The sequence below is a fragment of the Odocoileus virginianus genome, unplaced genomic scaffold (assembly GCF_023699985.2).
Source record: "Odocoileus virginianus isolate 20LAN1187 ecotype Illinois unplaced genomic scaffold, Ovbor_1.2 Unplaced_Contig_45, whole genome shotgun sequence".
Lineage (NCBI taxonomy): Eukaryota > Metazoa > Chordata > Mammalia > Artiodactyla > Cervidae > Odocoileus > Odocoileus virginianus.
Genome location: NW_027224362.1, coordinates 208,459 through 280,547, shown reverse-complemented (window position 1 = coordinate 280,547; position 72,089 = coordinate 208,459). Strand labels below are relative to the sequence as shown.

Genomic DNA, 72,089 nt, shown 5'->3' with positions numbered 1-72,089 from the left:
AATCCCTCCCAGCATCAGGGTCTTTTCCTTTTTTTTTTCCATTTATTTTTATTAGTTGGAGGCTAATTACTTTACAACATTGCAGTGGTTTTTGTCATACATTGAAATGAATTAGCCATGGATTTACATGTATTCCCCATCCCGGTCCCCCCTCCCACCTCCCTCTCCACCCGATCCCTCTGGGTCTTCCCAGTGCACCAGGCCTGAGCACTTGTCTCATGCATCCAACCTGGGCTGGTGATCTGTTTCACCCTAGATAATATACATGTTTCGATGCTGTTCTCTTGAAACATCCCACCCTCGCCTTCTCCCACAGAGTCCACAAGTCTGTTCTATACATCTGAGTCTCTTTTTCTGTTTTGCATATAGGGTTATCATTACCATCTTTCTAAATTCTATATATATGTGTTAGTATATTGTAATAGTCTTTATCTTTCTGGCTTACTTCGCTCTGTATAATGGGCTTGTTTCATCTATCTCATTAGAACTGATTCAAATGAATTCTTTTTAATGGCTGAGTAATATTCCATGGTGTATATGTACCACAGCTTCCTCATCCATTCGTCTGCTGATGGGCATCTAGGGTTGCTTCCATGTCCTGGCTATGATAAACAGGGCTGTGATGAACATTGGGGTACACTTGTCTCTTTCAGATCTGGTTTCCTCGGTGTGTATGCCCAGAAGTGGGATTGCTGGGTCATATGGCAGTTCTATTTCCAGCTTTTTAAGAAATCTCCACACTGTTTTCCGTAGTGGCTGTACTAGTTTGCATTCCCACCAACAGTGTAAGAGGGTTCCCTTTTCTCCAAACTCTCTCCACCATTTATTGCTTGTAGACTTTTGGATAGCAGCCATCCTGACTGGCGTGTAATGGTACCTCATTGTGGTTTTGATTTGCATTTCTCTGATGATGAGTGATGTTGAGCATCTTTTCATGTGTTTTGTTGTCATCTGTATGTCTTCCTTGGAGAAATGTCTGTTTAGTGCTTTGGCCCATTATTTGATTGGGTCACTTATTTTTCTGGAGTTGAGCTGGAGGAGTTGCTTGTATATTTTTGAGATTAATCCTTTGTCTGTTGCTTCGTTTGCTATTATTTTCTCCCAATCTGAGGGCTGTCTTTTCACCTTGCTTATAGTTTCCTTTGTTGTGCAAAAGCTTTTAAGTTTCATTAGGTCCCATTTGTTTATTTTTGCTTTTGTTTCCAATATTCTGGGAGGTGGGTCATAGAGGATCCTGCTGTGATTTATGTCGGAGAGTGTTTTGCCTATGTTCTCCTCTAGGAGTTTTATAGTTTCTGGTATTACATTTAGATCTTTAATCCATTTTGAGTTTATTTTTGTGTATGGTGTTAGAAAGTGTTCTAGTTTCAGTCTTTTACAGGTGGTTGACCAGTTTTCCCAGCACCACTTGTTAAAGAGGTTGTCTTTTTTCCATTGTATATCCTTACCTCCTTTGTCGAAGATAAGTTGACCATAGGTTCGTGGATTTATCTCTGGGCTTTCTACTCTGTTTCATTGATCTATATTTCTGTCTTTGTGCCAGTACCATACTGTCTTGATGACTGTGGCTTTGTAGTATAGTCTGAAGTCAGGCAGATTGATTCCTTCAGTTCCATTCTTCTTTCTCAAGGTTACTTTGGCTATTCGAGGTTTTTTGTATTTCCATACAAATTGTGAAATTATTTGTTCTAGTTCTGTGAAAAATACCGTTGGTAGTTTGATAGGGATTGCATTGAATCTATAGATTGCTTTGGGTAGTATAGCCATTTTGACAATATTGATTCTTCCAATCCATGAACATGGTATATTTCTCCACCTGTTTGTGTCCTCTTTGATTTCTTTCATCACTGTTTTATAGTTTTCTATACATAGGTCTTTTGTTTCTTTGGGTAGATATACTCCTAAGTATTTTATTCTTTTTGTTGCAATGGTGAATGGTATCGTTTCCTTAATTTCTCTTTCTGTTTTCTCATTGTTAGTGTATAGGAATGCAAGAGATTTCTGTGTGTTAATTTTATACCCTGCAACTTTACTGTATTCGTTGATTAGCTCTAGTAATTTTCTGGTAGAGTCTTTAGGGTTTTCTATGTAGAGGATCATGTCATCTGCAAACAGAGAGAGTTTCACTTCTTCTTTTCCTATCTGGATTCCTTTTACTTCTTTTTCTGCCCTGATTGCTGTGACCAACACTTCCAAAACTATGTTGAATAGTAGTGGTGAGAGTGGGCACCCTTGTCTTGTTCCTGATTTCAGGGGAAATGCTTTCAATTTTTCACCATTGAGGGTGATGCTTGCTGTGGGTTTGTCATATATAGCTTTTCTTATGTTGAGCTATGTTCCTTCTATTCCTGCTTTCTGGAGAGTTTTAATCATAAATGGATGTTGAATTTTGTCAAAGGCTTTTTCTGCATCTATTGAGATAATCATATGGTTTTTATCTTTCAATTTGTTAATGTGGTGTATCACATTGATTGATTTGTGGATATTGAAGAATCCTTGCATTCCTGGGATAAATCCCACTTGGTCATGGTGTATGATCCTTTTTAATATGTTGTTGGATTCTGTTTGCTAGAATTTTGTTAAGGATTTTTGCATCTATGTTCATCAGTGATATTGGCCTGTAGTTTCTTTTTTTGTGGCATCTTTGTCTGGTTTTGGAATTAGGGCGATGGTGGCCTCATAGAATGAGTTTGGAAGTTTACCTTCTTCTGCAATTTTCTGGAAGAGTTTGAGTAAGATAGGTGTTAGCTCTTCTCTCAATTTTTGGTAGAATTCAGCTGTGAAGCCATCTGGTCCTGGGCTTTTGTTTGCTGGAAGATTTCTGATTACAGTTTCGATTTCCTTGCTCGTGATGGGTTTGTTAAGATCTTCTATTTCTTCCTGTTTCAGTTTTGGAAAGTTATACTTCTCTAAGAACTTGTCCATTTCTTCCAAGTTGTCCATTTTATTGGCATAGAGCTTCTGGTAGTAGTCTCTTATGATCCTTTGTATTTCAGTGTTGTCTGTTGTGATCTCTCCATTTTCGTTTCTAATTTTGTTAATTTGGTTCTTCTCCCTTTGTTTCTTAATGAGTCTTGCTAATGGTTTGTCAATTTTGTTTATTTTTTCAAAAAACCAGCTTTTAGCTTTGTTGATTTTTGCTATGGTCTCTTTAGTTTCTTTCGCATTTATTTCTGTCCTAATTTTTATGATTTCTTTCCTTCTGCTAACCCTGGGGTTCTTCATTTCTTCCTTTTCTAGTTGCTTTACGTGTAGAGTTAGGTTATTTATTTGACTTTTTTCTTGTTTCTTGAGGTAGGCCTGTAATGCTTTGAATCTTCCCCTTAGCACTGCTTTTACAGTGTCCCATAGGTTTTGGGTTGTTGTGTTTTCATTTTCATTCATTTCTATGCATATTTTATTTCTTTTTTGATTTCTTCTATGATTTGTTGGTTATTCAGAAGCGTGTTGTTTAGCCTCCATATGTTTGAATTTTTAATAATTTTTTTCCTGTAATTTGAGATCTAATCTTACTGCACTGTGGTCAGAAAAGATGACTGGAATGATTTCAATCTTTTTGAATTTACCAAGACTAGATTTATGGCCCAGGATGTGATCTATTCTGGAGAAGGTTCCATGTGCACTTGAGAAAAAGGTGAAGTTGATTGTTTTGGGGTGAAACATCCTATAGATGTCAATTAGGTCTAGCTGGCCCATTGTGTCCTTTAAAGTTTGTGTTTCCTTGTTCATTTTCTGTTTAGTTAATCTATCCATAGTTGTGAGTGGGGTATTAAAGTCTCCTACTATTATTGTGTTACTATTAATTTCCTCTTTCATACTCGTTAGCGTTTGCCTTACATATTGCGGTGCTCCTATGTTGGGTGCATATATATTTATAATTGTTATATCTTCTTCTTGGATTGATTCTTTGATCATTATGTAGTGTCCATCTTTGTCTCTTTCCACACCCTTTCTTTGAAAGTCTATTTTATCTGATATGAGTATTGCTACTCCTGCTTTCTTTTGGTCTCTGTTTGCATGGAATATTTTTTTCCAGCCCTTCACTTTTAGTCTGCATGTGTCCCTTGTTTTGAGGTGGGTCTCTTGTAGACAGCATATATAGGGGTCTTACTTTTGTATCCATTCAGCCAGCCTTTGTCTTTTGGTTGGGGCATTCAACCCATTTACATTTAAGGTAATTATTGATAGGTATGGTCCCGTTGCCATTTATTTTGTTGTTTGGGTTCACGTTTATACCACCTTTCTGTGTTTCCTGTCTAGAGAAGATCCTTTAGTATTTGTTGAAGAGCTGGTTTGGTGGTGCTGAATTCTCTCAGCTTTTGCTTGTCTGTAAAGCTTTTGAGTTCTCCTTCATATCTGAATGAGATCCTTGCTGGGTAGAGTAATCTAGGTTGTACGTTATTCTCTTTCATGACTTTAAGTATGTCCTCCCATTCCCTTCTGGCCTGAAGGGTTTCTATTGATAGATCAGCTGTTATCCTTATGGGAATCCCTTTGTGTGTTATTTGTTGTTTCTCCCTTGCTGCTTTTAATATTTGTTCTTTGTGTTTGATGTTTGTTAATTTGATTAATATGTGTCTTGGGGTGTTTCCCCTTGGGTTTATCTTGTTTGGGACTCTCTGGGTTTCTTGGACTTGGGTGACTACTTCCTTCCCCATTTTAGGGAAGTTTTCAGCTATTAGCTCCTCGAGTATCTTCTCATGGCCTTTCTTTTTGTCTTCTTCTTCTGGGACTCCTATGATTCGAATGTTGGGGCGTTTCACATTGTCCCAGAGGTCCCTGAGGTTGTCCTCATTTATTTTGATTCTTTTTTCTTTTTTCCTCTCTGCTTCATTTATTTCTACAATTTTATCTTCTAACTCACTTATCCTATCTTTTGTCTCTGTTATTCTACTCATGGTTCCCTCCAGAGTGTTTTTGATCTCATTTATTTCATTATTAATTTTTAATTGACTTTTTTAATTCTTCTAGGTCCTTGTTAAACATTTCTTGCATCTTCTCAATCTTTGTCTCCAGGCTATTTATTTGTAACTCCATTTTGTTTTCAAGATTTTGGATCATTTTTATTATCATTATTCTAAATTCTTTTTCAGGTAGATTCCCTATTTCCTCCTCTTTTGTTTGACTTGGTGGGTTTTTTTCATGTTCCTTTACCTGTTGGGTATTTCTCTGCCTTTTCATCTTGTTTAGATTGCTGTGTCTGGAGTGGGCTTTCTGTATTCTTGTGGTCTGTGGTTCCGTTTTATTGTGGAGGTTTCGCCCAGTGGGTGGGGTTGGACAATTGGTTTGTCAAGGTTTCCTTGTTAGGGAAACTTGTGTCAGCGTTCTGGTGCGTGGAATTGGATTTCTTCTCTCTGGAGTGCAATGGAGTGTCCAGTAATGAGTTTTGCGATGAGTCTATGTGTTAGGTGTGACTTTGAACAGCCTGTATGTTGACACTCAGGTCTATGTTCCTGCGTTGCTAAAGAATTTGCATGGTATGTCTTGTACTGGAGCTTATTGGCTCTTGGGTGGTGGTTGGTTTTGGTGTAGGTATGGAGGCTTTTGGATGGTCTCTTATTCCTTAATGTTCCATGTAGTCAGGAGTTTTCTGGTTTTCTCAGGTTTTGGGCTTAAGTCTCCTGCCTCTGGATTTCAGTTTTATTCTTCCAGTAGTCTCAAGACTTCTCCAACTATACAGCACTGATAATAAAACTTCTAGGTTAATGGTGAAAAGATTCTCCACCGTGAGAGACAACCAGAGAGGTGCACAGAGTTACATGAAGAATAGGAGAGGGAGGAAGGAGATAGAGGTGAGCAGGAGGAGAAAAAGGGGACTCAAGAGGAGAGAGACAAATCTACGAAGTTATCTGTTCCCAAAGTGTTCACCGTAGCCCAGACACCCACAAAGATTCACAGAATTGGATTGGGAAGAGAAGGAGAAAGGAGGAAATAGAGGTGTTCTGAGGTAGAAAATAGAGAGTCAAAAGTGGGAGAGTAATCACCACACTCCTGAATAGAAGTGGGAACTGAATATTGGATTCTTACATGTCCAAAATTTATATCACATACTGAAAAACAAAGATTAAAAATCTAGTGTAGAGGTTAGACTCTTTGAAATACAATATTTAAAAACAACAAAAACACAAAAAATTTAGAAATGTATATGAAGTTCGGTTTAAAAATAGGGTTTCTCTCTCTCTTTTTTTTTTGGCAAGGTTATAGTGAAATGAAAATGAAAATTAAGGAATAATAGAGGAGTATTAGAGGACTTTAAAAGGAAATAGGAGAGAAAAACCAGAAAAAGAAAAAAAAAAGAAAAAAAAATTTTTTTCCTAATTAAAAAATCGTAAAAATATATGAAAATGAAAGTTGAGGAGTAATGAGGGAGTAATAGGGAATTTTAAAAGAAAATAAAAGAGAGAAAATAAAAAATTAAAAAAAAGGAAAGAAAAAAATTTTTTTTAAATTAAAAAAATATATACATATATATCTAGGAATTTCTCTGGATCTGTTGCAGTCAGTGTAGGTTCAGTTCAATTTCAGATAGCTCCTTTTTCCAGCTTATACTTCTCGATATCTATAGGCCCCTTCCGGTGTAGTTGGTGTTACCTTCAGGGATTTTAATCTGTTGCACAGGTCCTTTCTGAAGCGGTTCCCTTTGTTTATTTGGCTTCTGTTTGCCATCTCTTCAGTGTCTAATTTCCGCCCTGACACAGGCGGGCAGAGGTGATCTCTTATTTAGGTTTGCTAGTTCAGTTCAGTCCTGCTACGGGGAGGGCGGGGCGCTGCAGACAGATACCGCTCTGTGTGGATAGCACTCACCGGCCACACTGGGTTTGCCCCGCTCACGGGTGTCAGTGCTTTCCCCGTCTACACTGCTCAGGCTCCCGGCTGCTCTATATGGAGCGGGCCCTGCGTTGAGTGCGGTTCCAGTTTTCGGGTACTCCACAAAAGCGTGGATTCGGTTGCGCCTGCGTTTTGTGCCTTTCCCGGCCTGAGCGGTTCAGGCAGCCAGGGGCTTGGGCGTACTCTCCCCGGGTGCAGCGCGCCTTTTCCCTCCGCGGCGAGCAGCTCAGGCAGCCAGAGGCTTGGGCGCACTCTCCCCGGGTACGGCGCGCTTTTTCCCTCCGCGGCCCCAGCGCATGCCGCCTGTTGGGTCTCAGGAAGTCTTTGGATAGGAACCGGGGGCCTGTTTGCAGTGTGGGAGGGGGTGGCTTCTCAGGGGCTGAGTTTGCCCTTTTCCCCTCCCCCCTGCCTCCTACCTCCAGCGGGGATGGGCCGGCTCTTCTCTGGAGTTTCTCAGTCCCTTTGTTTTGCGAACCGCCGGCAGTGTGTTCCGGCTGGTTAATTTTGTCCCTTGCTATCCCACAGTTTAAAAAAGCTCCCTCTGATTGCTCTCAGGGTCTTCGGGCCGGTCCTTACCCTAAGCAATGCCGCCCGCTCCTCTCCGTCTGCCCCCACTTGTTGCTGGCAGGCGCGGGCGTCTGGGGTACTTTTCTGCTGGGAGTTGCTTTTAGGCACGTAATCTGTGGGCCTTATTTAATTTTTCCTCCCAGTTAGATTGCCAGAAACTTCCCCCAGTCCCGCCAGTGCGAGGGTTTCCTGGTGATTGGAAACTTCCTCTATTAAGACTCCCTTCCCGGGATGGGTCTCCATCCGTAGCTCTTTTGTCTCCCTTTTTATCTTTTATATTTTGTCCTACCTCCCTTTGAAGACAATGGGCTGCTTTTCTGGGCGCCTGATGTCCTCTGCTAGCGATCAGAAGTTGTTTTGTGAAATTTGCTCAGCGTTCAAATGTTCTTTTGATGAATTTGTAGGGGAGAAAGTGGTCTCCCTGTCCTATTCCTCCGCCATCTTAGCTCCTCCACCTGGTCTTTTCCAATGAGTCAACTCTTTGCATGAGGTGGCCAAAGTATTGGAGTTTCAGCTTCAGCGTCAGTCCTTCCAATGAACACCCAGGACTGATCTCCTTTAGGATGGACTGGTTGGATCTCCTTGCAGTCCAAGGGACTCTCAAGAGTCTTCTCCAACACCACAGTTCAAAAGCATCAATTCTTTGGCACTCAGCTTTCTTCACAGTCCAACTCTCACATCCATACATGACCACTGGAAAAACCATAGCCTTGACCAGACAGACCTTTGTTGGCAAAGTAATGTCTCTGCTTTTTAATATGCTATCTAGGTTGGTCATAACTTTCCTTCCAAGGAGTAAGCATCTTTTAATTTCATGGCTGCAGTCACCATCTGCAGTGATTTTGGAGCCCAAAAAAATAAAGTCTGTCACTGTTTCCACTGTCTCCCCATCTATTTCCCATGAGGTGATGGGACCAGATGCCATGATCTTAGTTTTCTGAATGTTGAGCTTTAAGCCAACTTTTTTTCAGACTTTCTCATGATGTACCCTGTATAAAAGTTAAATAAGCAGGGTGACAATATACAGCCTTGACATACTCCTTTCCATATTTGGAACCAGTCTGTTGTTCCATGTCCAGTTCTAACTGTTGCTTCCTGATCTGCATATAGGTTTCTCAAGAGGCAGGTCAGGTGGTCTGGTATTCCCATCTCTTTGAGAATTTTCCACAGTTTATTGTGATCCACACAGTCAAAGGCTTTGGCATAGTCTATAAAACAGAAATAGATGATTTTTTGGAACTCCCTTGCTTTTTCTGTGACCCACCGGATGTTGGCAATATGATCTCTGGTTACTCTGCATTTTCTAAATCCATCTTGAACATATGGAAGTTCACGGTTCACATATTGCTAAAGCCTGACTTGGAGAATTTTAAGCATTACTTTACTAGCGTGTGAGATGAGTGCAATTGTGTGGTAGTTTGAGCATTCTTTGGGATTGCCTTTCTTAGGGGTTGGAATGAAAACTGACCTTTTCCAGTCCTGTGGCCACTGCTGAGTTTTCCAAATTTGCTGGCATATTGAGTGCAGCACTTCCACAGCATCATCTTTCAGAATTTGAAATAGCTCAACTGGAATTCCATCATCTCCACTAGATTTGTTCGTAGTGATGGCCCACTTGACTTCACATTCCAGGATGTCTGGCTCTAGGTGAGTGATCACACCATCATGATTATCTGGGTCATGAAAATCTTTTTTTGTACAGTTCTTTTGTGTATTTTTGCCACCTCTTCTTAATATCTTCTGCTTCTGTTAGGTCCCTACCATTTCTGTCTTTTATTGAGCCCATCTTTACATGAAATATTCCCTTGTAGCTCTAATTTTCTTGAAGAGATCTCTAGTCTTTCCCATTCTATTGTTGTCCTCTATTTCTTTGCATTGATCACTGAGGAAAGCTTTCTTATCTCTTCTAGCTATTCTTAGGAACTCTAAATTCAAATGGGTATATATTTCCTTTTCCCTTTTGATTTTCGCTTCCCTTTTTTTCACAACTATTTGTAATGTCTCCTCAGACAGCCATTTTGCTTTTTTGCATTTCTTTTTCTGGGCATGGTCTTGATTCCTGTCTCTGTACAATGTCATGAACCTCTGTCCATAGTTCATCAAGCACTCTGTCCATCAAAACAGCAGACATATATGATGCGATGCAAAAATATGACTGCTTACTTAACATTGAGATCTTTTTGTATATGCATTTTATATTCATAATTTTAAAGTATAAAAGAGCTTATTTATATGTTTATATATTCATTGTACATGTCGAAAAAGCTATAGCAAGAATAGCTAGCATTGATTACTTCTGGGGAGTTGGCAAAGAGGTAGGAATAAAGAGAGAAAGTGTATTTTACATGTCTCTGTGCTGTTTTTATCTTTTTTTGTCATACAATTGTTTATTTTTATTTCCTTTCATTTTGGAGGGTGCCCTAGGACTCACTTTGGCTTATAGGGGAAAGTCAGCCTTTCTGGTTTGTGTAACTACCTTATTTTACAGATTAGGAATTGTCAGTAAAATGATAAAACTTACTCAGACACACGCTGTAGCAGAAGCTATTTGTAAAAGTAAATCCTCTAGATGCGTACAGTACTTTTTCTCTCCCCTACACCTGTTCAGTTACATTGCTCATTCCTATGAAATATAGTCACAAAACCGTCAGTCATTCCAAATGTTCCAAGGATGTTTTTGAGTACAAGATTCAGAACAGAGATGGAAAGGTTCTCATAATACAATATTTGCTGCTATAATTCTTAAAAAATGCAATCACATTTTCAAGAATGAAATCAGATGCAAATGGATAAGCAGTTGGAACTGAAACATAAGCATGTATTCAGAGACCATGAATAGCTTCTTTCCCCCCTCTAGACAGTTTAACAATGCAACCTTTTCAGTTCTCAGAGGAGGAGTGGCTGAGATTCCTGCTTAATCTTTAGGTAGCAACTTCCATTAAGGTCAGTTTGGTCCCTGCCCAGAGTTTTATGCAGGAATTCTGTGTTATACAGTGACTGTAGGAGAGCAAGCATGATGAAACAATTTCATATAGACCTAGGAACTGTCTGAATGGGCCTGCTGCTTGGGATTTGTGTTGCAAAACTCTTCAGCTCCCTGTGATGCCAATGGTTTTCATTGGATCTTAACATTTTGGAGTCATAAGGAACATTAGGGATTACCTAATTTAAATACTTTAATTTATATACAGAAAAATTGAGGTTCAGAAATGGAAAGGAGTTTCCTAAAGCCATGGGTTTAGTTATTTTTGTTTGTTTCATGGTTTAGAAGGTACATATTTGTATTTTCCACTTTAAGGTAGCAACTAAACAGGAGGTTCACCTAGTTTTCATGGATTAATTTACTTGCAGGGTCTGAAAGTGTGGTTTCTGAACATCAGTATCAGTATTATCTAGGAGTTTATTAGGAATGCAAATACTCAACCAGAAATGCTGAGGTTGGGGCCCAGAAACTTGTATTTTACCAAGCCTTTCCAGTGATTCTGATACATGCCCTAACTTGAGAATTTTCATTATTTATAGATTATCATTTGTTATAAATCTGCTGTGGCCAAACTCTATCCTAACTATAGTCAATGTATATTATCTCATTTAATTCCACCATGGAGGTAAGATAATCTCTGAACTCTAAAGTTACCCCTTATTTTCTTCTGCAATCTTCTTCCACCTGGCTCATCTGCTCTCTGCCATTGCTGCCCTAATACTACTTCTGGGCTCCTAATATTTGCATGTGAGTGAATCTTAGATACTTGGACTCTAGTTTCATCTCTTGCTGTGTGATTTGGAGTAATTCCCTTCTCCTCTCTGGACTTCAAATTATTTGCATATAAAATGAGAGTGCTGGGCCCATCGTTGACACCATTACCACATTTTTACTTCCACACTTGGAAAGGCCCTAAGAGCTTTCATTTGCCCTTAATTAAATTGAAGTTACTCTTTTCCATGACTGGGGAGTCTTTGGTCTAAGTTTAATCTCTCATGTGTGATTAATGACATTTAAGGCCGAGAAAGTCATGGAAGGCCTTCACCTGAAGCTAGGAATAATATTTTTATTGGGTAAAGCCATGATAACGGCTGAGTGCCAGTTCAGACTATGGTGGGAAGCATTGGGATGAGTTTGACAGAAGAAATAATGTGGCTTTTAAACAATTTTACTTGGTCAGATTTTAGTGGCAAGGGGAAAAGTGTTGGAAAATTATGATGTCCTTTTATTCCCTAACCCACTGGCAGTGTGTCAGGGGCTCTTTGAGGAGGTGAATCCACCTAGCTTTCTCAAGGAAGTGAATTGAGACTTGAATTTAATATTTAAGTCATTGTGATGTCCGAATGGCCAAAAAAGTATGTACTATATGTAGTAGAAAGTATGTTTGTCTTGAAGTAGAGTAGTTTTGATTTAAATTCTCAACTCTGTCATTTGCTAGCTGTGTACTTCTGAGAAAGGACTTAACCTCTCTGTGTTTCAGTGTTCTCTTTTGTAAAATAGGGCTAATAACATGTGCTTTGGCTATTTCCAGGAAAGACATGAGACAGTATGTGCTAAAGTGTCTGGAACATGATAAAGGATTGATAAATGTTTGTTGTTGAAGCCCACATAGAATGTAGCCAGCAGTTACTCAAATTAATTGGCATTGATTTTAGTGTTGGAAACAGCACTTCAGAGAAAGAGCCAGATGATTTCTATTCTATCATTAGGGCCATTCCTTTGGATATCCCAGAATTCCCTGGAAAAAATGTAGTTATTTCTGGAAAAGCTCTGACCAAGCAAAACCCAAGAGAAGAGGTTGGAATACATTAAAACAGAGAACATAATTTTCTGGGCAAGGGACACAAGGGAGATGCTTGCTTAAAAGGTGATATTATTATACCTTACACCCAAACACCTCCTGGATTCCATTGTCTGCCTTAGTCCAGATGCCAACACTTGTGAACTGACCTGTGGGTTAGTGAAGACTGGGGTTTCAAGAAAACTCTAATTTCAGGCATTATCATTTATTATATATTTCTATTGGCCAAATTCTACACTAGGTGCTTCACCTATTATCTCATTTAATACTTTTAGTGAGGTATGGAATTATTGTTTCATTTTTTTAGGTTGAGATAAATTGCCTTTATGAAGCTCACCCAGCTAGTAAGTGGTAGACCTAGAACTGGAACCCAAATCTTTCAAACTCCATCTTCCTAGCTTGGCCACTTTAGAAGCCTTAGAGTCACAAATCCAAGTGGCCTGAGAGCAGCTTCTCCCTTCATTTAAGTGGTCATTTGCCCGGGTCACTATAGAATTCATTTTCTCTGCCTTTTTCTATCTCTTACTACTTTTATTCTCTTGGGGATTAGGCTGTGACTTATTGAGATGGATCTGGTCCCAAGCTTTATGCTTCCCTGAGCAATACATAGAAAGTTTGGACCCAAAAGCACTGCTTCTACTTTCGCCCTCAGCTAAGTAATCAAAGAAGTATAACTTGCCTTACAGCAAAATAGTATGTGTGAAAACGATTACCTATTCATCAGATTGACTTTCTACTGAGTGTTCTTTAATTACAACTCTGAGCTCTGTCTATCCAGGTTCATTAATAGCTTTTTTTTTTAATCATGTGGCATAGATGTGTGCTGTGTGCTAAGTGGCTTCAGTTGTGTCTGACTCTTTGTGACACTTTGGACTGTAGCCTGCCAGGCTCCTCTGTTCATGGGATTCTCCAGGCAAGAAAACTGGAGTGGGTTGCTGTGCCCTCCTCCAGGGAATCTTCCTGATCCAGGGATCAAACTCTTAACTCTTTTGTCTCCTGCATTGACAGGTAAGTTCTTTACCACTAGCACCACCTTGGAAGCCCATGGCATAGATATCTGCTTACATCTGGAAAAAGATTAGGAGGAATCACTGACTAAAGACGTTCACCAAACGTTTGACACAGTAAGGATACACATCATGTCATGTAATCATTTCTTCTGATGACGGGAAAGTGAAGGGGAAGATAGGTCTTGTCCAAAGTCATATACGAAGCATCCAGATCCCCAACTTTTAATCCAATAGGTTCTCTACTGTTACAATGGTACTTAATATACATTTACTGATCTTTTTAGAATTGGCTGATGGATGAGTTAGGTAGGTCTTTCTGGTATCCCAAAAGCAAATCATGTAGGAAATAGTATAGCATTGAGCAAAATTTAAAAGCACACAAGTCCCTAACTAGGTCTGATGTTTAGCTGGTTATACCAATATGATTATACCAGTTATGTTACATAATTGTCCATGCACATTGGTTAGTGTCTATGACATATCAATTGTAAAATATTTTGAACGTCAGTTCTTCCTATAAGTGCTAAGCAGATAATGTAAATGAGGAAGGTAGATCATGTGAGTATTTTCAAATTAAAATGCATTAAGGCAAATGACCTTTAAGTGTACCATGACCACAGTGAATTTTAGCTAATACCAAAGTTTTGAGATTGTATTTATTTCCATTTAAGCAGCTACCAACTATTTAAAAAATTTAAAAAGAACATTCTAGAGCAATGCTAACGAGTAGAAATGTAATGTGAGCATGTGAGTACTTTTTAATTGAAATTTTTACTGAGATAATTATGGAGCTTAAGTACAAATAGAAATGTGGTGTAATATTTGCCTAGTTACCCTCTAACTTTTAAGAAAACTAGTATAATACCATGATCAGCATATTGACATTGATTCAATTCACCAATAGTTTTCAGAATTTTCTGATTTAATTTGTGTGTGTGTGTATGAGTGTATTTAGTTCTATACAAATTTATTACATGTGTAGGTTTGTGTATCTACCACTACAATCAAGGTACTGAACAGTTCTACCTCTGAAAGGGTTCCTTCTGTTGCCCTTTTATAGCCACACCTTCTTACCTCCCAACCACCACCCCCAACCCTTGGAAACCACTAATTACTTCTTTATCTCTATAATTTTGTTATTTTGAAAATGTTACATATCATACAATTTGTGACCTTTGGGATACCATTTTTTAAAACAGCCTAATCCCTATAGATTCATCCATGTTATTGCCTTTTTCAATAGCTCAATCCTTTTTATTGCTGACTGGTATACCATAGTATGGGTGTACCACAGTGTGTTTAACCATTCACATGATTAAGAGCGTGTAGTCTGTTTTCATCATTTGGTTATTGCAAACAAGGCTGTTGTGAATATAAGTTTCCATTTTTCTGAAATTGCCCAAGAATATAATTGTTGGATTGTATGATAAGTGTTTGCTTATTTAATTTTCTGGAAAACTGTTTTCCAGCATGGCTGCATAATTTTGCCTTTCCAATATCAATGTACAAATGATCTAGTTTCTCTGTATCTTTGCAGCATTTGATGCTGTCATTTCCTCTTTGCCATTCTGATGGATGTGTTTTTTAAAATTAATTAATTAATTAATTTTACTTTACAACATTGTATTGGTTTTGCCATACATTGACTTGAATCCGCCATGGGTGTACATGTGCTTCCCCATCCTGAACCCCCCTCCCATCTCCCTCCCCATCCCATCCCTCTGGGTCATCCCAGTGCACCAGCCCTGAGCATCCTGTATCATGCATCGAACCTGGACTGGCGATTCGTTTCACATATGATAATTTACATGTTTCAATGCCATTCTCCCATATCATCCCACCCTCGCCCTCTCCCACAGAGTCCAAAAGACTGTTCAATACATCTGTGTCTCTCTTGCTGTCTCGCATATGGATGTGGTTTTAATTTAATTTTGCTTGTGACTGAACAAATTTCCATGTGTTTACTTGTCATTTGTATATCTGTATATCTTCTTTATTTTTTGTTTATGCCTTATGCCTATTTTCTAATTGTGGTTTTTTTTTTTTTTTTGCTGTTGAGTTTTGAGAGTTTTTTATATACTGTAATTAGTTTGCTAGATATGCCTTTTGCAAATATTGGAGCGGCCAAAAGTTTATTCGGATTTTCCCATAAGATCTTACGAACTTTTTGCCAACTCAATACTTTCTCCAAGTCTATACTGGTCTTTCCATCCTCTTACCATGAGCTTTCACAGAGGAAATGTTTTAAATTTTGATGAGATCCAATTTGTCAAGTTTTCCTTTTATATAGTGTGCTTTTGCTTTCAACTCTAAGAATTATTTGCCTGGCCCCATACCCTGGAAATTTTCTCTTACAAATTTTTCTAAAAGTTTTATAGTTTTATGTGTTATATTTAAACCTATGTTTCGTTTTGAAATCTTTTTTCTAACAGGGGAGATTTTTTTCTACCTTCATATATGTCCAACTGCTCCAGTGCCAATTCAATCCGTCCAAAATTTCCAATTCTTTCAAAAATTCATTGGCCATATTTGTATAGGTTTTTTTCTGGGTCCTCTATTCTGTTCCATTGATCTTTGTATCTATCCCTCCATCAATACAATACTATCTTGATTATGGTAGACATATGGTAAGACAATATCAGATAGAGTGATTTCTTGTTATGTAGTTGTCACCATTGTTTCAGTTATCCTAGGTCTTGTGAATTTTCATTTTTAAATATTTTATTTATTTATTTTAACTGGAGGATAATTACTTTACAATATTGTGATGGTTTTTTGCCATACATCAGCATGAATCGGCCATAAATATACATGTATCACCCCCATCCTAAATCTCCCTCCAACCTTCCTCCCCACCCTATCTCGCTAGCTTGACCCAGAGCACTGGCTTTGGATGCCCTTCTTCATGCATTGAACTTGCACTGGTCATCTATTTTATGTATGGTAATGTGTATGTTTCAATGCTATTCTCTCAAATCATGTAAGTTTTAGAATAGGCTTTCTTATGTCTCCAAAAATCCTTGCTGGAGTTTTTACAGAATTGTGTTAAGCCTGTAGATCAGTTTGGAGAGGACTGATGTCTTTACTATGTTGAGTTTTATAATTAATGAACATGGTATATAGCTTAATTTGTTTAGACATTCTTTGATTTATTTAACCAGCATTTTGTAATTTTTCAGCATACAGCCTCTTGTGTAGATTTTGTTAAGGGTATATCTAAATATTCAATGTTCTTTGGAGTGATTTTAAATGGTATTGTGTTTTAAATTGCAGTTTCTACCTGGTCATTGTTAAGTATATAAGAATATTATCAATTTTTGTGTGTTGATCTTATATCTTGTGACCTTGCTGAACTTACTTGTTAGTGCTGGAAATGTTCCATAGGTTCTCTGGGGCTTTCTTTGTAGACAGTCATGTCTGCAACAAGAGACAGTTTTATTTTTTCTCTTCCAAGTTGTATACTTTTAATTTATTTCCCTTGCCTTATTGCAGTGGGTAGAACTTCCAGTATTGTGTCAACTAAGAGTGATGAATGTGGATGTTCTCTCCTTTTTCTTGATCATAGAAGAAAAACATTCAGCCTTTTACCATTAAGTATGATGTCACCTAGTAAGGAATCCACCTGCAATGCAGGAGACTGGGTTTGATTCCTGGGTTGGGAAGATTCTCTGGAGTAAGGGATAGGCTTCCCACTCCAGTATTCTTGGGCTTCCCTGGTGGCTCAGATGGTAAAGAATACACCTGCAATGCGGGAGACCAGAGTTGATCCCTGGGTTGGGAAGATCCTTTGGAGGAGGGCATGGCAACCCACTCCGGTGTTCTTGCCTGGAGAATCTTCATGGACAGAAGAGCCTAGCTGGCTACAGTCCATGGGGTCGCAAAGAGTTGGACATGACTCAGCAACTAAGCATTCACAGCACATTATGTCACCTGTAGGGGTTCTTTTTTATTTTTTACTTCTCTGTAGGGTGAGTAGAATAAAGATATTCTTTATTTCTTTATTTTCAAAGAACACACCTTTTTTTCATTTATTTTTATTAGTTGGAAGCTAATTACTTTACAATATTGTAGTGGTTTTTGCCATACATTGACATGAATCAGCCATGGATTTACATGCGTTCCCCATCCTGATCCCCCCTCCCGCCTCCCTCCCCATCCCATCCCTCTGGGTCTTCTCCAGTGCACCAGCCCTGAGCAGCCCAGGTTGGATGCATGAGACAAGTGCTCAAGATATTCTTTATTAAGTTGAGGAAGTTTTTGTCTATTCCTAATTTTCCAAAAATTTTTTATCATGAATAGATGTCACATATGTGAAGTAAAATTTTCTAAAAGTCCCATAAAATTTTTAAAGTAGTATTAAGTTTAATATAGTATATCCAAAGTATTATTATTTTGGTATATGCTACTCCTGCTGCTGTTTAGTCACTAAGTCATGTCTGACTCTTTGTGACCCCATGAACTATAGCCTGCCAGGCTCCTCTGTCTATGGGATTTCTCAGGCAAGAATACTGGAGTGGGTTGCCATTTCCTTATCAATTTTGGTATATAATCAATATAAAATTATTAATGAGATATTTTACATCCTTTTTGTACTTAACCTTAGAAACCTGGTTTGTATTTTACACTCACAGAACATCTTAATTCAGACTAGCCAGTTGTGGCTAGTTGTTACTATATTAGACAGCATGGGTCTAAAATGGTGAAATCTCAAGATGGAAGCAGTTCAATATATTTTAACCACAGAATTTGAGTTGATCTATTTTGTTTTTCTCTCTTCAATCTTTATTAAGATCCCATAGTGAGCAGGATGGCATAGTCCATCTGAACATTGTGAGTTCTCAAACCAAACCAGTAGTACAGTATAACAATTTTTATGCTTTTTAAAAAAAGTATAGTTGAACATGTAGATTGTTTTAGTCTGATATAAGGGAATCAATAAATAAAGGAATTATAGCCATATTTTGTCCAGTTTTGTCACTAGTATAGCTAGAGCTCCTGGATTAAGTATATGAGCATGAATTAAAATTGTAGGATATCAGTGGAGTGGGTGGGATGACAAAATCTAAAATTATAGACCTCTCAGCAAACAGCTGTATAATTTTGGATAAATCCCTTGACCTTCTCAGTCCTCAGTTAACCCATATGGAAAATTAAGGCCCTAAGGACCCTTCCAATTCTAAGACTATAACAAAGTTCTTTGATCATGCATTCTATCAATAAATATATTTGAGGACTCTAATATATGCCAGGCACCTGCATACAGACAAACATTATTATTTGCTCTCTCGGAGCTTATACTCTAGTGAGAGAGATAAAATTAAACAATTACAAAACTAAGTTCAGTGATGAAACTGCTACAGGGTGAAAAATTAAAAGTCATTTAACCTACTGGGCAGAGGGAGGAGATCAGGAAAAGATTTCCTGACATTTAAGCAGAACATATTAGCCTTTTATCCCATTGTTAAATTAACTTATGCTGAAAGCTAAAATGTCAGCATAAATTTAAGCATATTAGTGGTGATATTCTCACTGCCTGTAAAGTAAACATGGTACTCAAAGACAGGAGACTTTTCTCTTTGTGGACAGAAATTATATAATGTTAATAATGGTAAAATTATTCTGGGGAAAGCAACCAGAATGTTCGTTGCCAGGTTTTGAAATATAACAACAGTCAAAGGGACTGGGATTTTTTTTTTTTTAATCTGGAGATGGGTTGGGTTTTGGTGGAATGATGGAAAGGTAAGCTTAATAAGATAGATGAAATGTTGTCACAGGGCAATGGCAGCAATTTTGTTCTGTGTGGTCCCAAGGAGGAAGCTATAGAAAGAAAGATATCAGCAAAATCTAAGAATAGTCAAAGGGGTCCATAGTTAGGGTACAGAGGTTGGGGGAATTGAATTTGATGATCTTCATAGTTCCTTTGAACTTTGAAATTCCAGTAAATTCAATATCATTTAGGGAGATGTAAAACCAATGAAATCCATTAGGTTATTTTCTTTAATTTTGAAAATGGAACATTGAAAAAATATGGACATTGAGTAGGAAAAAACCTGGGAGGTAGAATTTTAAAAGTCAATAACTCAGAGAAAGCCTGGAAACTAAAAACTCAGGATACATAAGGCTAGAGATCAGAAATACCAAGAGCTTGGAAAAATGCAAACAACCACAGCATAACTACCTGGTCAAATCAAAGAGGCTATTGCAGGGAGAGAGGGCATCTCTTAAAGACTAGAAAGAAGGTCCTAATTTGGAGAAGAGGGAAGCACACAACTTGTAGGGTTTGAGGGGGTAGGAATTTCCAGGAATCCAGAATGGGATAGGAGTGTGACCAGGAAGACTTCCAGATGAGGCAGAGAATTTAGAGGTTTTGGAGATCTGTTTCAGAGTGGGAGAGATGGATGCATGTCTCTGTCTTTCATTTTATCATTCTAATTTTTACTGTTTTACCACTCCCCAGTCCTGGCATCTCCACAGTCAAGTATCTCTCTTTCATTTGCAAAGTGTATTATTATTTTTACACTTATTTTAAGAAAACTTCATTTCATTTTTTAAACTTAAGTGACAGAGGAATTGATTAAACCTTTGTCCACTACTCTTCAAAAATCTTGAATTATTAAAGGTAGTTTTGACTTGTGTGTTGATTCTTGATTGAATTTCCCCCCTTTTAAGTCAATAGCACTTGATAGAAAAAAGGTTTTGTTTTTAGTGCTACTGCCAGGCTGTGCTGATAGTTGGTGGGTTTAAGAATGGGAAAGGCAGATAATCAAAGATATGTTTCTCTGGTCTAGTTACAGTTGTGGTGTCCATTGCTTTCCTAGTTCCTAAAATGAGAAGGTTGTCTAGGAAATCAGAGTATCTGCTTTGGCATGATAGTAGGGATAAAAAGGTGTTTGAAGAAGAACACCAAGAAACTCTTTGCTTGACTGAAATGAAGAGTGGATTGCCAAGTGAATACTTTAAGGACCTGCAATAGTCCTATTGAAGATTTATTCCAAACTTAAGAGGAATTGTTCTTGACTCCTTTCCCCCACCCAGCTCCCTCCTTAGTGGCACCCTGAATCTGAGTTGCTTCTTTATTTAAGACTTCATATGAACCATCTTTTTTTTTTCATTTATTTTTATTAGTTGGAGGCTAATTACTTCACCACATTTCAGTGGGCTTTGTCAAACATTGACATGAATCAGCCATGGAGTTACATGTATTCCCCATCCCGATCCCCCTCCCACCTCCTCTCCACCCGATTCCTCTGGGTCTTCCCAGTGCACCAGGCCCGAGCACTTGTCTCATGCATCCCACCTGGGCTGGTGATCTGTTTCACTATAGATAATATACATGCTGTTCTTTCGAAACATCCCACCCTCGCCTTCTCCCACAGAGTCCAAAAGTCTTGAACCATCCACTTTTATAATTAAGAGTTAATGAAAAAAAATAAAGAAGCTAGTGTCAACAAATATTATCAACAAATCTATTAGAGGAATATCTTACATACTCTTTTTATAAAATAGCAAGATGATGGATATCAATAATTAAATTATGAGTAGATATCAACATTCAAAACACTAAGATCATGGCATCCAGGACCCATCACTTCAAGGCAAACAGATGGGGAAACAATGGAAACAGTGACAGACTTTATTTCTTGGGCTCCAAAATCACTGCAGATGGTGACTGCAGCCATGAAATTAAAAGACGTTTGCTCCTTGGAAGAAAAGCTATGACCAATCTAGACAGCATTATTAAAAAGCAGAGACATTACTTTGCCAACAAATGTCCATAGAGTCAAAGCTATGGTTTTTCCAATAGTCATGTATGGATGTGAGAGTTGGACCTTAAAGAAGGCTGAGCGCTGAAGAATTGATATTTTCGACTGTGGTGTTGGAGGAGACTCTTCAGAGTCCCTTCGACTATAAGGAGATCAAACCAGTCAATCCTAAAGGAAATCAATCCTGAATATTCATTGGAAGGACTAATGCTGAAGCTGAAGCTCCAATACTTTGGCTACCTGATGCAAAGAGCCGACTCATTGGAAAAGACCCTGATACTGGGAAAGACTGAAGGCAGGAGGAGAAGGGGGTGACAGAGGATGAGATGGTTGGATGGCATCACCGACTCAATGGACATGAGTTTGAGCAAGCTTCGGGAGATGGTGAAGACAGGGAAGCCTGGTGTGCTGCAGTCCATGGGGTCGCAAAGAGTCAGACACAACTGAGTGACTGAACAGCAACAACAGACATTCTCTAATTCATTTATCAAATCTCTTCCTGGTATGCCTGGTATTTCACTGATAAATGGCTCACCCAGATGTTGGCAGCTTGTAGTATTTTAGAGAGTAAGTCCCATCATTTGAGATTTCCCTACTTGATTTGGTTTTTTAGCAATTCATTCTTAAGGGAAAATAATGAGCAACTAGTATTGGGCTTGTTACTACCAGTCTTGGGCACTTGTAGGCCCTCCAGGTCAAATGGAGGCCATTGTATACCATCCAGGTCATCAGCTGGATGAGAGGAATGAGAGCTATTCTGTGCTTTCTAGCTGTTTCAGGAGACAGAAATTTGTAATTTTTTTTTTTGGTAGCAAACTTTTATTGAAATCTTACATAACTCAAGCTTTATAAAAAGCCAACATAATTGAAAATTGGGTTCTCCCTCTAAAGCCTTAAGTATTCAAAGCCTGAAACGGTTAATTTAAAATTAAGCAAACAAACATAACAATAACAAAACCCCTCCAGCAGATCCTGCTGAAATACTTAAAAAAAAAAAATCTAAATGAGCTTAATCTTTACAAAAGTTATTTTAGCTCAAAAGCTATAAAATCAAAGTTATCTTAATTCTACAAAGAAGGGAGAGGATCTTTGACTTCATGCCATTTCTTTAGAACCTCATCTTTTTCATCAAATTTGGCTACAAATCCAATTTCTGTGTGCCCGTTTTGGGAGGTTTCTTCTTGCAGAAGAGGCCAAGTAGAAACATGAAAGAGTAACTGACTAAGCAAGTAGGAAAGTGTTCTGTAATAGTGTGCAAAGAATGGAGAGTTCTGGGTTAATCTCTGGAACTTGATCTGGATCGTGACCTTGACTTTGAACGAGATCTAGAATGGGATCTTGAAGCTCTTTTTGGTGCAGGGGACACAGAACGGGCCTTTGAGGGTGGAGCAGGTAGGGGTGAATTGGAACGGGATTGGCTCCTTGATCTAGATTTGGACTTTATATCACCTTTTCCATTTTCTTTGGGGGAACGAGATCGAGAACGAGACCTGCTTCGAGATTTCTCATACTCATCCTTCGATCTGCTCCGAGAGCGCGAACGGGAGCCCCGATCGGACTTGGGTTTAGATTTGCTTTTTGATCTAGATTTCCTGCCTTTGGAACGAGACCGTGACCGACCTTTGCTCAGAGACCTGGATCGGGAGCGACTTTTTGAGATACTTCGAGATCTACTGCGGCTGCTCCTACGACTTCTACTTCGTGACCGTCTTCTAGATCGTGACCATCCAGTTTATCCAAAGCACGCTTCATGTCAGAGTAGGAGCGAAACTCAATGACACCTTCATTTGTGCGTTCTTTGTGAGCATCTGCATAGGTTACTTCACCTGCTTGTCTCATGAAATCCTTTAAATCTTGTCAACTGCAACGACTAGAAAGATTTTCTACAATAAGTGTGAATTCTGTGCGTACAGGTGGTCCATGTTTGTCTCTCCCAGAGGTTCTCCGACTGCTGTATCCACCTCCACCACTGCGGCTTCCGTAGCTGTAGCCGTCGCGATCCCGGCGCGGGCCGCGGGCGTGCTCCACGATCACGCGCTCGCCGCACAGCTCCTTGCCGTTCAGCTCGTAAACGGCGTCGTCGGCGTCGCGGGAGTCCTGTAATTTATTTGAAGCCTTAGAATATCAGCCCTGGTGAAGTGAGGAAACATACTTCTCAGTAAGTATAAAATGACCCAATTCAAATTTGGCGTCATTGTACTTGAGTTAAGATGCGTAAAAACAATTTATTACTATCTCTCAATTAAGAAATGTATTATCCCTTGCCTTCCAATTATAAAATATAATCTCATATTTGGATGATAATTTATAGATTCCAAGATATTCTCACTTTTTTTGGCCTTATTTGGTATTCTCATAAGCCCCATGAGGGAGGTCTAAATCATCATTTTGTAAATGGGGAAATAGATTTGGAGAGATTAAGGAAATTGAGATTTAACAGTTGTAAAAAGACAAAGATGAAGTTTATTAAAACCCAAGTATATTGGCTGCAAACCTAGTGTTCTTTTGAGGTATTGATCTTCTCTGTCAAGGGCAAAGAAACTCACTGGAATAGTCAAGTCACACAATAAGTAAATGGCAAAGCTAGCATATTTCAATTTTCAAATTTAACCCAAGATAAGGACTTGAGCACTGGCAGTTTATCAGGGAGGTGAGAAACAGGAGTAAGGGAGCAGGGAGTACAAGACAGTATATCTGAAGAATCTTTCTGAAAAAATCAGCTTTTGAATTCATTGATTTTTTTCTGTTATTTTTCTGTACTTTGTTTCATTAGTTTCTGCTCTAAATGTCATTATTTCCTTCCTTTTGCCTTATTTGGGTTTAGTTTGTGGAGTTTTTTTGTTTCTTAAGGTAGAAGGTTGAGTTACTGATTTGAGGTCTTCTCTTTCTTCCGTTAAAGATTATTACTAGATATTGAATATAGTTCCCTGTGCTATATAATAGGTCCATGTTAGCTTTCTTCTTTATTAAAATCTGTCTTCATGATGGTAAATTTCCCTCCACTGGTTTTTCTGCATCCCGTAAGTTTTATTATGTTTTCCTTTTCATTCATCTCAAAGGGTTTTCTCATTTCCTTTGTGATTTCTTCTTCTAACCATTGGTTATTTAGAAACGTTTAATTTTCACATACTTAGGAATTTCTCTAATATTCTTCTGTTATAGATTTCTAATTTTATTCCATTAAGAGAACAAACTTTGTAAGATTTCAATCCTTTTAAATATGTTGATGGCTATTTTATGGCCCATTCTGAAGAATATTCCATGTTCACTTGAAATAAACATATTCTACTGTGGTTGGAATCAGTGTTCTAGAAGTCTGTGATGTCTAGTGGTTTATAGTGTTGGGTAGTATGTTTTTTAGTTGCAGTTTTTAACAGTGTTTTCTCTTTTACTTGAAAAACCAATAAACAGGAAACAAATCGATAGAACTTTAAAAAAGGCAGGTAACTACTAGCCAAAGCAACATATAAAATGAAAATGAAAAAATATTTCCAACTTGCGTTCATATATTAAAATTCTTTTTCTTTTTAAATTTAGTTCTTGTGAAAAATAGTGTTTAGTAAATTATAAACATTAAGAATAATTCTGCTTAACTTCTTATTCAGTTAATTAATCATATTGTTGAATGTAGTTAAATTGACACCATATACATTAGTAAAATTTAAAAGAAAAATACATTAAAGTGGAAAACAGAAGGTGTGCATTTTAGATCTGGCTCTGTCACTAACATGCTCTATGGCCTTCATGGCGAATCTGATTTCTCTGGACAGCAGTGTCTGTATCAGTAAATATGGACTATTCCAGCTCTAGTATTCTTTCTATGGGTCTGAAAAACCATGAGATTTGAGACTGAGAATTGAGTTTCTTTTAGAACTTCACCAGTTTCTCCAAGTGACTTTTTCCTTTCTAAGACTTGGTTATTGGACCTATAAAATGGGTATAATAATATACACCTTACTAGGTATTTGTTAAGTTTAAATGAGATTTCATAGGTAAACTAGCTAGCACAGAGTGTGGTGAACAATAGATGCTTGCTTGTTAAATGTTTACTTTTCTTTATGAGTAATAAAAAAATTAGTAGTAGTGATAATGCTGATAGTTGCTATGCATGTCTGTACTTTTTAAAATGATAATCAGAGTTTTCATATTTCATAGAGAGGAAAAATATTAATTCTTATGTAATTTTGGTAATTTTTATAGGCTAGAAAGTGTGAGGTAATAATGGAAACTTTCTAGAGTACAAAATACAAAAGAAAGTGTCAAGCTGACCTTTTAATTTTTAATTTATTCTTTGTGCAAAACTATATCCCTTTGGAATTAGGTGGCTTTTAGAGCAATGATAACACTCTAACTTATATCTGGGCTTGCAATCTTGATATTTATTATCTCATTTCATTCTAATTCAGTATCTGATACATAGTAGAATTTAATCATAGAGCTATTGAATAACTAAATTCCTCTTGCAATATTTTACTAAGTAAGGCAGCAAAGATAACATCATCACAATTTTTCCTATGAAGCAACTGAACCACAAAAGAGAGGCTAGTGCCACAGGGCAAGTTATAAATTAAATCTGATATTTAGATATCATGACTACTCCTCTGCTCCTCACTTAACCTCATCATATGTGCAAATTAAATTTTCTTAGCCCTTGCCTGTCTATGCATTCTCCATATATAAAACAATATGTTTATTGTTTTAAAAAGGCTTTCACAAAGTTATTAAATTAGTGTGAAGAATATTTCTGATCTGCCTTTCTTCTCCATATGGAAAGGCAGTGAGGAAAAGGCTTATTATTGCAAACTATTAATGATTAATTATGTGTGAGTATTTGGTTATTTAGGTTTCCAACAGGTTAGCAGAAAGAAAAAAGTCCAGAAAGAGAGGAGACCTGGAGAGAAGACAGAGAGTAATAGAAGGTGGCTGGGACCACCAATTTCTGGTGCTTTCCATGTCAGGCTTCTTGTTTTCTACATTTTATTTTAGCTTAATTATTTCAAAACTTTTGGAGCATAATATTTCCCACTAAATATTGTTAATTCTTAAGTGTTATTTTATTTTGCCTTGTCCCTAATTGATCTCTCCCTCATTGCTTCAAATACATGCTCAATTTTACCATGGAAGGCAGTGTTGTAAAAGTAGAAGTTGAAATATGGAAATTCCCTTCAGCATTCACCTTTTTAGTGCCTTTAATGATATTGACTTTCAGCTTTATTTTCTTCCAATAATCAGAAGAGTTTCACTAGTAATGCAGCTGGTTCACTTGTTGTCTATTATGTGGTATCTGCGGTGTAACTGACAGGAAAAAGCAGTGTGAAAAGGCTAAGAAAAACAGTGAGCTCAGCTGTAGAGTTTCAGACATTCTGTTCTGTGTGGTTGTAAAATTTTATGCTTTCTTTTTCTCATGTGAATTCTATGTTACCAGATATCCTGTACACATATGACTATCCTGTGTTTCTCTCCCATATCCCATTTTTCCGTCCCATATCCCATTTTAATCAGAATATATAATGGTCCTCTCATTTGAGCCAAGTAAGACACTTTGTACTTGACTACTGTTGGCATGTGTTACTTCTCCCCTCTCCGACTAACCTAGTTAGAACACATCCCACATTCTCCAAACTAAAAACACTTCATCAAACTTTCTCACATATTAGAATAACTGTGAGGCAGATAATAAGTGAAATGAGAGTCTTATTAGTCATACTAAATGATGGTAGCAATTGTTTCCTACAGACATCATGACTTACTCAGCGGCTGCTACAGTTTGACCTTTTAATTTTCAATTATTTTTTACTTAAAAATCATATAAATTGGAAATGGAAGTGATAGCAGTCACATGAGTTTTAATTTTAATTTTCTTTTGGTGTAGGCATAAATATTAACCTTGTTCTGACTTGTTTTCTCTAGGTTGAGCTAAGTAGATGAAGAAAAAGCTCAGATCAATTATATTATAATTTAGTTGATATACTCTAGGACGGAAGTGGCATTTTAAATAACATAATATTCTGGTAAATAGAGTGCTGGTACATAGGACAAGAATTATTATTCGTATTTCAAATACTTTAATTATAATACCAAAAATTACTTAATGCAATATTTATATTAAACATAACTGAATCTTGCTTTGATTGACAATATAGAGTGTCCAGCACTTAGAAAATACTTACTAGAGGTGTGTAAAATTGAAATTAAATTAGACCTGTGTTTTCATACAATGAAGGTCTTTGGGGTCATTATTCCAAACATAAGTTACTATAGTACCATTTATTTATATGGCATTTTCAACTTTCTAATGCTTTTTAAATTTTTAATTAAAGTTTTGATTGAAATATAGTTGATTTACAATGTTGTGTTAGTGTCTGGTGTACAGCAAAGTGATTCATATACATATATTTTTTCATATTCTTTTCCATTATGGTTCATTATAGAATACTGAATATAGTTCTTTGTGATACACAGTTAGACCTTGTTGTTTATCTCATAATGCTTTTTAAACAAGAGATATTTCATTTGATGCTTTCTCTAACTTTGTTGGGTAGGTAAAAGAAGTATTATATTCCTTATTTCATAAACAATATGGGTTGGATAGCTAGTAAGTGATGAAATTAAGAATTTATTCTTAATCTCCTGGCCCCTAGTGTTCTGACTCATATGTTGCTCTTGTAATTTAATATTTGATATCTAGTAATATGCTGAATATTGTATTAATAAAGTTTAAAATAATTTATCCTTAAAAAATCTTTTAAAAACATAGCTTTTGAAATATACAGGTACTTTAAGAACTGGAGTAATATATTTGATTTGCATAATAAAATCTGCCATGCAGACAGCTGCAAATACCTAAATCACCTGGTCCAAAGTCTGGTACAACCCAAGTGCTCATTAAATAGTAGATATTATTGTTACCTTTGTCAACTTCGTGTATTTGGTGTATTTGTTACTACATATTTGATTTTATGCTAGCTGTCTGTGTGTTGTGTGCTCAGTTGCTTCAGTTATGTCCGCCTCTCTGTAACCTATGGACTGTAGCCTGCCAGGCTCCTCTATTCGTGGGATTCTCCAGGCAAAAATACTGGAATGGGTTGCCATGTTCTTCTCCAGGGGATCTTTCCAACTCCAGTAATCGAACCCATATCTCTGGCATCTCCTGCATTGCAGGCAGGTTCTTTACCCACTGAGCCACCTGGGAAGCCATGTTTGATGCTTGCTAATTTTTTTCTCCTTAATCACATCGCAAACCTCTCATGTTATACTTTATAGACACTGTCCACAGTACCTAGCTCAGTCCTGGCCACATATTTGAGTTTTAACTACTGGGATAGAACTGTAGCTTCTGGTGAAAAGAACACTGGATATGGAGTCAGGAGATCTAGATAGCAGTAAGTTATCTTGATTAAATATCTTTCCTTTCTCTGAGCCTCCTCAATGCTTTCATTTGTAAAATTTAGGAAATAGACTTCTTGAGTCTTCTACAACTCACAAATTCTGTGATTATATGATTAGAGAATGGATCTTTTCCCTGAAACGAAGAATTGTACTGTAGTCAAATAAGCCTCTAAAGCCAGATAGAAAAATGTAGAACCCAAGTCAGTTGACAAACCATCTCAGTTTTCCCGGAACTGTTCCTAGTTTTAACACGGCAAGTCCTGTGTCCCATGTATCCTCTCAGTCCTGATAGCCTCAGGTATTTTGGCAAATGGTGTTTTTCCTTTATAGTGGCTTTAAGTATTTTTGTCTTGAATTCTATATTGATAGATAATGCTTGATTTTGGTGGTAGAGATAAGCAATTGAGTGAAGAAAAAAAATAAGAAAAACCCATGATATATAAATGAGCACCCTTCTCTGGTTAGTGGTAATTCAATGTCATTGAATCAGTCACTTTGGAGAACTTCTCTGTACAGGGCACTGTATTAGGCTATGCTATCAAATGTAGGCATGTAGAAGATTTCATCTCTGTGACCCAGGCTATCTGTGTGTGTTGTGGGGGTAGGTTGGGAGTTATAGGAGATACACCTAAAAATTGTCCCCATATACCTCAAGATGGTATATGATGATTAAATGTGTTAAACTATTCAGGGAAGGAAGTGTAGGCCAGTGAGAACTAGAAGAGGTAGAATTTAAGATTTCAGAGGACTTGGATTGGTTATGGAAATGGCTATTCAGACAATCTAAGGGGTGGTACACACAACGCTATATAGTGCACAGGTCCTACAGGTAAATAACTATTCATGTGGGACCAATGTCCATGAAAACAAATACCACTAGTTCAAAAAAGGAAGTTCTTCAAGAGATACAAAAGGGAAGTTTGTGATGATGAGGCATTTGGGGTGAGTTCAAGGGAACTGGGGAAACAGAACTACTATGAAATGGTCTCTGCAATGTTTCTTCTGAGTTTTCCTCTACTTTTTAGGATTATTTAACTTAGGTCTCTGCTGCCACAATCTTGTTTGTTTCTCACCACTGAATTATGGATATTCACATGCGATAGAGGAAAGGGCACAGGCTTCAAAAGCCAAAGAAGCCTCTACCAACTTATTAGCTTGTGACTTTGGATGAGTGAACTAGCTTTGCTAGAGCACTGTTTGCTCATTGATGAAATTGGAGCAAACATACCTACTTCACTGGGTTGTTCTAGAAATAAGGAAATAATTAATGTGTATAACATGCCAGACATTGTAGCTGGAAGATATTAGTGGCCCAATGAATGGTACATTCCTCACTTGTCTCCTTCTAGGGTTATGATCATATATTTGTTTACTTGTCTAAGTAAGAGGCAAAATCTCCTTCAAATGGCCTCAGAAAGACTCACAAAGGAGTGTTCGAAATACAGAGGAAACATACTCTTCATATTTCTGGAAATCCTGGAGACCTGGAGATTCAACTCCCTCTACCCACACTCCCAACCCTGTAGTTCATCTGTTTGTGTGATTTAAGTTGGGACATTAGCCCCTCTCAGTTCCATAAGAACACAAGTTCCTTTCCTTGACTTGCCTCTGTCTATGTGTCATGCAAGCAGCCTGTCTAGCAGAGCAGATACAGTTGGCTACTAATGATCTGCAAGTGTTGAAAGCTGATTCCTTCCTCTCTGCTCCTGTGCACCAATAAAAACACATTAATAGGCGTAAACTCTAGGGCAAATTTCCCTGCTGCAGGGAATAAGATCTTGTCACTTTACCAGGAAAGCTTGGTTACTGAGGGATCTCATTATCTTCTCCAGGGCCTTTCTTTCTTTGGTTAATCTATGAAGTCCAAGAAGTGTGCTTTCAAAGCTGCTCAATGTCTCTGTCAGCATGCCCTTAATTTTGTAGGAATTTACCCTTCCTCTCACCCCTGCTCTCAGCAGCTCCTAACTCTCCTCTGAGTCCTTTTTGACCTCCTTCTAATTTTCCCCAAACCCTCTTTTAAACTTTCCCTCTATCCCCTCTCTAATTCCTCCATTTCTCATCCAGTCTATCTCTACTCCAACCAGTCCCCTGCTCTCTCCATCTTCCTGTACCCCATCACTCACTGACATGTCACTACTTCTGGAATATTCAAGCTTTGAGACTTTTCATTTCCCTCCCTCCCTTCCTCCTTCCCTCTCTCCCTCCTAATTTACTTGTGTCTTATTCATTCACTCAGATAAACCAAGAAATAATTGAAACACTAGTAGAATTTGAAGGTTTATTGGTTTTTTAAAAAATCACTTGCAAATTTATTTTCTTTATTGAAAAGATGCTGCAATTGTTGTGATAAAGAAACTCTTGATAAGGAAAAAATCAAGTCAATATAACAACTATATTTTTAGATGTTAGTTTCTATTATCTATTCTCATGAATATTGTTAGAATAAATTGTAATTAAAACAGCCCCACATTAATGCAGGGTTCAAAGAAGGGGGCATGTAGGGTTGGTGAAAAAAAATGCAACTCAAAGTTATCAGGTTCAGTTCACAATCCAAGAGGCAGGGTTGTTGTACAGGTAGCCTTATTTCATTGCCAGAGATTCAGTGGAAGATTCTGGGAGCAGCAAATGCTGATGACAGCTGAGGTTACAGAAGATAGGTTTTTTGGAGCAGTCACTAGGACAAAGAATCTACCCAGCAGTTATTTCATCATGATGTCTTCTATTCCACCTGTGCCTGAAGCAATTGTAGTGACAATAACAGGATGGAAAAGATATAGTGTGGGTACTCCACTCGATGTTAGAATCATGTGTTTCAAGCCAGTGGATTCCAAGAATCAGAGGGTACCTTGGAGCATGAATAATGTCAAACTGGAGCTCTTCAACATGGTTTCCAATTTTAACTTCAACAGGTGGTGTTTCCTTGGTTATGGGTCCATTAATCAATGTATGGCCATCTACAGTTTCCAGCATCAGAGGAAAGATGTTACTGCCAATGGGTAGCTTCTCTCGAAGAAACACGGAGTGTTCAATGCTGTTCCTGTAGGAGCCTGAATCCACCATAGCTTGCTCAAAGAACTGTTGTCTTCCCAGTCATATTTCAACAGTAAACCATAGTGTACGAAATATGGATACTGGAAGTGAGGGGGAGGCATATTTGTAGTTTGGCCCACCTGGGTTCCCCCTTACCACCGGGCCTCGATGTTTCCCACCTGCTGGGCATGATGAGGCTTGACAGGGCAATCTCTGGTGAAATGACTGGTATGTCCACAGTAGAGGCACATGTGGTCTTCATGATGATGGGCTCATTCAGCTTCATTGAGGTGTTGGTGACAGCTTGAAGCCTGCACTGGCTGGTTTTCAGCTGGTAAACTCATGAGTCCAGCTTTCTCCTCAGAGGGACTTGCATCTTGTGGACTTGGATCAGGTTTACCACTTCACTTCTCTTCTAGGGAGATGTATTGGGTAATCAGATCAGATAGATTGGTAGCTGGGCTTATGTGAGACAGTTCACTTCAGATAGAACTGGCAAGCCCTTCCTGAAATTGGATGCAGAGAGTGCTTGCACCCAAATTTTGTTCTTGAATAATGAGGTGGAAGTGGGTTGCATACTGGTGGATATGATTCTCTCATTGGCAGAGCTTATGGATGTGGTGATTGGCATCTTCCATATTTTCTGGATTGTCAAAAGTATCCTGAAGCACTTGTATGAAACTGTCAGATTGCTCCAGCAGGGGGCTTTGGATATCTACTAATGGCTGGAACCAGTTTTCTTCTTGACCTAAGAAGTAGTTGCCAACAAAGCTTACTAGAGCTGCTTTGGTGGGATACAGGCACCCTATGACTCTCATGGAACTCTTCAATTGAACTAGAAACTCAGGAATCTTTTGGGTATCCCTACTGAAGGCTAAAGAATACTCTAGGGGGAAATTTTCAGCCTCTCACTCATTGACTTTGGAAAGTCTGAAGCTGTTGTTGTTTCAGCAGCTGTTAGACTGTCCAGGGATTCCTTGGGTGTTAAGAGTCCTAGGCATTCCTGGGCATCTTCAGGATCCTGGAGCTCCTGGGGAGCAGGAAACTCAAAGAATTCCAGGTATCTAGAGGTATCTTGGCATTTTGGTGCCTCCTGTAGCTCCTGGGAATTTGGCGGGTGCTGGGGCTCTAATTTCTGGGGCTCCTGGCCTGCTGGGGTATTCTGGGTATCTGAGGACTTCTGAGCCTCCTTGAATTCTGGGGGTTTATGGTCCTCCTGGGCCATTGGGGGCTTCTGAGGCTCCTTAGCCTCTGAGGACTTTTGGGATCTCCAGGCTCCTAAAAGTTTGTAGATTATTGGAGGTGCTTGGGGATCTTGGGTTGTTGGGGGCTCCAGGGACCCTGGAGCTGCTAGGAGCTCGAAGGACTTTTGGGGCTCCTGGACTGCTGAGGTCTCCCAGGCTTGGAGGTCCTGAGACTCTCTGGGCTTCTGGGACTCCTTGACATCTGGGTACTCTTGGGGTTCCAAGACTGCGAGAAAAATCCAGGGACTCTGTGGGGTCTCTGGGTCTCCTGGAGTGGTTCATCCTCCTTGGCTGCTTGGGGCTTCTGGAGTTCTGGGATGAGGGACTGCAAGGCAGCATTTTTCTCCATCAGCTGCTGCACTTGAACCTGCAGAATTTCATTCTCTCATTTCAGAGCAATATTGGAGGCTGCTAAGTCCTCCATCATCTTTTAAGGAAATGAGGTTGGTTTGGCAGTTTGCTGCTGAGAGAGTAGGTGAGTGCTTGTGAGGTCTTTCTAAAAGCTCCTCACAGGCAGATATCAGGTTCCGTGAGCTTTCCAGAAAATGTGTATCTGTGTCCCACCAAGATTGGTTAACAAGAGGTCAGTGTGAGCCTCCTGAGCTCAGCAAAGGGAGATATTAGATACACTTTGAAGAGAGTGGGATCTGAGGATCAGAAACTGTGGAAAGCACTCATTTGAAATAAATAATAATAAAAGTTGCCCGACGGTGCTGGATTTCTTTTACTATAGGCTTATATTCATGAGCTGGGTTATATATGCTAGCTCTGACCTCATAACATCTTAAGACAGCATCTGATCAAGACTGTGTATTTATTTTGCATTCTTTTTTTGAAACTGAGCATTATAATAGAGGCAATTTCCCCATATTCTTTCCTGTTTTATATAGTCTTTAATTTCTAATGTCTGCTTTAATATCCCAATGTAACACTTGGATTTTAACAGCAGCTTTCAATGACTAAATCAAATGTTTGAACAATGTGGGGATTTTAAGTTCTGTGTGGGCCAACCCAAGAGATATTTTTGGGTGGCTGGGGTAAGAGGTAGGGGGGAGCTTTCTGACACCTCAGAAATCATACCACATAAGTAAACACACAAGATCAGTCTCAGGAGAAAACAAGCAAAATTTTACTAAATATATATATGTTCAGCAGACACATGCACATTATTTATAAAATACCTCAAAATAGTTAGGAAAATAATCTTTATAAATGTACATTACCATTCAGAGAGTTAGTCCAAGAGCTCCACTGTCTGCATACCTGTCGCTGAGAAGGGAAGCATGTGAATGAATGGCTGTGGAGGCATGTCTTTTCTGCATACACTGAACTCAAACAAACACACCCACTCCAAGAACACATTCCAACTCTCCTCTGTAACGTAGCTATTTTGAGTGTGGAAGAATTTTTTTTTTTGGACAGTACCTCTCAGTTTAGAGCCGCAAGCAAAGAAGGATGCTGCGCTGATGTGAGGCAGCCTCATGTGCTCAGTCCTTGGTTACTTTAATAAATATTTGGCCAGGAAATTGGGAGTAATGCCACTGCCCTTGTGAAAAGTTGCAAACATTTCTGAATGACCACAGTGGTTTGAGAGTTTATTTTTTATGTCTGTCTCATATAACCTCCCATCACTCTATCCACACTGGGCTGTTTGCTGAATTCTTACTCAGAGAGCAGCCTGCAACACCTTAATCCCTCTTCCCCACCCACTTACTCCATTTCTAGGGTCCCTCCCTGCAATGTTTTCTTGGGAATTTTACCATGGACAGACCTGGACAAGGTATAATAGGGTAAGATTTTGGGGGAGGCCAACTTTGTTGAAGGGTACTTGTAACAGTCTTGCAAGGTCCTTGGCTTGCTCTGAATGAATGTCTTGGCCCAGGGTTCTCGTCTTTCCCTGAACCATTCAGGTGCTCTAGGAAGCACCCAGGTATCCCACTAATGGCTGGCCTCTTGAGAAATGACCTTGCTCAAGATCTCACTTTCTCTTCTTGTGACAAATCATAGTCATGCCCTGGGCATGGGCCATGTGGCCATTTTAGTTAAGTCTCATTTTTTGTCCTAGTAAGGAGTGGGTTTGGGGACTGTCTTTGGCCAAATCAAATCATACATCAGGTTATTCATTGTCCCAAGTCTCCTTTAAAAATGGTAAGTTTTACATTAATCAACATAATGGGATAAACCCTGGTGATGGAATATTCCCAAGTCATAGCAAATTAACGGACTGAACTAGCTGAACCAGAATGGAGAGGCTTTGAAAAGAAAAGTAAAACCTTTTGCAAATCAAGTGATTGTCTTTCCTTTTGATGTTTTAGTCTTTGACAGATAAAAATATCACCATCATCAGGAAATAATGTGTTCTAGTTATATGAATTTTTCAGATAACTGAGGTCTTCCCTTTGAAAATCCAAAACACATAGTTGATACTTACCTTGTGAATGTGCTCAGTCATGTCCAACTCTTTGAGGTCCCATGGACTCCAGGCTCCTCTGTCCATGGGATTTCCCAGGCAAGAATACTGGAGCAGGTTGCCATTTCCTACTCCAGGGGATCTTCCTGACCCAGGGATTGAACTCGCGTCTTTCATGTCTCCTGCATTAGCAGGCGGGTAAATGGCAACCCACTCCAGTATTCTTGCCTGGAAATCCCATGGACAGAGGAGCTTGGCAGGCTACAGCCCATGGGGTCGCAAAGAGTCGGACATGACTGAGCGACTTCACTTCTCTACCACTAGCGCTACTTGAGAGGCCCTGTTTACCTTACTAATTAAAAAAGCTGAGAAATATTTATAGCATGCATTACACTTTTTTCTTCATTCTTAAGTAGATTATTTTGAGTGTAATTTATTTTTTAATGGTTTGGGCTCATATTTATATGAACCAGCTCCTTTACTGTGTTTAACACCATGTTGCCTCCTGAAAGTTATTGAGAAGTATAAACCTGTCAGTCTTCAATATCGCAAATATTGCTTAAATATCTCAGAATTGCTATACTTTCCAATTTCTTGTAATTTTTTCACTTTGTATTTTTTCTACTCTTTTGCTATCAGACTGTCACATAGCCCTTTTACACTGTTACCTAAATGCCTGTCCATACTGGTTGTTCAGTCTCCCAGTCATGTCTGACTCTTTGCGACCCCATGGACTAAAGCACACTAAGCCTTTCTGTCCCTCACCATCTCCCAAAGACTGCCCAAGTTCATTCCATTGCATCGGTTGTGCCATCCAGCCATCTCATCCTTTGATGACTCTTCTCCTTCTGCCCTCAATCTTTCCCAGCATCAGGGACTTTTCCAATGAGTCAGATGTTTGCATCAGATGACCAAAATACTGGAGCTTCAGCTTCAGCATCAGTCCTTCCAATGAGTATTCAGGGTTGATTTCCCTTAAGATTGACTGGTTTGATCTCCTTGCTGTCCAAGGGACTCTCAGGAGTCTTCTCCAGCACCACAGTTCGAAGGCATCAATTCTTTGGCACTCTGCCTTCTTTACAGTCCAGCTCTCACAACCATACATGACCACTGGGAAGACCATAGCCTTGACTATACAGACCTTTGTCAGCAGAGTAATGTCTCTGCTTTTCAACACACTGTCTAGGTTTGTCATAGCTTTCCTGCCAAGAAGCAATCATCTTCTGATTTCATGGCTGCAGTCACCATCCGCAGTGATTTTAGAGCCCAAGAAGAGGAAATCTGTCACTACTTCCACCTTTTCTCCTTCTATTTGCCATGAAGTAATGGGGCCAGATCTTAGTTTTTTTTTTTTTAATATTTAGTTTTAAGCTGGCTCTTTCACTCTCCTCCTTCACCCCTGTCTAGTGGCTTTTTACCTGTCTCTATTAAGTATAGGTAAATTTGGCAAATTATTTAGTCCTTCTAAAATTTAGTGTAAAACTCATCTTATAAAACTATAAAATGGAGCTATTACTTGTACTTAACTTTATAGAGCTTCTTGGACACGACTGGAGCAACTGAACACAGGCTTCCCAGATGGTGCTAGCAATAAAGAACTCACCTGCAAATGCAGGAAATGTAAGAGATGCAGTCTTCGATCCCTGGGTCAGGAAGATACCCTGGAGGAGGAAATGGCAACCCACTCCAGTATTCTTGCCTAGAGAATCCCATGGACAGAGGAGCCTGGCAGGCTGTAGTCCATGGGGTTACACAGAGTTAGACATGACTGAAGTGACTGAGCACAGCACTATACAGTTGTTGCAAACATTTAATGAAATAATTCATTTAAAAGACTTAGCACAGTGTCTAGCAGCTAGTAACACCCAATAAAGGTTAACTATAATGATGATGATGATGAGGAGGAGGAGGATTAGAAAATGTAGCTAGAGAGTTAAATTTGCTAGAATTGTGTAAGGGATGAATAGGGTCTCTCATACGAATAAATTTACAGTGTGTGTGTTTTACAGCATTGACTTTATACCACTGAGGATCTTTTTTTTTCTTCTTGACTGGGTTATGGACGATGCAGTTTACCAAATGACACTCTAGAATAAGAATTGGAGGCGCCTGCCAGGCTTCTCTGTCCATGGAGTTCTCTGGGCAAGAATACTGGAGTGGGTTGCCATTTTCTTCTCCAGGGGATCTTCCCAACCCAGGGATCAAACCCGAGTCTCTGCATTGTACACAGATTCTTTACCATCTGAGCCACCAGGGATGTAGGTGAGCCTCATCTAATCAGGTGAAGGTCTTAATAGAAAAAACTACGTGACTTCCCTGAAAGAGAAAGAGTTCTGTAAGCAGATGGCCTTCCAGCTCAAACTGCAGTTCTTCCCTGGGTTTCCTCCACAATCTCATGGTTTCATGAGCCACTTCAATCCCTTTCTCCTCAGGTCTATTTTCTATTTCCCCCCCTCCTCTCCTCTCCCCTTATCCCCCCACCACCTTTCTCTCCTGTTTCAGTGGAAAACCCTAATATATAGACCTACACTAAAAAGTCATGTGTTAAAAGCTGTAGTTCAATAAGGAAAAAAAAAATAACTGAACTCAGAAGTAAGGGATGAATTACCATATGACAAGGATAATAAAGAGAGAGAAAAAAAAAAGAATTGGAGGCACCTAAGCATGAAGATGAGATGATTAACAAAGGGATTGTGGAACAGTCCAGATAGATGTTTAAAAAGTCCATGGACTAAAGCATAGAACAGTGCCTTGCTTACAGGCATATTTATTCAGTGGGTAAATACAAGGACTCTCCCCCACTCCTGCTAAAGAACGAAGACCAAATTCAAAGTCCTTAAGTACGAGTTTCAAACTGTCTAAACATAGAGAATTATTCTGAGTGAGAAAAAGAACGATGCTGACTTTTTTTTCAGAATGCCTAAAGTAATTTTAATATCCTAAATTAGTCAAGTAAGAATAAGAAAGCAAAAACATCCAGACTCTCATCTTGTTTCCCCTACAATTTAATCCTTCTTCTTACACTCACAACATGATGGAATTTATGGAGATTTAGAACAGTTATGAAAACATTTTAAGTAAATTAGTTTTTTTTTCTAAACTGGGCAAATGAACTTCTAGGGGAAAAGGAAGAAAAATATGTTCATTTAACAGATATAAAGAGTGCACAGTTCTAGTTAATGCATATATATGGGTTTTAGAAAGACAGTAATGACAATCCTATATACAAGGCAGCAAAAGAGACACAGATGTAAAGAACAGACTTTTGGACTATGTGGGAGAAGGCAAGGGTGGGATGATTTGAGAGAATAGCACTGAAACATGTATATTACCATATGTAAAACAGATGACCAGTGCAAGTTCAATGCATGAAGCAGGGCACTCAAAGCCAGAGGGATGGGGTGGGGAGGGAGCTGGGAGGGGGGTTCAGGATGGGGGGCACATATACACCAGTGACTGATTCATGTCAGTGTATGGCAAAAACCACCACAATATTGTACTTATCCTCCAATTAAAATAAATAAATAAATTTTGAAAAAAGACTGCACAGTTAAGCTCAGTTATGTTAATAAGTTACATATATTAACTGTTAACTTAGGGAGAAAGAGAAGGGAAAGTTTGAATGAGATAAAATTCTACTTTGTACATCACACTATAAATTATAGTTTTATTTTATTGGCAATATACAATATGAAACATTTTAGATTTCTGCCAGGGTCTTCCTTCTCAAACCTGGCTAGGTTACATCTTCAAGTAACTCATGCTCCTGCCCTTTCTGTCCCTCCTCTTCCTGCCTGGAAAAGAGTCAACAGGACAGATTACCCCACAGGCCTCTGGCACAATACCAAGCTACCCCTTGGGGAAGTCTCATCCTGGTGTCTTTTTTGTTCAATATATTATTCCTATGGTTGCGTTAGAGGCTTGCAGCACTTTAAGCTTAACTGACAATGTGCTTTGTACAAGCCAAAACTTTTCTTATTACCAACACTATATGACATCAGGGCAACAGGAATTCTCAATTACTTTAGAAGTTGGAAAGCTTTCCAAGAATTTTCCCTACTCATGTAACTGAGATACAAAGCATGTAGTAATGAAATATAGTATAACTCTGAAGGTGTCAAAGTTTGTCACCCCCTTGTCTCCTTTTATGATATCTGCCATCTTCTCATTTTATTTCTGGTCTTGTGCATACTTAGGTGGCCTTTCCCTTTGATCAGCTGTCATTTTGATAAAATGAATCCCTACAGAGTTCTAAAAGGAACTCTCTTGGAGCATTTTTATTTTCAAAGGGTATTCTGAAACGCTGCAATCCGTTCAAGATCCTTCTATTAGGAGAGGCATTCTGAGACAAAGATATCATTTTGACATCCTTTAGATCACACTACTCTGGTGGCCCTATGTATTTTCTTCCTTATAAGTTTGGCCCAGTATGGTTTCTTTTTTTTTTTTTTCTCTCTCTTTTTAAAAAAAAATTTTTTTTTCCATTTATTTTTATTAGTTGGAGGCTAATTACTTCACCACATTTCAGTGGTTTTTGTCATACATTGAAATGAATTAGCCATGGATTTACATGTATTCCCCATCCCGATCCCCCTCCCACCTCCCTCTCCACCCAATCCCTCTAGGTCTTCCCAGTGCACCAGGCCCGAGCACTTGTCTCATGCACCCAACCTGGGCTGGTGATCTGTTTCACCCTAGATAATATACATGTTTCAATGCTGTTCTTGAAACATCCCACCCTCGCCTTCTCCCACAGAGTCCACAAGTCTGTTCTATACATCTGAGTCTCTTTGTCTGTTTTGCATATAGGGTTATTGTTACCATCTTTCTAAATTCCATATATATGTGTTAGTATAATGTAATGGTCTTTATCTTTCTGGCTTACTTTGCTCTGTATAATGGGCTCCAGTTTCATCCATCTCATTAGAACTGATTCAAATGAATTCTTTTTAATGGCTGAGTAATATTCCATGGTGTATATGTACCACAGCTTCCTCATCCATTCGTCTGCTGATGGGCATCTAGGTTGCTTCCATAAAAATATGGAACGCTTCACAAATTTGCATGTCATCCTTGCACAGGGGCCATGCTAATCTTCTCTGTATCATTCCAATTTTAGTATATGTGCTGCCGAAGCGAGCACTCAGTATGGTTTCTAGCATTAGCAAATTTAATTGATGATCTCAGTGCCCTGGCTTCATTTAACTCTGGTGATGTGTTGATCTGGCTGTCCTAACTAAGGGTTGAAGCCTAACATCACAGCCTAACAGTGGGATAGGGAGCTTTTGCTATAGCCTTACTTTTAGGCTATCCCTTGCAGGGATCTGGCCCTCTCCTTTATTTCTTGGAACCCTACTCCCTGGGATATGTCAATGTTGGTTCACCCAGAAAGGATACTAAGTCCAAGCTTTTGGCATCAGCATGGCAGAAAAGACAGAGTGAGAGGGAGAAGGGAAGAGGAGGGGAGTGAAGAAGGAGAGATCATAGAAAATCTAGAAAGATGCTTTAAAAAAAGTATATGTACATTTTGGTCAATTAAAGAGAAAATTTAATTTTATGGTTTAAGAATTTAAAAATCACGTGTTAGGACACTTTTAATGATTCAGTTCAGTTCAGTTCAGTCGCTCAGTCGTATCTGACTCTTTGCAACCCCATGAACTGCAGCACGCCAGGCTTCCCTGTTCATCACCAACTCCTGGAGTCTACACAAACTCATGTCCATTGAGTCGGTGATGCCATCCAACCATCTCATCCTCTGTCCTCCCCATCTCCTCCTGCCCTCAATCCTTCCCAACATCAGGGTCTTTGCAAATGAATCAGCTCTTCACATCAGATGGTCAAAGTACTGGAGTTTTAGCTTCAGCATCAGTCCTTCCAATGAACACCCAGGACTGATCTCCTTTAGGATGGACTGGTTGGATCTCCTTGTAGTACAAGGGACTCTCAAGAGTCTTCTCCAACACCACAGTTGAAAAGCATCAATTATTCGGTGCTCAACTTTCTTAATAGTCCAACTCCCAAATCCGCACATGACTGCCGTAAAAACCATAGCCTTGACTAGACGGACCTTTGTTGACAAAGTAATGTCTCTGCTTTTTAATATGCTGTCTAGGTTGGTCATAGCTTTTCTTCCAAAGAGCAAGCATCTTTTAATTTCATGGCTGCAGTCACCATCTGCAGTGATTTTGGAGCCCCCCAAAATAAAGTCAGCCATTGTTTCCAGTGTTTCCTCATCTATTTCCCATGAAGTGATGGGACTGGACTCCATGATCTTAGTTTTCTAAATGTTGAGTTTTAAATCAACTTTTTCACTCTCCTCTTTCACTTTTATCAAGAAGCTCTTTAGTTCTTCTTCACTTTCTGCCATAAGGGTGGTGTCATCTGCACATCTGAGGTTATTGATATTTCTCCCAGCAATCTTGATTCCAGCTTGTGCTTCTTCCAGCCCAGTGTTTCTCATGATGTACTCTGCATATAAGTTAAATAAGCAGGGTGACAATATACAGCCTTGACATACTCCTTTTCCTATTTGGAACCAGTCTGTTGGTCCATGTCCAGTTCTAACTGTTGCTTCCTGACCTGCATACAGGTTTCTCAAGAGGCGGGTCAGGTGGTCTGGTATTCCCATCTCTTTCAGAATTTTCTAGAGTTTATTGTGATCCACACAAAGGCTTTGGCATAGTCAATAAAGCAGAAATAGATGTTTTTCTGGAACTCTCTTGCTTTTTCGATGATCCAGCAGATGTTGGCAATTTGATCTCTGGTTCCTCTGCCTTTTCTAAAACCAGCTTGAACATCTGGAAGTTCATGGTTCACGTATTGCTGAAGCCTGGCTTGGAGAATTTTGAGAGCATTACTTTACTAGCGTGTGAGATGAGTGCAGTTGTGTGGTAGTTTGAGCATTCATTGGCAGTCTTTCTTTAGGATTGGAATGAAAACTGACCCTTTCCAGTCCTGTGGCCACTGCTGAGTTTTCCAAATTTGCTGGTATATTGAGTGCAGCACTTTCACAGCATCATCTTTTAGGATTTGAAATAGCTCACCTGGAATTCCATCACCTCCACTAGCTTTGTTCATAGTGATACTTCCTAAGGCCCACTTGACTTCACATCCAGGATGCCTGGCTCTAGGTGAGTGATCACAGCATCATGAGTATCTGGGTCATGAAGGTCTTTTTTTAATATAGTTTCTGTGTATTCTTGTCACCTCTTAATATCTTCTGCTTCTGTTAAGTCCATACCATTTCTGTCCTTTATTGAGCCCATCTTTGCATGAAATATTCCCTTGGTATCTCTAATTTTCTTGAAGAGGTCTCTAGTCTTTCCTATTCTATTGTTTTCCTCTATTTCTTCTGCATTGATTGCTGAGGAAGGCTTTCTTATCTCTCCTTGCTATTCTTTGGATCTCTGCATTCAAATGGGTATATCTTTCCTTTTCTCCTTTGCTTTTCACTTCCCTTCTTTTCACAGCTATTTGTAAGGCCTCCTCAGACTGCCACTTTGCTTTTTTTGTACTTCTTTTTCTTGGGGATGGTCTTGATCCGTGTCTCCTGTACAATGTCATGAACCTCCGTCCATAGTTCATCAGGCACTCTATCAGATCTAGTCCCTTAAATCTATTTCTCACTTCCACTGTATAATCATAAGGGATTTGATTTAGGTCATACCTGAGTGGTCTAGTGGTTTTCCCCACTTTCTTCAATTTAAGTCTGAATTTGGCAATAAGGAGTTCATGATCTGAGCCACAGTCAGCTCCTGGTCTTGTTTTTGCTGACTGTATAGAGCTTCTCCATCTTTGGCTGCAAAGAATATAATCAATCTGATTTTGGTATTGACCATCTGGTGATGTCCATGTGTAGAGTCTTCTCTTGTGTTGTTGGAAGAGGGTGTTTGCTATGACCAGTGTGTTCTCTTGGCAAAACTCTATTAGCCTTTGCCCTGCTTCATTCTGTACTTTTAATGATTAGGCTAAACTAAATACGTCTAAAAGTCTTATTCAGACATTGGTGGTGGTATGGTCTTTATAAGGTGGCAGACTGTTAAAGGGGCAGAGGTAGACTCTCAGTAGGTCTAGAGAGGAATGGCTGAGTGTACTAATGGGAGATGCAACTGTGAATGGGGTCTGGAGAAGAGAGAATATCAACCCTGACAACCCAATATTTTTTTGTGAAGTACAACTGAAATAATAGTTGTGAAAGTATTTTGAAAAAATGTGCTAATGGAAAAGGTGCAAGCTTCGAAGTAAGGCAAGTTAAGGTTCAGTTCCCAGCTCTGCACTTTACCAGCTGTGTGATCTCGGCCAAGTTACTTAAATTCTGTGGGACTCATTTTTCTCATCTGGAAAATAGGGGATAATAAAGGTCATTACTGAGTTGCTGTGAGGAGTATATATAATGCTAATACTTAACAACAGGCATTAGTTGAGTTGTTGGTGATGATAAAAATCATACTCACACTAAAAGCAATTGCCACTGATTTTCTGTATCACCTTATCTAGTGCAAACAAAATTCCTCTCAAATTTCATGATAATTAATACAGCTGTGCTATGAATACTTATTGACCATTCAGGCAGTTAAAGGCACAGTGCTGCAGGTGTTTGTGTGTGTGTGTGTTTGAAGTGTGTATTTTGGGTGAGGAATACAAAGACAAATCCATTTGAAGCTTTTTATTTTTTAAAAAAACATTATTTACTTATTTTAATTGGCAGATGATTACTTTACAATATTGTGATGCATTTTTCCATGCATTAACATTAATCAGACATAAGTATACATTTGTCACCCCTCCCCATCCTGAACCCCCTCCCACCTCCCTCCCCACCCTGTCCATATAGGTTGTCCTAGAGCACTGGCTTTGGGTGCCCTGCTACAAGCCAGCATACAAGCAAAATATATATTTTAGTATTAAGAATTTAGAAATCTCCTGTAGTTAAATGTCCTATAAGAGACACAGGTACCATGCAATGAAGGCGGAAAAGTGAAATTGTGATTGGGTGGAGTGGGTGGAGAGGATTGAGGGATAGAGTCTGGGGAGGCTTAGTAGAAGAGATGACTTTTTAGCTGAGATTTTATTTTATTTTACTTTTTTTTGAATGTTTTTTTTTCCATTTATTTTTATTAGTTGGAGGCTAATTACAACATTGCAGTGGTTTTTGTCATACATTGAAATGAATTAGCCATGGATTTACATGTATTCCCCATCCCGATCCCCCCTCCCACCTCCCTCTCCACCCCATCCCTCTGGGTCTTCCCAGTGCACCAGGCCTGAGCACTTGTCTCATGCATCCAACCTGGGCTGGTGATCTGTTTCACCCTAGATATACATGTTTCGATGCTGTTCTCTTGAAACATCCCACCCTTGCCTTCTCCCACAGAGTCCACAAGTCTGTTCTATACATCTGAGTCTCTTTTTCTTTTTTTTTGCATATAGGGTTATTGTTACCATCTTTCTAAATTCCATATATATGTCTTAGTATACTGTAATGGTCTTTATCTTTCTGGCTTACTTCGCTCTGTATAATGGGCTCCAGTTTCACCCATCTCATTAGAACTGATTCAAATGAATTCTTTTTAATGGCTGAGTAATATTCCATGGTGTATATGTACCACAGCTTCCTCATCCACTCGTCTGCTGATGGGCATCTAGGTTGCTTCCATGTCCTGGCTATTATAAACAGTGTTTAGCTGAGATTTAAAAAAAAATTTATTTATTTTTAATTGAAGGATAATTGCTTTACAGTATTGCATTGGTTTCTACCAAACATCAACATGAATCAGCCATAGGTTTACCCATGTCCCCTCCCACTTGAACATCCCTCCCACCTCCCTCCCCATCCCACCCCTCTAGGTTGGATTTTGTAAAAGGAGTAAGATTTGATCATCCCATTATGAGGGTGAAATTAGAATTGATGAAGAAATGGACATTTTCACTGGAGGAAATAGTGAAAATAAAGGCACAAAGATTATCAGTTTTAGTCTATGAATTGACAAGGGCAAGTTCAGTTAAGATGAAGCTTGGAGAATATGAAAGAAGTGTGTAAATTCACAGGCATATAATGTGATACATAGCTACCTAAAGAGAAAGGTGAAGCATAGCAGAGATGACAGTAAAAAGCAATTGTTGTATGTATACATGGTCAAGAAATGTGTGGTCCTGAAGTTTTAACTGCCTTATATATTTTATTAATTTATTAAACTACTGACACACATTAGCTATACCCCCGCTCCATGCAAGAATATCTAATAGAGCTTGATTGTGATTTTATTTCAACATTTCCAATAACCTTTTTTTGTGTGTTTTCTTTAGTTCAGTCAGTTCAGTTCAGTCGCTCAGTCGTGTCCGACTCTTTGCAATCCCCATGAATTGCAGCACGCCAGGCCTCCCTGTCCATCACCAACTCCCGGAGTCCACCCAAACCCATGTCCATTGAGTCAGTGATACCATCCAGCCATCTCATCCTCTGTCATCCCCTTCTCCTCCTGTCCCCAATCCCTCCCAGCATTAGGGTCTTTTCCAATGAATCAGCTCTTCGCATGAGGTGGTCAAAGTACTGGAGTTTCAGCTTCAGCATCAGTCCTTCCAATGAAAACCCAGGACTGATCTCCTTTAGGATAGACTGGTTGGATCTCCTTGCAGTCCAAGGGACTCTCAAGAGTCTTCTCCAACACCACAGTTCAAAAGCATCAATTCTGTGCTCAGCTTTCTTTATAGTCCAACTCTCACATCCATACATGACCACTGGAAAAACCATAGCCTTGACTAGGCGGACCTTTGTTGGCAAAGTAATGTCTCTGCCTTTTAATATGTTATCTAGCTTGGTCATAACTTTCCTTCTAAGGAGTAAGGGTCTTTTAATTTCATGGCTGCAATAGCCATCTGCAGCGATTTTGGAGCCCCCAAAAATAAAGTCTGACACTGTTTCCACTGTCACCCTGTGTGTTTTCTAAACACTGTGTGTTTTCTTAATAATCCATAATTCTGCCTGTTATGTCCTCCATGCTCAGAATGGTTAAATTCCCCACCCCCCAAACCAGGTTTTAAGCAAGCAAGACTGTCTCATGTCAACCCCAGCATGGACCTTTTGATTTCACTATTTCATTTCAATTCTTTCTTCTTGGAGCATATTTACATAACCAGATTCTATTACCCCATTTCCTTCTATTTCATTTATGGCATGATTTTGTTCTTGTCACTGCCATATTTGATTTCACCAGCACAGCTGGATTATCTAAAACTGGATTCTTTGTATATATCCCTGACAGAAAAATAGCTCCTCTCTTATTCTCTGATCATTTCTTGGCTAAAAGACTGAAGCAGAAAATATCATTAGCAAGGAATCAGATCAGATTCCTGGGACATTTGTGTTTTCTTCATGCATACCAGCAGAGCAATGTCCAACAGCATGTGCAAATGGGAAAGATTACACTGATGAATTATTTATCAAGAGCTGAAAAGGCATTTTAGTTTTCTTAATTTTTAGAGAGCTTTGTGATTTCTTGCTTCCCTAGTGGCTCAGAGGTTAAAGCGTCTGCCTGCAATGAGGGAGACCTGGGTTCGATCCCTGGGTCGGGAAGATCCCCTGGAGAAGGAAATGACAACCCACTCCAGTGTTCTTGCCTGGAGAATCCCATGGACGGAGGAGCCTGGTGGGCTACAGTCCACGGGGTCGCAAAGAGTCAGACACGACTGAGCGACTTCACTTCACTTGTGATTTCTTAGGTGCCTTTAAGCAAGCTGGATTGTACTCACGGGACAGTTTTTGTTTTCAATATTCGTGAAAGCCAGATACGGTTCAATTGAGGCACTGTGCTACATCATGGTAAGTGTAGTAGATAACAGTTTGAAAAATAATGTTATTTTAATATAACTCCATGGGGAACATTTCTGGCAGGTTTCATGAGAAACTATTAATCATAAGCAACTCTGGATTGAAGGGTTAGAGAGTGTAGCATTTGGGTTAGCTTTGAAATATGAACATACATTTCTTTTTTCTTCTTTTTCTTTTCTTTAAAAACACTCACTTAATTGAGGTATGATTAGTATCTAAAACTGTACATATGTTTTGTGTACTATTTGATAAGTTTGAGCATATGCAAACACCTGTAATACCATTGTCACAATCAAGGTAATAAACACATAACAACATCTTCCAGAGTTGCTTTGTGACTTGTGTGTGTGTGTGTGTGTGTGTGTGTGTGTGCGCGCATGCATATGTGGTAAAAACGCTTAACATGAAGGCACAGCTTTTTAAAATGAAGACATAAAAAGGAAGTTTACCACCTGGCTGTGGCCTCATGTCTGAATTTCTTGATTTTACATTCAGAGCCCTCTAAAATGTGATTCCATCTCACCTCTCTAGCAGTGCTTCTCTTTTCCCTTACTCATGCCATACTAACCTTGTTACTCTCTATATTGTGCCACTCGCATGGCACACTCAGCTAGACTTTGTTTACATGTCTATGCCCTCTGACTGATTTTCAAAGTTTAAAAATCTGACCCTTATTTCTAGGCTCAGTTCAGAAGCTGCCTCTTCTGAATAGCCTTGCCTGATTTCCCTACTCCACACTTCCTATTGCAGATGCATCCAACACTCAAATTATATATTGTCTTATATTTTGTCTCCTCTCGTTAGAGGGTCATATTCTTGTTCTGTCAACAGACCTTGTGTAGATAGCAATCTCTCTGGGTGTGTTTCCTCACGTAGAGAATGAGAGGTGTTAGATGATTTCCTAAATGCCTTCCAGTTCTAACAATCTAGGTCTCTAATATTTGTGAAAAAAAGCTTTTGAAACGCCAAAGCATTGTAAAATAGAAGCTGATATTAGGATTACACTTTTTAAATCCTCCACAACTTTTATATTACCAGGTAAAATAGATGTATTTTTGATGAACTGCTTGTGTGATTCATCTTAAAGTTTGATGAAAACTCTACTTCTTTGGTTAACAAAGTCCAACTTTAACAAAGTTCAACTTTAAAAAAAATTGGAAAGACAATTCTTCATGCAATGTTAGTCTCTCAGTCATGTCTGACTCTTTGAGACCCCATGGACTGTAGCCCACCAGGCTCCTTTGTCCATGGAATTCTCCAGGCAAGAATACTGGAGTGGGTTGCCATTCCCTTCTTCAGGGGATCTTCCCAACCCAGGGATTGAACCTGGGTCTCCTGCATTGCAGGCAGATGCTTTTACCATCTGAGCCACTATGGAAGCCATTTCACAAGTTAAACACACAAGAATGAAAGACATAGCTACCTATAGAAGAAAACTGATGTTAAAATCTCACACATTAAGTACACCTATTTTAACATCAGTTTTCTTCTATAGGTTACTATATCTTTCATTCTTGAGCTAAAAATAACTTGAAAATATTTTGATTAATTGTTCATTTGGCATTAAGGACACATTTCAATGCTCTGTTTCATCAAGTTGAAAATTTATAAATGTCCTGGTGTCATATTTTAATAATGTGTCCTGAAGAAACTAACTTCAGACATGGCAGCTAATATTATTGTTCTTGTACATTTCCCACGGAAGTAATAGCAGCAGCAGCAACAACAACAACAGCAAACACTTCTCTAGCACCTACTATGCACTAGACACTACACTATACTATACTCTTTGCTATATTTCTTCTCCAGTGGCTCAGTGGTAAAGAATCCACCTTGCAATGCAGGAGACACAGGAGACGTGGATTCAAATCCTGAGTGGTGAAGATCCCCTGGAGAAGGGCATGGCAACCCACTCCTATATTCTTGCCTGGGAAATCCCATGGACACAGGAGCCTGGCAGGCTATGGCCCATAGCATCACAAAGAGTCAAACACTACTGAAGTGACTGAGCATGCACACAAATTGCTTATATTAACTCATTCAATTAAGTTAGTATAACAACAGCTACAACAACCCAACATTTCCTTCCTCCATTTCACATATTTGAAGACTGAGGCTCACAAAGACTAAATAATGCCCCAAACCAAGAGGTCATAGAGCTGGAAAATGGTGGAGATGGGATTTATCTCAACCCATCTGTCTTCATACTCTGTGCTCCAGCAACTTAAACAATTATGCTAGGCTGCTTCAGCTCTGTCCTCAACTTTCTGTGTGACTGTGAATGAGTCTCTGAACATTTATCCTTTCTGAGCCCTTTATCCTTAGCCTTATCTGAGGTTAGGCTAGTCAGAGATTGCAAACTAACCCTCTCTGGGATAGAGGTGACCTACAGGTATGTTTTGATTGATCTATGTTTATATTAAAGTTGATTAAAAATCAGGAAATCCTATATAACATATTTCCAGGTTCTCTTGAAAAATAGAGATCTATATTAGGCACATATTCCCATGTAGCAACATCCAATAGAAGCTGAGTAAATATTGGCTGCTTCCTTAGCTAGAGAATACACTCTAGTTTTCTGTAGTATCACTCCCTATTGCATTACACTACTTACTTTACTCTTAAATTTTTTTTATCCCTGAGTCATCATAGACATTTAAGCCTGATCTTCAATCCCTGATTACTAAATTTCTTTCAAGCATCAACATTCAGTGATGCTATGTGAAGTTAAAAAATAAATCAGTTTACATTCCCACTGACAGTGCAAGAGTGTTCCCTTTTCTCCACACCCTTTCCAGCATTTATTGTTTGTAGACTTTTTGATGATGGCCATTCTGACCAGTGTGAGGTGATATCTCACTGTATTTTTTATTTGCATTTCTCTAATAATGACTGATGGAGAAGGAAATGGCAATCCACTCCAGTATTCTTGCCTAGTGAATCCTGTGGATCCTGCCTACAAATTTCTCAGCACGATGGTAGGAGGGGCAAAATCACATTTATTTTATTTTTTTTTAGTGTTGAACCAATTTATTATTCTTTTTTTTTTCCATTTATTTTTATTAGTTGGAGGCTAATTACTTCACAACATTTCAGTGGGTTTTGTCATACATTGACATGAATCAGCCATGGAGTTACATGTATTCCCCATCCCGATCCCCCCTCCCACATCCCTCTCCACCCAATTCCTCTGGGTCTTCCCAGTGCACCAGGTCCGAGCACTTGTCTCATGCATCCAACCTGGGCTGGTGATCTGTTTCACTATAGATAATATTCATGCTATTCTCTCGAAACATCCCACCCTTGCCTTCTCCCACAGAGTCCAAAAGTCTCTTCTGTACATCTGTGTCTCTTTTTCTGTTTTTCATATAGGGTTATCATTACCATCTTTTTAAATTCCATATATATGTGTTAGTATGCTGTAATGTTCTTTAGCTTTCTGGCTTACTTCACTCTGTATAATGGGCTCCAGTTTCATCCATCTCATTAGAACTGATTCAAATGAATTCTTTTTAATGGCTGAGTAATACTCCATGGTGTATATGTATGACAGCTTCCTTATCCATTTGTCTGCTGATGGGCATCTAGGTTGCTTCCATGTCCTGGCTATTATAAACAGTGCTGCGATGAACATTGGGGTGCACGTGTCTCTTTCAGATCTGGTTTCCTCAGTGTGTATGCCCAGAAGTGGGATTGCTGGGTCATATGGCAGTTCTATTTCCAGTTTTTTAAGAAATCTCCACACTGTTCTCCATAGCGGCTGTACTAGTTTGTATTCCTACCAACAGTGTAAGAGGGTTCCCTTTTCTCCACACCCTCTCCAGCATTTATTGCTTGTAGACTTTTGGATAGCAGCCATCCTGACTGGCGTGTAATGGTACCTCATTGTGGTTTTGATTTGCATTTCTCTGATAATGAGTGATGTTGAGCATCTTTTCATGTGTTTGTTAGCCATCTGTATGTCTTCTTTGGAGAAATGTCTGTTTAGTTCTTTGGCCCATTTTTTGATTGGGTCATTTATTTTTCTGGAATTGAGCTTCAGGAGTTGCTTGTATATTTTTGAGATTAATCTTTTGTCTGTTGCTTCATTTGCTATTATTTTCTCCCAATCTGAGTGCTGTCTTTTCACCTTGCTTATAGTTTCCTTTGTTGTGCAAAAGCTTTTAAGTTTCATTAGGTCCCATTTGTTTATTTTTGCTTTTATTTCCAATATTTTTGGAGGAAACTCTGTAACTGCCAGAGATGCTTGGAGGGCTCAAACAAATCGTGGTCTTGTGCACCAGGACCCAGAGACCCCACAGAGACTGAGCCAGACCTGCCTTTGAGTGTTTGAGTGTCTCCTGCGGAGGCATGGGTCAGCAGTGGCCTGCTGTGGGGACAGGGGCTCTGGCTGCAGCAGACCTGGGAGGCACAGCGTGTGGCATAAGTCCTCTTGGAGGAGGTTGCCATTAACTCTACCACAGAACCACAGAACCACAGAGCAGATGACCCACAAACTGGATAACAGTTATACCAAGAAGTTTTCACACTGTTAAAATAGTTCTAGGACCCACAACAGGTTCCCCAACCTGGGGATCCAGCAAAGGGACTGAGAACCCCCAGGGAATTTGACTTTGGAGGCCAGTGGGATTTGATTACAGAACTTCCACAGGACTGGGGGAAACAGACTCTTGGAGGGCACAAACAAAACCTTGTGCACACCAGGACCCAGGAGAAAGGAGCAGTGACCCCACAAGAGACTGACCCAGACTTGCCTGTGAGTGTCCAGGAGTCTCTGGTGGAGGCGTGGGTTGACAGTGGCCTGCCGCAGGGTCAGGGCACTGAATACAACAGTCTTGGCATGAGTATTTTTGAAGGAGGTGGCATTTACAGCCATTACCCCTACCATAGTTTGGCCTCAAGCTAAACTACAGAGAGGGAACACAGCCTCACCCATCAACAGAAAACTGGATTAAACATTTACTGAGCATGGGCATGCCCATCAGAACAAGACCCAGATTCCCCCACAGCCAGTCCCTCCCATCAGGAAGCTTCCACAAGCCTCTTATCCTTATCCATCAGAGGGCAGACAGAATGAAAACCACAATCACAGAAAACTAACCAAACTGATCACATGGATCACAACCTTGTCTAACTCAATTGAACCATGAACCATGCTGTCTAGGGCCACCCAAGATGGACAGGTCATGGTGGAGACTTTTGACAAAATGAAGTCCACTGGAGAAGGGAATGGCAAACCACTTCAGTATTCTTTCCTTGAGAACCCCATGAACAGTATGAAAAGGAGAAAAGATATGACACTAAAAGGTGAACTCTCCAGGTTGGTAGGTGCCCGATATTCTACTGGAGAAGAGTGGAGAAATAACTCCAGAAAGAATGAAGAGATGGGGCCAAAATGAAAAAAAAAGTTGTGGATGTGACTGGTGATGGAAGTAGATGTCACACCTAGATTACATTTTAAAAAGCAGAGATATCACTTTGCCAACAAAGGTCCATATAGTCAAAGCTATGATTTTTCCAGTAGTCATGTACTGATATGAGAGTTGGACCATCAAGAAGCCTGAGCACTGAAGAATTGATGCTTTCAGTGGTGCTGGAGAAGACTCTTGAGAGTCTCTGACAGGAAGATGATCAAACCAGTCAATCCTAAAGGAAATCAAATCTGAACACTCATTGGAAGGACTGATGCTAAAACTGAGGCTATCAGGACATGGAAGCAACCTAGATGCCCATCAGCAGACGAATGGATAAGGAAGCTGTGGTACATATACACCATGGAATATTACTCAGCATTAAAAATAATTCATTTGAATCAGTTCTAATGAGATGGATGAAACTGGAGCCCATTATACAGAGCGAAGTAAGCCAGAAAGATAAAGACCATTACAGTATACTAACACATATATATGGAATTTAGAAAGATGGTAACGATAACCCTATATGCAAAACAGAAAAAGAGACAGATGTATAGAACAGACTTGTGGACTCTGGGAGAAGGCGAGGGTGGGATGTTTCAAGAGAACAGCATCGAAACATGTATATTATCTAGGGTGAAACAGATCACCAGCCCAGGTTGGGTGCATGAGACAAGTGCTCGGGCCTGGTGCACTGGGAAGACCCAGAGGGATCGGGTGGAGAGGGAGGTGGGGGGGGGGGACCGGGATGGGGAATACATGTAAATCCATGGCTAATTCATTTCAATGTATGACAAAAACCACTGCAATGATGTAAAGTAATTAGCCTCCAACTAATAAAAATAAATGGAAAAAAAAAAGAGAAAAAAAAAAAAAAAAGAACAAGAACAACAACAACAAAGTGTTCATATGGGAGTATGTATGTTAATTGCTCAGTTGCTTCAGACTCTTTTTGACTCCATGGACTGTAGCCCACCAGATTCCTCTGTCCATGGATTCTCCAGGCAAGAATACTGGAGTGGGTTGCCATTTCCTCCTCCAGAGGATCTTTTCAACCCAGGGATGGAACCCAAGTCTCTTGCATTGCGGGAGTATTCTTACTGTCTGAGCCATCAGGGAAGCCCCTCATGGGAGTATGAACATGTAAAAAGTCACTGAAGATTTGTGCATTGTAGAGTACATGAATTGTGTATTGCATTTTTAAGCAAGATATTTATAAAACAGTGGTGTTCAGTGGTTCTCAAATGCTAGTCCTCATAGACTCATCAGAATAATTTGAGATGTTTCCTTAAAAGCAATTCCCAGGACACAATAAGGTCAATGTTCAAGAATTTCTAGAAGTGCACCCCTTGAGATATATAGTTTTACAAGGACTGGAAACTTTAGGAAGGAGCCAGATATGGGGACTTCTGTTCATTTTCTCTCTCTGCCACTTTTTCTTTTCTTTTTTTTTTCATTTATTTTTATTAGTTGGAGGCTAATTACTTTACAATATTGTAGTGGTTTTTGTCATACATTGACATGAATCAGCCGTGGATTTACAAGTATTCCCCATCCCGATACCCCCTCCCACCTCCCTCTCCACCCAATTCCTCTGGGTCTTCCCAGTGGACCAGGCCCGAGCACCTGTCTCATGCACTTTTAAGTCCAGTTCTGAGTGAGTTGATTTGTTGATGTTCAGTTGGGATGAGGAGAGAAGAAGGAACTCAAACCCTTCAAAACCATTCTGAGCAAAAGTTTATTTTCCAGCTTGCATAGATAGAAATATGCTTGTGGTTGGTGGGCAGATGTGTGTTTATGGAGAGTAGTGGTAGGAGATTGACTAGTGAAAGAATGTTGTTTTTTTAGCATTTTCCCTATGTATTTAGGGGCTCCTATGTTGAGTGCATAAATATTTATAATTGTTATATCTTCTTCTTAAATTGATCACTTGATCACTATGTAATGCCCTTCCTTGTTGAAACTGTGATTAGAAATATTCCAACAAACAAATGTCCATGACCATATGGCTTCACAGGTGAATTGTATCAAACATTTAGAGAACTGATATCTATAATTCTCAAACTCTTCCAAAAAATTGCAGAGGAAGGAACATACCCAAAGCTCATGGCCTTCCGTGAGGTCATCATAGCACTGATACCAAAACCAAAGATATCACAAAAAAATAAGAAAAAGAAAATTGCCAACCAATATCACAGAGGACTATAAATTCATAAATCCTCAACAAAACACTAGAAAGCAAAATCCAACAGCACATTAAAAGGGTCATATACCTTGATCAAGTGGGGTTTATCCCAAGGATTCAAGGATTATTTATTATATTCAAACCAATCAATGAGATAAATCATATTAACAAATCAAAACTTAAAAAATGATATGATAATCTCAATAGATGCAGGGAAAGCTTTTGACAAAATTTAATCCCGATTTATGATAAAAACTTGTCAGAAGGTGGGCATGAGGGAACCTCAGTTCAGTTCAGTCACTCAGTCGTGTTCGACTCTTTGTGACCCCATGAATCGCAGCACACCAGGCCTCCCTGTCCATCACCAATTCCCAGAGTTTACTCAAACCCATGTCCATCGAGTCGGTGATGCCATCCACCTCAACATAATAAAGGCCATATACAACAAACCCACAACAAACATCATTCTCAATTATGAAAACCTGAAAGTATTTCTTCTAAGATCAGGAACAAAACAAGGATGTACACTGTCACCACTATTATTCAACAGAGATTTGAAAGTCCTCACCATGACAATCAGAGAGCAAAAAGAAATAAAAGGAATTCACATTGAAAAGAAGTAAACTGTCACTGTTTCAGATAGCATGATACTATACACAGAAAATTCTAGCGATGTCACCAGAAAACTAATGGTGCTAATCAATGAATTTGGTAAATTTGCAGGATACAAAATTAATACACAGAAATCTCTTGCATTCCTATGCACTAGCAACAAAAGATAAGAAAGAGAAATTAAGGAAACAATCCCATTCACCAAAAAGAATAAAAATACCTGGGAATAAACCTACCTAAGAAGATGAAAGACCTTTATGCAGGAAAACTATAAGACCTTGATGAAAGAAATGAAAAACATCACAAACAGATGGCGAGATATACCATGTTCTTGGATTGGAGGAATCAACTATACAATCTGCAGATTCAATGCAATCTCTATCAAATTACCGTTGGCATTTTTTACAGAATTAGGACAAAAATTTTTACAATTTGTATGGAAACACAAAAGTTCCCAAATAGCCAAAGCAATATTTTTTAAAAAATTATTCTTTAATTGTAGTATAATTACTTTATAATGTAGTGTTAGCTTCTTCTGTACAGCAGTGTGAATCAGCTATAAGTACACGTATATCCCCTCCCACTTGAGTCTCCCTGCCACCCTCCCATTCTAACCCTCTAGGTTACCATAGAGCATTGAGCTGAGCTCCTTGTGTTTTAGAGCAACTTCCCACTAGCTATCTATTTTACACATGGTATATGTAAATGGTACAGTCTCAATTCACCCCACCCTTTCCTTCTGCTGCTGTGTCCACAAGTCCATTCTCTATGTCTGTGTCTCTATTCCAACAGGCTCTAGGTTCACCCATATCACTACAAATGATCCAATTTCACCCCTTTTTATGGCTGAGTAATATTCCACTTTATATATGTACCACAACTTTACCATTCATCTATCAATGGACATCTGGGTTGCTTCCACACTCTGGCTATTGTAAATAATGCTTCAATGGAAATTAGCGTACAGGTGTCTTTTAAAATTATTGTTTCTAGGAGTATATGCCCAGGAATGGGATTGCTGGATTATGTGGTGGTTTTATTTCTAGCTTCTTAAGGAAGGTCTAAACTGATTTGCAGAGTGGTTATATCAATTTACATTCCCAACAACAGAACAAGAGGGTTCCCTTTTCTCCATATCCTCTCCAGCATTTATTATTTGTAGATTTTTTTGATGATAGCCATTCTGACTGGTGTGAGGTGATATCTCATTTTAGTTTTGATTTGCATTTCTCTAATAATTAGTGATATTGAGCATCTTTTCATGTGTTTGTTGGCCATCTGTATATCTTCTTTGGAAAAATGTCTGTTTAGGTCTTCCTCTCATTTTTTGATTGAGTTGTTCATTTTTTGATATTCAGCTGCATGAGCTGCTTGTATATTTTGGAGACTAATCCTTTGTCAGTTGCTTCATTTGCAAATATTTTCTACCATTCTGACCATTGTCTTTTTGTTTTGTTTATGATTTCCTTTGCTGTGCAAAAGTTTTAAGTTTAATTAGGTCCCATTTGTTTATTTTTGCTTTCATTTTCATTACTCTAAGCAGTGGGTCAAAAAGGTTCCTGCTGCGATTTATGTCAAAAAATATTCTGCCTATATTTTTCTCTATGAGTTTTATAGAGTCTCACCTTACACTTAGGTCTTTAATCCATTTTGAGTTTATTTTGTGTATGGTGTTAGGAAGTGTTCTAGTTTCATTCTTTTACATGTGGTTGTCCAGTTTTCCCAGCACCACTTATTGAAGAGGCTGTCTTTTCTCCATTTTATATTCTTGCTTCCTTTCCCAAAGATAATGTACCAACAGTTATGTGGGTTTATTTTTGGATACACAAAGACCCCAAATAGCCAAAACAATCTTGAGAAAGAAAAATAGAGCTGGAGGAATCAGGCTTCCTGACTTTAGACTATACTACAAAGCTACAGTAATCAAAACAGTATGGTACTGGCACAAAAACAGACACATAGATCAGTGGAACAGGATAGAGAGCCTGGAGATAAAATCATGTACTTATGATCATCTAATCTATAACATCTATTTCTGGTTTATTGACTATGCCAAAGCCTTCGACTGTGTGGATCACAATAAACTGTGGACAATTCTGAAAGAGATGGGAATACCAGACCACCTGACCTGCCTCTTGAGAAACCTGTATGCAGGTCAGGAAGCAGCAGTTAGAACTGGACATGAAACAACAAACTGGTTCCAAATAGGAAAAGGAGTATGTCAAGGCTGTATATTGTCACCCTGCTTATTTAACTTGTATGCAGAGTACATCATGAGAAACGCTGGGCTGGAAAAAGTACAAGATGGAATCAAGATTGTTGGGAGAAGTGTAAATCCATGGCTAATTTATTTCAATTTATGACAAAAACTACTGTAATGATGTAAAGTAATTAGCCTCCAACTAATAAAAATAAATGAAAAAAAAATAATCTCAGACATGCAGATGACACCACCCTTATGGCAGAAAGTGAGGAGGAATTAAAAAGCCTCTTGATGAAAGTGAAAGAGGAGAGTGAAAAAGTTGGCTTAAAGCTTAACATTCAGAAAACTAAGATCATGGCATCCAGTCCTATCACTTCATGGGAAATAGATGGGAAACAGTGGAAACAGTGTCAGACTTTATTTTGGGGGGCTCCAAAATCACTGCAGATGGTGACTGCAGCCATGAAATTAAAAGACGCTTACTCCTTGGAAGGAAAGTTATGACCAACCTAGATAGCATATTAAAAAGCAGAGACATTACTTTGCCAACAAAGGTCCATCTGGTCAAGGCTATGGTTTTTCCAGTGGTCATGTATGGATGTGAGAGTTGGACTGTGAAGAAAGCTGAGTGCCAAAAAATTGATGCTTTTGAACTGTGGTGTTGGAGAAGACTCTTGAGAGTCCCTTGGACTGCAAGGAGACCCAACCAGTCCATCCTAAAGGAGATCAGCCCTGGGTGTTCATTGGAAGGACTGATGCTGAAGCTGAAACTCCAATACTTTGGCCACCTCATGTGAAGAGTTGACTCATTGGAAAAGACCCTGATGCTGGGAGGGATTGGGGGCAGGAGGAGAAGGGGACAACAGAGGATGAGATGGCTGGATGGCATCACTGACTCGATGGGCATGGGTTTGGGTAGACTCCAGGAGTTTGTGATAGATAGGGAGACCTGGCGTGCTGTGATTCATGGGGCTGCAAAGAGTCAGACATGACTGAGCGAATGAACTGAACTGAACTGGAGTGAATCTATGACAATGGGGGCCAATTACACAAAGAACAGACGTGTAGAGCATCATCTCCAAAGTTTTATCCAAATATTCTTATTAAGATCAGCTTTCTCTCCTACACCAATATGGAGTCAACAGTGAACAGTTGTTACCCTAGGTAAATGCTAGGAGTTGAAAACAACTTCTGCAGCCTAAAGACATGAGTCTTGCCCACTCTTTTTCCTCCCCAGAAATCTTCACTTGTAAGTGGCCTGGCTTCAGAGTGATCTACATGAGTACTAAAGGGTTTGGTAGGCAGGACAATATACCCCATTTAGCCTCCATTTCCTTCTGTCCCAACCAGAATTGGAAATTTTGCTATTATCTTTTTAAATGATCTTTTGTATTTGTTTGTTTTGGTTGTTTGCCTTTTTGAAAATTCATCTGGCTATTTGTTTTACCTCTCCCTATTTTGGCAATGCCTCTCTAGACTTGACTAAATTTGGCTTGTTTTCTGCATCAGGTGGTGTTTCACTTTGACTCATCAATAGGGGTGACCAGCGGGACATAAGATCTGCTTTGTATTTCCCTGACTAGGCCAGAGTGAGTGGCTGTTTTCAGTTCAGTTTAGAGTTTACTTTTGGTCTAACTTATTTCCTTGAGAAAAAACTTTTCATTTGCTTGCCTTTTTACATCTAAAATGCCTCTATCTTCCCTGAATAGCAGAGTGAGTGAGTGGTTGTCATAAGTGATAGTCATAAATATGGCTATATTACATCCAGTTTTGTAGGTTGCAATTTTGCTACCACTGTCTTCAGTATGGACCTTTGCTGTCCTGGAGCTTGGTTTCTGAGGCAGGTGTATTAAAAAATGTAGAGGCTTGCCACACAGAGTAGGTGGTGTGACTTGAAGAATTTGATGAAGGGTCCCTTTCTTATTTCTGAACCAAAAACCAGCCATAAATCTGATTGCTTAATGATTTTTGCCTATGATTGACCTGATAATATCACTCATTTGCATGCTCATGTAGGCCTTGCCAATTTTGTTTTCTCTTCCACACAGTATCTGTGAAGCAATCATTTACAAGAGTGATTGAAGAGCATGAACTAACATACATTGTTCTCATTATTTACATTATGATTTCTAAAGCTGTGTTCTTCTGGAGTCAAGAAAATAATTTGTCACTGACTATGAATCTCACACTGTTAATTTCACATTTTATGAGAATCTTGTAACATACTTTAGAGGAGTCACCAATGTTAGTTTCTCTCTCCCAATCTGGTCTGATAAATCCCAGGCATAAACTCTTTCAATAATAAGTTTAGTGGGCAGTGTACTCATTTGTAAATCAAATGATCTCAGTTCCAGTGATTGTAAGGAACAAATGATTCAAAGATGTAACTTTCTTTCTGACACTTTCATTATTTGACATTATCTTAAATATTTAATTGTTTTCTCATTTATTGCCTGTTTCTTCTAATAGAAATGACCTCATCAGTACAGGATATTTGTCTTATTCTCTATTCTTTCTAGCATGTAGAATGGTGCCTGGCACTTAGTAGGAGCTCAAGAAATATTTGTGAAATGAATGAATGAATAAGTTAATATGTTCTGAGAATTAGGAAAGCTTTGAAGGCCATCTAACCCAGTCTCTTACTCCATCACATCCACTTCAATATCTTTGACACTCATCCAATCCAGCCTCAGCACCCTCCAGGACAAAGAACTCATCATCTTCCCAGACAGCTCATTTTACTGTTGCCAGAAAGTTCTTCCTTTTGTTGAGTTCGAATCTATTTCACTGAAATTAGTCTTTCTTCTGCCTGTTGCAGCCATACTGATTAAGTTCTAATTTTTCAATATAATATCCCTTCAAGTTTTTGGAGACTGCACTGATATTCTCCATAAATCTTCTCCAAGTGAAAAAGCCTCAATTCCCTGAGCTGTTTCTCATGTAATATGCTTCTGACTAACCCTTATCATCCTGGTACTCTTCTGCAACCATTTATTCCTGCTCCACCATTATGGTCTGGCAAGCACTCAGTGTGGTACAGCTAGCCTCTCCTTGCTCAATAGAAACACTCATCAGCAGCTCGAGGTTACATATGCTCAACATGCTCCACATGTAACTGTCTTATGATTCATCCCACCTTTCATCATTTTGTCCAAAAATTCACTATAAGAGACTTTGTAAAATGATTAGCTAAAATCCAGATATATTAAGTCTATACCACTCTACTAGTCTGCTAAGTATATTAACCATATTTAAAAGTGAAATGAGGTTAACCTGCTTAGTAAAGCAATACCACGTTTTCATGTTTCTTATCTCCTTTTAAATGATCATAAATTATCTATTTGAAATGAGTAATGTAAAAAGTTAAAAGCACTTAAGAACTTAAAAATATCCTTATGATAGTAATTTTCAGATATATTTATATATGTATATATTCAGGCATGTGCATGCTAAGTTGCTTCAGTTGTATCTGACTCTTTGCGACCCTATGGACTGTAGCCCACCAGGCTCCTCTGTCCATGGGGTTCTCCAGGCAAGAATACTGGAGTGTGTTGCCATGCCCTTCTCCAGGGGATCTTCCCGACCCAGGGATTGAACCCACATCTCTTATGTCTCCTGCATTGGCAGGTGGGTTCTTTACCACAAGTGCCACCTGGGAAGCCCATATATATTTATATCTATGCCTAAATCTGTCTATCTATCTACATGCATCAATGGATAGACAGATGAAAGAAAGTGTGTGTCTCTGTTCTCTACGTTTTTGGCAGGAGAATCAATGGGAAAATAGTTCTAAATAAATCTTTATAGTTAGTATTCTAAATTAATACTTTAGCAAGATAAGTAAGAGAAATGTTTTATTGTCTTATGTCAAGACACAGATTCAAAGATGTAATAGTACCTCTGGTCCTATTTGAAACTTTGTTTTTTTTAACAGACAAAGTTTGTTTTTGTTCCTATCTCCAGTAAAACATCCAAGAGAATGTGGCCTGCAAGAAATCTGGAAGAAGACCTATGCTCAGAGTCCCTGACCCCTCAAACTTCTATTGTTCCAGGTATCACTACATTCTCTTGTTTGAGTGAATAAAACCACATTGTATAAGTTCATTTTTTGGATATTTCTGTCTTTCTGAGACAGGCAAAGAAATGATATTTGTATTTGAGGCATAGAGTAATTAGACATCTAGTCCTAGCTTAAAACCTAGGGAGCTGAAAAAGAGACCCTAACCAAATTAAATGAAGCACTTGAACTTACCTACCAAAAAAAAAGCTTTTAGAAACTTATAAAATACAAGTACATTCTCTCTCTCCCCACTCTTCTCTCATTCTCTCTTGATCTTGGTCTCCTCTCTCCTTTCCCCTTCCCTTTTTCTTTCAAATCGAGTCCCAGTGTTTGTTCCCTTAATTAAAATCTTTCCCTCCTAAATCATTTGCCGATTTGATTGGCAACACAACAACTCTGATTAAATACAGACTAAACATAATAATGAATATTTCATTACTTGACTATAAAAACTCAATGACTTCAAGTTATAAATGTATACCCTATTCCCCCAAGGCTTGAATTTTACTGAAAGTCAGTTTTCCTTAAGCCTAAATTTTGGTCATTTTCATACTACTTTCCTAATATCTGTTACATTCTCATCGCTTGTATTAATTGCTTGCCACTTTAAATTAACTTTACTTTAAATTTAAATATGTATTTTATCATTATCCTAAACTTAGGTCTTTTTGACATCATAGGCTAGATGTGCTAAATAATGTTAAAAAAAAAAAGCTTGTCTGTATTCCATCTAAAATTATCTACAAATCACCACCAATATACATATCTAACTGAATAATCTACCTTTTGACATGACTTCTGTAGTCTTGACTCATAGACTATGGGTTTTGTTTATATTTACTCAGAAATCCAAAAGTGCCAGGAATTGGATCAAGACTATCCAGTATCATCCCTGTTTGTGGGACAGAGAGGCGAGAGAATTGTTGATGAGACCAGGTGAAGAGGTTTGTGTCTCTTCATTATCATTTTATCTATCCCTCTTCAGTGTGCCAATTTTATAATTTTCTTCAATTTTTAGCCATTTACTATATACATGGTTAAGAACTTCTTGAGAGATTTGTTGGATCTTATCTTTTGTCCTCAAAGAACTTGGATTTGAACATGGTAGAAACATAATAGAAATAGCATTAAAAAGCAAAATGAGTTTCCTTCTCACAGCTGAGATGAAACTGTTTCAGGGTCCAGATGTCTTGGTCTATGGTAGCCATTTTTGTCTTACTATTCCAGCTGAAATATTAATATTTGGGGTACAGTTGAACTTGTTTTAAATTTCAGTGTAGTTGAGAGTCTCTCATGCCTAGAGTCTGGGTGGTTAAATTTTAATTGGTCTAAGGACTTTATGCTGATCTTTCAGAGCCTTTCAGTAGCCATTCTTCTCTTTCTTACAATGGTCACTGTACCCCTGGTCCTCCAACTCCTGGGTCACAAGTTAACAAAGAGGATAATGACACTGTCATTACTATAAAGGTTTACATGTGAAAAGACAGTTCCACCTCCTGAAAATGCTTGTTTTCTCTTAGGCATTATGTCTATATTTCAGAGTTGCCTGGCTAGGGCTGTATGGGACAACTTATTAGGCATTCTTCAAGCATGTCCATCTGAATCAAATGATCTAGAGTATATGTGTCCATGCTCAACTCTGCTATTTCTAAACCAAACCAAACAAAGCAACAAAGTACTATTCACTGAAATACTTAGAATAGTCTAGAATTTCTGCTACAAAGAGTAATTCATAATTTAAAGATGGCAAGAAATACAAAGGTTTTGATTTTTAACAAGTATGTACAGTGGCTTACTCACAAAGCTGTTGAGACAGTTTAGAGGTGTTATTACAAAGGACATCTTCACAACGTCCTGACAAGGAGAAGTTTATTGTATTTTACTTATAAGCTGTCACTGGAACTTAAGTGTCACTTAATGTCACCTCCTGGATCATGGATTGACATAACATGACATGTGGATATGTCATGTCTTATTTCAGAAGATACCTAAGGAAAAAAAAAACAGTTAAAGGTCTCATGTCTTTAATTGATTCTAGAATATTAAACAATGAACCTAGAGATATCAGTGGTATAGACTAGTGGTTCTCAAACTTTAAAATGTGTCAAAATCACCTGGAGGATTTATTAAAACAGGAATTTCTATGCCCCATCCTTAGAGTTTCTGACTGTAGATCTGGGGTGGGGTCTGAAAATTTGCATACTTAGAAGGTTTCCACATCATGCTGATGCTGCTTGTCTGAGGGACCACACTTTGAGAAATACTAGATTATAGTCACATATTGTAAGGAAGTTCTATGATCTTCAGAAGAGATAGTATCAGCATTTCTGTATAATAAAAGTAAAAATTTAAAATCACAGAGGAGTGGGACAAATATTTATTGAACAAATATCCATCGATTGTGATGCACCTGCTAGATTTCTTACACAGATATTTAATTTCATTTTGACTATATTACCCCCATCTTTCAAGTGAAAAAGAAACTGGAAAAGATAACTAACTTTCCAAAGATCATACAACTATTAGCTGGTAGATTTGAGACCCAAACCTAGATTTGTATGACTTCAAAGCTATTAGTTTTTTCTGCTAGAACACATTGCCAAAATCAGTTGTGTTTTTTTAAAAAAGTACAAATATGCTTTTTTTTTTTTTTGCTTAGGAAGGTAAAATTATCCAGTGGAAGTACAGTGAACTGAATGCCAGGACAATGAGGCTCCAGCCATGACTCCGCCACTAATTTAATCCATTGATCCATCAATTTAAGTACCCATCTTCCAACCTATCCATCCATCATCCATCAATCAATTCATCTATTCCTTCATTCATTCATCAAACATCACTTGAGCATTAATAATATTTTAGACCCTCATGTGTATAAATACTTTCCTTTCTTTATGTTTCACTTTTCTCATATGTGCAATGAGAAGGTTGGACTAGATGGTTTCTAAGGTCTCTTGCATTCTTTAAAGCCCAATGAGAGCCAAAGTTCCTCTTTATTCAGTGACAAGAAAAATCACAGATCTTTTCAGGAAATTAAGTAAGTTTCCTTTTATAAAAAGGAATTCAGAGGAAATCCGGTGGTTATAGAGCATTACTGACGTGTGAAAAACACATCATTCTGTTAGTACTACAAAAAATCTCCTTAACTAAAATTGGGACATAGTTGAAGACTGGTAACTTAGGAAAGCTATTTTTGAATATTTTGTAAAAATGTTAATAAATTTTTTTTAAAAAAACATTTGATTTACTAGGTTCTAACAGGCTCAAAACTACTCAAGAAACAAGGGCTTTATACTTGAGAAATGATTAAAAGTTAATACAGAGTTTGTGACCACCTAGTACTTAAAAGAGTATGAATTTTAAGTTCTTAAGATAATAATATTCACTTACTACTTTTTGAAAGTGTTAGTCTCTCAAGTGAAAGGACTTCTTTGGTAGCTCAGACAGTAAAGAATCTGTCTGCAATACAGGAGACCCGGGTTCAATCCCTGGGTCAGGAAGATCCCCTGGAGAAGAGAATGGCTACCCACTCCAGTATTCTTGCCAGGAAAATCCCATGGACAGAGGAGTTTGGCTGACTACAGTCCATGGGGACACAAAGAATTTGACACAACTGAATGACTAACACTTTCACTTTTTTTAAAACTTTACTTTCATTACTTTATGAAGGAAACTTTTCATTTGATCTGGGAAAATATCCTTTGCTCAAATCTCTTTCTAATTGCTTTGTGTTCTCTAGAAAACACTTAAGAGGATCACATGGAAAACAAAAAATGGTACAATAACAGCAGCAACAAAAAGCAGCATAAATGGAACCATGTAAGTTGTGGTTGTAAAAGTCAATGATGTTCAAGTTTTGCAAGTGAATCTCAGATTTCTCTGGGATTGAATTACAGCATGAAATGACTTCATTCCTTACACATACTTTACATTTTGTTTAGGTTTGACAATGAAATGAATCAGAATTTAGGTCTTTGTCACTATTACATAATTGCTGAAAGGAAAAATATTTGTGAAAACTACAATGTCATTTAGCTAAAGAGTCCTCATTTTTAGTTTATTTTAAGTTTATATTCCATATATATCAAGATAGAAGATTCATTATCTGAGACATTTCCAGAGCCAGAGCAATTTGAATAAGTTTGTGAATTTTATCTGTCCTCTCTCCTTATAACTATTTCCCATTGTTGACACTTCCAAAGAAGGAGCAAACTAAACCTGAGTTGTTACAGACAAGTACACTCACTAGGGATAAAGAAAAAACTTGACTGAAAAAATGAATTTCAGCTATTTTTGACTTTGATGGAAGAGTTGTCACAGGAAACAGACAGTATTTGAAAATTAAGAAACTGCTTAGACTCTTGGGATTTGCCTAGATTTTAACAGAATTTTAACAAAGTATTTTTAGAGTGGAATTGCCATCATCAGTTGATGACATGACCCAGATACTATCTAATTCCTCTTTAAGGAGAAATCTATTTTCATTTTCTTTAGAGAATGCATTCCCTCACCAAAGACAATATCCAGACTTCTGTCACAACACTAGAAGATTCAGGAAAAATGCAATGGCATTGGAGCTCACTTTTTAATATTCAGAGTAAGCAAAAAGGGAACAAATTTGTGCTGAACCTCAAAAGGAAAAGAGGTCAGCACATTAAATTTGTTGTTGCTGTTGTTTAGTTGTTAAGCAGTGTGACCCCATGGACTGTAGCCCACCAGGCTCCTCTGTCCATGCAATTTTCCAGGCAAGAATACTGGAGTGGTTTGCCATTTCCTTCTCCAGGAGATTTTTCTGACCCAGGGATTGAACCCATGTCCTCCTGCATTGGCAGGCAGAGTCTTTATCACTGAGTCACCAAGGAAGCCCCAGCACACTGTACATTCCTTGTAAGATAAAACTGTTGAAGAAACACCCTGTCCTTTCATTGGTTCAGTTTTGGTAGCAAATATGATATTTCAAGAACTATAGGAGACCAAAAATGCGCTGATGGTTGTGGAAGAAAATTAACTGATTCAGCTGTTCAATGATCAACAGATGACTTGGGATAGTGTTTGTTGTTGTTGTTTCTTTTCCCCTGTGTACTCAGAATTATCACTATGCTATCACTATACACGCTGAGTTCTCAGTATAGTGAAAATAAATGAATTTTCCTTGGATAGAATAATGAATTAGATTTTAATATGTCATCATGTTTAAAACTGAAAGAACTCTCTCTAGCCAAGTGCTTTGACATAGGTTGGGATTTTAATGATGACTCTTTCTCAAAATTTGTAGAGGTTAGACTATAACTTCTAACTGCTAGTGCTAATATTGATTCCTGGCCAGGCTATTAAGAAACAGGCTTAGCCTTGTTATTATAGTTATTTTGCTTTCATTTAGGCTTTAACATTCTTTTATTCAATTTTTATCTTCTCAGTGAGATAAGAGGCTTTGACTATGTGGTTCGTGCAGGATGTTTCAACTACATTCAGAAGTTTATACACAAAGATATGCTTAAGTTTATCCAGCTATTTCATAATTATTTTGCTAATGGTAAATAGAAACATGTATCTTGGATTTGGTTTCTTTCCATGGATGTTAACACGGATATCTGGATTTCAAAAAGTAGATGATTAAACTAGTGATAAACTCTCATTTTAAATTCAACACAGTGTGGTGAAAAGAACAATAAATCTTTAGCAAATTACCTAAACTTTCTGGGCCATAATTTTTTGATTTGTCAGATGGAGTAGAACACCTTTCCACCAATGCTCAGGGATGTTGTAGTGATCAAATGAGAGGAAATGGGAATATGTTTTATAAAGTATAAATTCTATATAACCTTACTATTTCTTTATTCCATAAATTTTTTGGTTGGAAGCAAAATTCTAGACCAATTCTGCCATAACATAGACAAGGAATCCATGGCAGAGAGATGTTAATATTTTAACAAGATTACCTAGCTAGTAAATTGCAGATGCAGGACTAGAATCCAATTGATTTGATCCTTACTCCACGTTCAAGGTCAGGAGGGGCAGCCGTGAGAAGATACCCCTCATCCAAGGTAAGGAGCAGCGGCTGCGCTTTGCTGGAGCAGCCGTGAAGAGATACCCCACATCCAAGGTAAGAGAAACCCAAGTAAGATGGTAGGTGTTGCAAGAGGGCATCAGAGGGCAGACACACTAAAACCATAATCACAGAAAACTAGCCAATCTGATCACAGGACCACAGTCGTGTCTAACTTAGTGAAACTAAGACATGCCCTGTGGGGCCAACCAAGACGGTCGGGTCATGGTGGAGAGGTCTGACAGAATGTGGTCCACTGGAGAAGGGAATGGCAAACCACTTCAATATTCTTGCCTTGAGAACCCCATGAACAGTATGAGAAGGCAAAATGATAGGATACTGAAAGAGGAACTCCCCAGGTCGGTAGGTGCCCAATATGCTACTGGAGATGAGTGGAGAAATAACTCCAGAAAGAATGAAGGGATGGAGCCAAAGCAAAAACAACACCCAGTTGTGGATGTGACTGGTGACAGAAGCAAGGTCTGATGCTGTAAAGAGCAATGTTGCATAGGAACCTGAAATGTTAGGTCCATGAATCAGGGCAAATTGGAAGTGGTCAAACAGGAGATGGCAAGAGTGAATGTCGACATTCTAGGAATCAGCGAACTAAAATGGACTGGAATGGGTGAATTTAACTCAGATGACCATTATATCTACTACTGTGGGCAGGAATCCCTTAGAAGAAATGGAGTAGCCATCATGGTCAACAAAAGAGTCTGAAATGCAGTACTTGGATGCAATCTCAAAAACGACAGAAAGATCTCTGTTCATTTCCAAGGCAAACCATTCAATTTCACGGTAATCCAAGCCTATGCCCCAATCACTAATGCTGAAGAAGCTGAAGTTGAATGGTTCTATGAAGACCTACAAGACCTTTTAGAACTAGCACCCAAAAAAGATGTCCTTTTCATTATAGGCGACTGGAATGCAAAAGTAGGAAGTCAAGAACACATGGAGTAACAGGCAAATTTGGTCTTGGAGTACGGAATGAAGCAGGGCAAAGGCTAATAGAGTTTTGCCAAGGGAACGCACTAGTCAGAGCAAACACCCTTTTCCAACAACACAAGAGAAGATTCTACACATGGACATCACCAGATGGTCAACACCGAAATCAGATTGATTATATTCTTTGCAGCTAAAGATGGAGAAGCTCTATACAGTCAGCAAAAACAAGACTGGGAGCTGACTGTGACTCAGATCATGAACTCCTTATTGCCAAATTCAGACTTAAATTGAAGAAAGTAGGGAAAACCACTAGACCATTCAGGTATGACCTAAATCAAATTTCTTATGATTATACAGTGGAAGTGAGAAATAGATTTAAGGGACTAGATCTGAAAGACAGAGAGTGTGATGAACTATGGACGGAGGTTCATGACATTGTACAGGAGACAGGGATCAAGACCATCCCCATGGGAAAGAAATGCAAAAAGGCAAAATGGTTGTCTGAGGAAGCCTTACAAATAGCTGTGAAAAGAAGGGAAGCAAAAAGCAAAGGAGAAAAGGAAACCTATTCCCATTTGAATGCAGAGTCCTAAAGAATAGCCAGGAGAGATTAGAAAGCCTTCCTCAGCGATCAATGCAAAGAAATAGAAGAAAACAACAAAATGGGAAAGACTAGAGATGTCTTCAAGAAAATTAGAGATACCAAGGGAACATTTCAGGAAAGATGGGTTCAATAAAGGACAGAAGTGGTATGGACCTAACAGAAGCAGAAGATATTAAGAAGAGGTGGCAAGAATATATAGAAGAACTCTACCAAAAAGATCTTCACAACCCAGAGAATCACGATGGTGTGATCACTCACCTAGAGCCAGATATCCTGGAATGTGAAGTCAAGTGGGCCTTAGAAAGCATCACTACGAACAGAACTAGTGGATGTGATGGAATTCCAGTTGAGCTATTTCAAATCCTGAAAGATGATGCTGTGAAAGTGCTGCACTCAATATGCCAGCAAATTTGGAAAACTCAGCATAGCCACAGGACTGGAAAAGGTCCGTTTTCATTCCAATCCCTAAGAAAGGGAATCCCAAAGAGTGCTCAAACTACCACACAATTGCACTCATCTCACACTCAATAAAATAATGCTCAAAATTCTCCAAGCCAGGCTTCAGCAATATGTGAACCGTGAAATTCCAGATGTTCAAGCTGGTTTTAGAAAAGTCAGAGGAACCAGAGATCAAATTGCCAATATCTGCTGGATCATCAAAAAAGCAAGAGAGTTCCAGAAAAGCATCTATTTTTGCTTTATTGACTACACCAAAGCCTCGACTGTGTGGATTACAATAAACTGTGGAAACTTCTGGAATAGATGAGAATACCAGACCACCTGACCTGCTTCTTGAAAAACCTATATGCAGGTCAGGAAGCAACAGTCAGAACTGGACATGAAACAACTGACTGGCTCCAAATAGAAAAAGGAGTACGTCAAGGCTGTATATTGTCACCTTGCTTATTTAACTTACATGCAGAGTACATCATGAGAAATGCTGGGCTGGAAGAAGCACAAGCTGGAATCAAGATTGCTGGGAGAAATATCAATAACCTCAGATATGCAGATGACACCACCCTTATGGCAGGAAGTGAAGAGGAACTAAAAGCCCCTTGATGAAAGTGAAAGAGGAGAGTGAAAAAGTTGGCTTAAAGCTTAACATTCAGAAAACCAAGATCATGGCATCTGGTCCCATCACCTCATGGGAAATAGATGGGGAGACAGTGAAAAAAGTGTCAGACTTTATTTTGGGGGGCTCCAAAATCACTGCAAATGGTGACTGCAGCCATGAAATTAAAAGATGCTTACTCCTTGGCAGGAAAGTTATGACCAACCTAGATAGCATATTAAAAAGCAGAGACATTACTTTGTCAGCAAAGGTCCATCTGGTCAAGGCTATGGTTTTTCCAGTGGTCATGTATGGATGTGAGAGTTGGACTGTGAAGAAAGCTGAGTGCCAAAAAAATTGATGTTTTTGAACTGTGGTGTTGGAGAAAACTCTTGAGAGTCCCTTGGACTGCAAGGAGATCCAACCAGTCCATCCTAAAGGAGATCAGTCCTGGGTGTTCATTGGAAGGACTGATGCTGAAGCTGAAACTCCAATACTTTGGCCACCTCATGTGAAGAGTTGACTCATTTGAAAAGACCCTGATGCTGGGAGGGATTGGGGGCAGGAGGAGAAGGGGACGACAGAGGATGAGATGGCTGAATGGCATCACCGACTTGATGGGCATGAGTTTGAGTAAACTCTTGGAGTTGGTGATGGACAGGGAAGCCTGGCATGGTGCAGTCCATGGGGTCACAAAGAGTCGGACACAGCTGAGCAACTGAACTGAACTGATAGAATTCTAAGAGCTTAAATGTTATAGAATCTACAAAACATGAACTCTTTTTTTAAAAAAACAAGTAGCTAGTTTATTTTACTATATTTTAAATTTCTTTTGGAGTATAGTTGATTTACAATGCTTTGTTATTTCAGGCATACAGCAAAATGAATTAGTTATACATAAGCATATATTCACTCTTTTTAAAAATACTTTTTCCATCTAGATCATTAGAGAATACTGAGTAGAGTTCCCTGTATTATACTGTAGGCTCTTATTAGTTATCTATTTTATACATAACAGTGTGTATATGTCAATCTCAATTTCTCAATTTATCCCTCTCCCACCCTTTTCCATCTGGTAAACATAAGTTTGTTTTTTATATCTGTGACTCTATTTCTCATTTGTAAATCAATTCATTTGTACGATTTTTAAAATTCTACATATAAGCAATATCATATGATATCTGTCTTTCTCTGACTGACTTACTTCACTCAGTATGAAAATCTCTAGGTTCATCCATGTTGCTTAAATGGCATTATTTCATTCTTTTTAAAGGCTGAGTAATATTCCATTGTATGTATGTACCACATCTTCTTTATCCATTCCTCTGTTGATGGACGTTTAGATTGCTTCCATGTCTTGGCTATTGTAAATAGTGCTACACCGAACATTGGAATCCATGTACATTTTTGGAATATAGGTTTCTCAGGATATATGTCCAGGAGTGGAATTGCTGTATTATAGGATAGCTCTACTTTTTGTTCTTTGAAAATTGCCATACTATTTTTCATAATGGTTGTACCAATTTATATTCCCACCAACAGTGTAGAGGGACTCGTTTTCTCAACACATGCTCCAGCATTTATTTTTTGTAGATATTTTAACGATGGCCTTTCTGAACAGTGTGAAGTGAAACCTCACTGTAGTTTTGATTTGCATTAGTGAGTTGACTAATGGTGATTGCAGCCATGAAAGTAAAAGGTGCTTGCTCCTTGGAAGAAAAGCTATGATCAACCTACACAGAATATTAAAAAGCAGAGACATTACTTTGCTGACAAAAGTCTGTCTAGTCAAAGCTATGGTTTTTCCAGTAGTCATATATGGATGTGAGAGTTGGACCATAAAGAAGGCTGAGCACTGAAGAATTGATGCTTTTGAACTGTGGTGTTGGAGAAGACTCTTGAGAGTCCCTTGGACTGCAAGGAGATCAAACCAGTCAATCCTAAAGGAAATCAATCCTGAATATTCATTGGAAAGACTGATGCTGAAGCTGAAGCTCCAATACTTTGGCCACCTGATGCAAAGAACTGACTCATTGGAAAAGACCCTGATGCTGGGAAAGATTGAAGGCAGTAGGAGAAGGGGATGACAGAGGATGAGATGGTTGGATGGCATCACC

At 38.7% G+C, this 72,089-nt stretch overlaps 1 protein-coding gene, 1 long non-coding RNA gene, 1 other non-coding gene and 1 pseudogene across 3 annotated transcripts; 1 reads left to right on the top strand and 3 right to left on the bottom strand.

Annotated features, from left to right (window-relative positions):
- Positions 1 to 21,748: 21,748 nt before the first annotated feature.
- Positions 21,749 to 23,147, bottom strand: LOC110148713 (serine/arginine-rich splicing factor 6 pseudogene; annotated as a pseudogene).
- Positions 23,148 to 23,876: 729 nt separating this feature from the next.
- Positions 23,877 to 62,264, top strand: LOC139034212 (uncharacterized). Its single transcript, XR_011486638.1, has 3 exons — positions 23,877 to 23,972; positions 61,230 to 61,318; positions 62,172 to 62,264. It is a non-coding gene; the product is annotated as an uncharacterized lncRNA (long non-coding RNA).
- RTL3 (retrotransposon Gag like 3) lies at positions 31,524 to 33,042 on the bottom strand. Its single transcript, XM_070464648.1, is given in 3 exon segments — positions 31,524 to 32,281; positions 32,284 to 32,649; positions 32,826 to 33,042. Coding segments are annotated over 3 exon segments (1,341 nt in total).
- On the bottom strand, positions 40,062 to 40,168 carry LOC139034213 (U6 spliceosomal RNA). The gene has a single exon (XR_011486639.1). It is a non-coding gene; the product is annotated as a U6 spliceosomal RNA (small nuclear RNA).
- Positions 62,265 to 72,089: the final 9,825 nt, after the last annotated feature.